The sequence below is a fragment of the Syzygium oleosum genome, unplaced genomic scaffold (assembly GCF_021117445.2).
Source record: "Syzygium oleosum isolate NSW1041296 unplaced genomic scaffold, Sole_v2.1 Sole_v2.33, whole genome shotgun sequence".
Lineage (NCBI taxonomy): Eukaryota > Viridiplantae > Streptophyta > Magnoliopsida > Myrtales > Myrtaceae > Syzygium > Syzygium oleosum.
Genome location: NW_026607517.1, coordinates 1,106,020 through 1,173,057, shown reverse-complemented (window position 1 = coordinate 1,173,057; position 67,038 = coordinate 1,106,020). Strand labels below are relative to the sequence as shown.

The 67,038-nt window shown below is 41.3% G+C and overlaps 11 protein-coding genes across 20 annotated transcripts in view; 9 read left to right on the top strand and 2 right to left on the bottom strand.

The window, feature by feature from the left end:
- LOC115692753 (triacylglycerol lipase 1) overlaps window positions 1–606 on the bottom strand; it is a 4,209-nt gene extending 3,603 nt beyond the window's left edge. Inside the window, exon 1 of one of the 2 annotated variants that reach the window (XM_030619712.2) lies at window positions 311–606. In XM_030619712.2, the coding sequence (XP_030475572.2) occupies window positions 311–535 (225 nt within the window). In that variant the 5' untranslated portion in view covers window positions 536–606. Of the gene's footprint in view, window positions 211–310 lie in introns of those variants that run through there. The other variant, XM_056304796.1, reaches the window with a different exon arrangement.
- A 1,562-nt stretch (window positions 607–2,168) lies between these two features.
- Window positions 2,169–5,305, top strand: LOC115692714 (methylthioribose kinase). The gene is made up of 6 exons (XM_030619663.2): window positions 2,169–2,539; window positions 3,058–3,367; window positions 3,521–3,695; window positions 3,798–3,999; window positions 4,493–4,707; window positions 4,867–5,305. The coding sequence occupies exons 1-6, from the start codon at window positions 2,354–2,356 to the stop codon at window positions 5,033–5,035; spliced, it is 1,257 nt and encodes a 418-aa protein (XP_030475523.1). The 5' UTR covers window positions 2,169–2,353; the 3' UTR covers window positions 5,036–5,305.
- Window positions 5,306–10,836: 5,531 nt separating this feature from the next.
- Window positions 10,837–13,206, top strand: LOC130135515 (uncharacterized). The gene is made up of 2 exons (XM_056304989.1): window positions 10,837–12,158; window positions 12,519–13,206. The coding sequence occupies exons 1-2, from the start codon at window positions 11,410–11,412 to the stop codon at window positions 13,204–13,206; spliced, it is 1,437 nt and encodes a 478-aa protein (XP_056160964.1). The 5' UTR covers window positions 10,837–11,409.
- A 6,806-nt stretch (window positions 13,207–20,012) lies between these two features.
- LOC115692713 (DNA repair protein REV1) lies at window positions 20,013–28,542 on the bottom strand. The gene is made up of 19 exons (XM_030619662.2): window positions 28,075–28,542; window positions 27,022–27,166; window positions 26,683–26,798; window positions 26,518–26,594; window positions 25,720–26,222; window positions 24,958–25,101; window positions 24,653–24,785; window positions 24,483–24,571; window positions 24,327–24,377; window positions 24,049–24,252; window positions 23,206–23,325; window positions 22,643–22,735; window positions 22,042–22,101; window positions 21,854–21,940; window positions 21,632–21,715; window positions 21,418–21,490; window positions 21,254–21,322; window positions 20,957–21,016; window positions 20,013–20,386 (listed from the first exon to the last, which is right to left on the bottom strand). The coding sequence occupies exons 1-19, from the start codon at window positions 28,350–28,352 to the stop codon at window positions 20,013–20,015; spliced, it is 2,760 nt and encodes a 919-aa protein (XP_030475522.2). The 5' UTR covers window positions 28,353–28,542.
- Window positions 28,543–30,162: 1,620 nt separating this feature from the next.
- LOC115692715 (LYR motif-containing protein At3g19508) lies at window positions 30,163–30,977 on the top strand. Its single transcript, XM_030619664.2, has 2 exons — window positions 30,163–30,445; window positions 30,574–30,977. Exons 1-2 carry the CDS (start codon window positions 30,251–30,253, stop codon window positions 30,625–30,627), a joined length of 249 nt encoding a protein of 82 aa, XP_030475524.2. The 5' UTR covers window positions 30,163–30,250; the 3' UTR covers window positions 30,628–30,977.
- A 466-nt stretch (window positions 30,978–31,443) lies between these two features.
- On the top strand, window positions 31,444–35,762 carry LOC115692711 (transcription factor bHLH154). 2 transcript variants are annotated; one of them, XM_030619659.2, is made up of 6 exons: window positions 31,446–32,246; window positions 32,391–33,759; window positions 33,871–33,987; window positions 34,086–34,151; window positions 34,299–34,415; window positions 35,129–35,762. In XM_030619659.2, the coding sequence occupies exons 2-6, from the start codon at window positions 33,466–33,468 to the stop codon at window positions 35,297–35,299; spliced, it is 765 nt and encodes a 254-aa protein (XP_030475519.2). In that variant the 5' UTR covers window positions 31,446–32,246; window positions 32,391–33,465; the 3' UTR covers window positions 35,300–35,762. The 2 variants fall into 2 exon arrangements, with proteins under 2 accessions (XP_030475520.2, XP_030475519.2); XM_030619660.2 differs by having other exon boundaries at window positions 31,444–33,759; window positions 35,132–35,762.
- Window positions 35,763–37,115: 1,353 nt separating this feature from the next.
- On the top strand, window positions 37,116–42,980 carry LOC115692744 (alpha-L-fucosidase 2). Of its 2 annotated transcripts, XM_030619703.2 has the most exons (10): window positions 37,118–37,668; window positions 38,615–38,760; window positions 39,056–39,957; window positions 40,125–40,257; window positions 40,769–40,927; window positions 41,160–41,384; window positions 41,472–41,573; window positions 41,693–41,828; window positions 42,032–42,227; window positions 42,451–42,980. In XM_030619703.2, the coding sequence occupies exons 1-10, from the start codon at window positions 37,443–37,445 to the stop codon at window positions 42,752–42,754; spliced, it is 2,529 nt and encodes an 842-aa protein (XP_030475563.1). In that variant the 5' UTR covers window positions 37,118–37,442; the 3' UTR covers window positions 42,755–42,980. The 2 variants fall into 2 exon arrangements, with proteins under 2 accessions (XP_056160903.1, XP_030475563.1); XM_056304928.1 differs by lacking the exon at window positions 40,769–40,927 and having other exon boundaries at window positions 37,116–37,668.
- Window positions 42,981–43,471: 491 nt separating this feature from the next.
- On the top strand, window positions 43,472–50,400 carry LOC115692724 (alpha-L-fucosidase 2-like). Of its 4 annotated transcripts, none has more exons than XM_056304930.1 (10): window positions 43,472–43,947; window positions 44,517–44,662; window positions 45,294–46,198; window positions 46,616–46,748; window positions 47,273–47,443; window positions 48,049–48,273; window positions 48,361–48,462; window positions 48,591–48,726; window positions 49,111–49,306; window positions 49,906–50,400. In XM_056304930.1, the coding sequence occupies exons 1-10, from the start codon at window positions 43,803–43,805 to the stop codon at window positions 50,207–50,209; spliced, it is 2,463 nt and encodes an 820-aa protein (XP_056160905.1). In that variant the 5' UTR covers window positions 43,472–43,802; the 3' UTR covers window positions 50,210–50,400. The 4 variants fall into 4 exon arrangements, with proteins under 4 accessions (XP_056160905.1, XP_056160904.1, XP_030475534.2 ...); XM_056304929.1 differs by having other exon boundaries at window positions 43,473–43,862; XM_030619674.2 differs by having other exon boundaries at window positions 43,474–43,862; window positions 47,285–47,443.
- Window positions 50,401–50,543: 143 nt separating this feature from the next.
- Window positions 50,544–57,214, top strand: LOC115692725 (alpha-L-fucosidase 2-like). The gene is made up of 10 exons (XM_030619675.2): window positions 50,544–51,550; window positions 51,879–52,024; window positions 52,645–53,549; window positions 54,216–54,348; window positions 54,832–54,990; window positions 55,516–55,740; window positions 55,831–55,932; window positions 56,063–56,198; window positions 56,411–56,606; window positions 56,701–57,214. Exons 1-10 carry the CDS (start codon window positions 51,280–51,282, stop codon window positions 57,002–57,004), a joined length of 2,577 nt encoding a protein of 858 aa, XP_030475535.2. The 5' UTR covers window positions 50,544–51,279; the 3' UTR covers window positions 57,005–57,214.
- A 689-nt stretch (window positions 57,215–57,903) lies between these two features.
- LOC115692708 (uncharacterized) lies at window positions 57,904–60,170 on the top strand. Of its 4 annotated transcripts, none has more exons than XR_004007135.2 (4): window positions 57,904–58,070; window positions 58,420–58,574; window positions 58,796–58,868; window positions 59,891–60,170. XR_004007135.2 is itself a non-coding variant. In XM_056304961.1 (3 exons), the coding sequence occupies exons 1-3, from the start codon at window positions 57,904–57,906 to the stop codon at window positions 59,896–59,898; spliced, it is 288 nt and encodes a 95-aa protein (XP_056160936.1). In that variant the 3' UTR covers window positions 59,899–60,170. The 4 variants fall into 4 exon arrangements, 2 of the variants coding, with proteins under 2 accessions (XP_056160936.1, XP_030475514.1); XR_004007136.2 differs by having other exon boundaries at window positions 58,796–58,872; XM_056304961.1 differs by lacking the exon at window positions 58,796–58,868 and having other exon boundaries at window positions 58,420–58,536; window positions 59,895–60,170.
- Window positions 60,171–64,642: 4,472 nt separating this feature from the next.
- Window positions 64,643–65,581, top strand: LOC130135447 (zinc finger protein 4-like). The gene has a single exon (XM_056304734.1). It carries the CDS (start codon window positions 64,768–64,770, stop codon window positions 65,338–65,340), a length of 573 nt encoding a protein of 190 aa, XP_056160709.1. The 5' UTR covers window positions 64,643–64,767; the 3' UTR covers window positions 65,341–65,581.
- The last annotated feature ends 1,457 nt before the right edge of the window (window positions 65,582–67,038 follow it).

Here is a 67,038-nt window from a genome sequence, read left to right as displayed (position 1 = left end):
TTCAAAACATCCATAGAACTAAATCCTTCAGGATTTAGAATTTCAGACGCGTCAAATTCAGGTAAAGCACAAACTTATTCGGAAACGAGGAATTTCCGGAAGGCAATCCCTGTGCCTACAGCTCGAGTTCTTCAAACAAGGAAGAAACTCGCAAACTATCGAAGCGGAACTCGGAAAAAAGTGGGACCAAGCGCCAAACCCTCTCCAACCATACACGAGCTCTCTATCTCTCCAGTTTCGCCGGAAATGCAACCAGAAGAAACTTCAAAGCATCGAAAGCGACAGAGAGAGAGAGAGAGAGAGAGAGTACGGTGTGTTCGGAGCAAGGATAACCGGCGGGCTCGATGAGCTGGGAACACAGGGTCCGGTACGGCGATCGGGCCAGGGGAGCTGATGAATCGAGGGCAATGCCCTCGCCGGAGTCGGAGCTGCAGAGAGAGACGAAGCCGGTCGCCACCAGCAGCACCGCCGCCGCCGCCGCCGCCGCCGTCGCCGCGGAACGCGACGGGCGCAGCACCATGTCTACTCCAAGCATCCGATGACGAGGCGGGAGAGCGAAGCAACTGCCTCGATCGCGGCAGATTCGGAGCTCATCTCGTCATTGTCAATTTCTTCGATTTTTTCTTTTTTCGTTTCTCTTTTTCTCCCTTTTTTTTCTTTTTTTTTGGTTTTTTCTTTTACGTGACGGAACTTCGTGCTCGAAAATTCCACGTCGGATTTAATTTGTGGTCAAATAATGCTTTTTGGGCTCGCGGTATTTAATGGGATGAGATAGGCCGAGCCCAAAAGTGACGGCGACGCGATGATGGGCCGTTCGGCCCATATGCTTCGCGAAACCTGACCCGTCTTGACCTTTAATGGTTCGGGTCCGGATCGTGTATGGGGCCCACCGCATCGTTAACCTCGCAATTGCGCGTGGGAGGTGAAAATTTACGAGATAACGACACGAATGGTTACTAACTTTGACTCAATATGTTGTTGTATCATCTTCGAATTTTTAATTTATTTAATATAATCTATAAAATTTAGCTTAATATGCGATATCGTCCATAAACTATTAATTTGTTCGATATAATTACATGTTCAATTTAATCCCTGAACTATGTGAAAATGTTCAATGTTGTCCGTCCATTAATTCAAGTTGATGGAATTTGCAATTTGGCTTGTTTGAATGGTGACAAAAACAACATTACATGTGAATGATCCACATGAGACAATCAACTCAAATTATAATTTAATAATATGTTTAATTTGTTCAATTTGGAAAAAAAAATGATTAACTATGTTATTGGATGATGTGGTAGCAGCGACCGCTGTAGAGGTGAAGGATGGCGATGGGGTAGTAGACGCTGCATGTGAAGCTCGAGGCACTACTTAATGTTAAAGCCGACAATGTGGGGGTAGTGAGGGGCAAAGAGGAGATCAATGGCATTAGAACAGAGAGTGACAAGGGCGAACAGGCCGTTTTTTGTGGACTATAACATCAAAGGATTCGGTGAACTCGTGAGGGCATTTGAATTTTTCAATGATGCTAGCCATGTGACATATAACTTCTTATTTTCACTTTCAGTGTCGGAACGCGATCGTCTAGCCGGCGATGACGATCGGGCATGGTTGGAGGCGAGCAATCTCATGGTAGTTGGAAGCGATGATGATTGGTTGTTGCAATGGTGTTCTTCACGCAGTGGCTAGTGAAGTAATATGCGGATGTGTCACTCCATCACTCTATTGTTGAATGATATTAATTTTTTTTTAATCCGAGCCAAATATCTTACCCTTATATCGGATTCCTTATCCATCATTTCCAGATATGGCCGAGTTTTTCCGGCCCATAGGATATCACCAAATACCGAATATGGTAACAAATTATTTTACCCGGACTCAAATTCGGGTCACCAAACTGAGCCTAAGACTTCCATTTTCTAATAAGATGATGATGGAATATTTGGTTCTTTCTGAAGGAGTAATAAAATAATAAATTGTTAGGCCCAAATTGATGCCCTAATGAGTAGCCGGGCTTGACAAACCGAGACGGCGTGGATCATTCCCCTCCCAAAATAATCAGTAAAAATATGCACACAAAACGACAACAAAAAAAAAAGAAAAAAAGGAAAGGAACAGAGAACTATATATGAATAGTCAACGAAATAGTGTCAATGAGTAATTTATTCCTAATCTGTCCAAAGAAGAAGGCCAGGTTCAGACACCACAGCATCTTCTTCCCATTTTTCCAGCGTACCTCGCAAAACTGAGCCACCGCCGAGCTGAGTCGCCGAGCACGAGTTCCAGCTCGGACCCTTTGATTCCCCCCCGCCGTGCCTGCCGCCGCCGCCGCCGGCGACGTACCGCTCCGATGGCATTCGCGGAGTTCCGGCCGCTGGACGAGAAGTCCCTGGTGGAGTACATCCAGTGCACGCCCGCTCTCGCCTCGAAGCTGGGGAACAGGTTCGATGGCCTGGAGATCAGAGAAGTCGGGGACGGCAACCTCAACTTCGTCTACATCGTCGTGGGCTCTGCCGGCTCTTTCGTCATCAAGCAGGTGATTGTTTTTTCTTTCATTTTTTCTTTTGCTTAACAAAAAAAGGGATTTTTTCGTAACTGGGTGGCCGAGGTCTCTCTTTATGTATGATCAGTGGAAGTTGGGCTGATCGAAATTCGGATCAGAAAGCGTGTCGTTGTTGATTATGGGATTTTAGTTCTCATGTATTTTACACGAGTTTGATGAAATCAAATCTAAAGTGGCTTCTTTTCTTGCTGAATATCAAGAAATTTAGAGATGGGATGATGATGAAAATGGTAAGAGTCTATTTTCTTTTCCCTGGGGTTTGGGGTGATCCTACTCTTAGCAGATAAGAATATGTTGCCTTGCTTCATTCTTTGTTTTGGTGGAATCTGTAAATCCCACCGGTGCTTGTAAATTTCAACACGTAGCTATTGGGTTGTATGGCTTCGAGTCGAACTTCTCGGGTCTTGCCGGGAAGGTGTTCCTTTCTGTTGGTTCAAATCTACAGGTCCGGTGTTCTTTCCCGTGTGGTAATTGTATGCCCGTATTTGCAGGCTCTCCCTTACATTCGGTGCATCGGGGAATCATGGCCAATGACGAAAGAGCGAGCATACTTCGAGGTAGTGGCATTGAAAGAGCATGGGCATTGGTGCCCGGATCATGTTCCGGAGGTTTATCACTTCGACCGTACTATGTCTCTGATGGGCATGCGCTACCTAGAGCCTCCACATATAATCCTGAGGAAAGGACTGATTGCTGGAATTGAGTACCCATTACTCGCGGAGCACATCTCAGAATATATGGCAAGAACCCTTTTCTGCACGTCCCTTCTGTATCATTCCACCACGGAGCACAAACGCGCAGGTAAATAAGTTCTAATGTCAATCGAGCATCTGTAGCGTTGCATTATTCCACTCTGATATTTTCCTAAGGCGGAATGCGTTTGGCTTCTTTTGTTCTTTATTTTATTTTATACTAATGTGTGGTTACACTCTTGTCCTGTCATTGTCACTGCAGTAGCGGAGTTCTGCGGGAACGTCGAGATGTGCAGGCTGACTGAGCAGGTTGTTTTTTCTGACCCTTACAAAGTATCCCAATACAACCGTTGGACTTCACCTTATCTGGATGCTGATGCTGAGGCTGTAAGGGAGGACAATGAGTTAAAGCTTGAAATAGCCGAGTTGAAATCTATGTAATGTTACTGTCTAAGAAGCTACTGTATCCTTCTTTCAGAAAAGTTAAATGAAGTGAAACATCATCTGTTTGCTGATGATTTGTGGGACGTACATATCAGGTTCTGTGAAAGAGCGCAAGCACTGGTACATGGCGATCTCCACACTGGTTCGGTCATGGTTACCCAAGATTCGACCCAAGTAATAGATCCAGAATTCGCATTTTATGGGCCAATGGGGTTTGATGTTGGAGCCTTCCTAGGAAATTTGTTTTTGTCATTCTTCTCTCAGGATGGTCATGCAAATGAAGGGAACGACAGAAAGGTATGCTTTAAATAATGAAATATCTGCCTGTCTTTATGCTTATGTCTCATAGATCTTCTAGTCCTTGACCTTGCAAAGTTCTGTAAATTGGTTTCTCTTACTTACTCCTAAATGACTACTATTGCTTATTATGTCGTGAACCTTAATATCTGTTGCTCATGCAGCTAGAATTTAACTTGAGATTTGCATACTTCTATGTATATGAAAGAAAATATACTCTCTTGTGATAATTACTTGTAGTTTATTGTTCTTTTACGCCCACCCCTAGGAAAAAAAAAATTGCTCTGCTGTTTCAGTAATCGTAGAGATGAATGGACAATTGTAATTGGTAGATAGAGGCAGTAATAAATAAGATCATTTTAGGCTCTCCTCCATTAGTCATTTTGTCTCTTTCATGCTCATAGACTACTATAGAAGAAGAAGGGAACATAAAGCTATTTTTGCCATCGATGATATATTAATGAATTGTACGATAAATGCACACATTATACAGGCATACAAGGAATGGATTTTGCAAAGCACTGAAGAGACGTGGAATCTATTCCAACAGAAGTTTGTAAGCCTCTGGAATGAACACAAGAATGGGTCTGGTGAGGCGTATCTGCCAGCAATCTATAACAATGATGTGCTGCTCGAGCTGGTCCAGAGGAAATTCATGAAGGATTTATTCCATGATACCCTTGGATTTGGTGCTGCCAAAATGATAAGGTGCAACTAAATGATGTGGCATTTCCTGCTCCTTAAATGCTTATATGTAGTTTCTGAACTTGCTAGATTTCTTAGTAGCTTTCAGGACAAATATCACATTTCGAGCATACACAGCTGTCTAAATACTTACTGTTTGCCTTCATACATCTTCGATTTCAGGAGAATTGTTGGGGTTGCACATGTGGAGGATTTTGAGTCCATAACCGATGCTGGTAAGCGTGCAGACTGCGAGCGCCGAGCTCTCAATTTTGCCATGATGCTTCTTAAGGAAAGGCGGAAATTCGAAGGAATCGGTGAAGTAGTCTCATTAGTTCGGAAATTGAACTGAGCCTTGGGCTTAGTGTATCGAGGTTCCTCTGGGTCCCCCCTCCTTTACTGTTGTGAGTCCTTATGCATATCAAAACTTATGAACGCTCTGAAGTTCCAGTATAATGTCCAATTCATCAGCAACTTTATGCTGCCTTGGATGGTTAGTTCCACTGATGAGTCATTGGTCTGGCGATGAATCTACTTGGAGGTTTGTCTACTTCGGATCATGGATGATGATTATGCTGAGCCTTTCTCGACTTTGCTTAATACAGAGCTGGTTATGGAACTACCATATGCAGATGGCAATTCTTGTTTTTTATGTTTTTTTGGCTTTCTTTTTGGTTGATCAGGCGTCCTCACTGTATATACTGTTGGATATGTTCACTGTGGTGACTTTTGCTAATGGTCTTCGAGAATCGAGAGGTAAATAAGTTGGGTGTATGATGACTTTTCGGTTGTCCTAAGTAACATTAAGTTCGTCAGTATTCGCTGGTTATAGAACAATTCTACGCTAATGAAGCGCTTGAATTCCCAGTCAAGGATTTGCTTCCTCTGCAAACTTGCTCCTTCCCAGAGAAGATGCTTATTTGTTGATACCCATTTTCTTTCATTGTTTTTACCTTCACCTTTTCTTTCTCTTATATCACACAGCAAATTGTTAATGAGGAGCGCTTTAGCTTTAACCACACATCACCTCCTTTTGAACTTCTCTGGATCAGTACAATACAGAGAATGATTTTGCATTTAACGTTGTTTTTCCCCTGGAAAACAATTATTTGGACTTTCTTCATTGCAGTGAAAGTAACCTAATTTCCATATTTTGCCTTGTAGTCACTCCAGAGCTGATCGACTGTCTTCCCCAGCAACTCAACAATATACTCAGGGCTATAACCACTCTTCATCTTCTTGTTCGTGCTGTGACATCATAGCCCTGGTTTACCTCCCTCGGTTTCACCCAGTGGCTCAGTGCATACCCTGCCTTCAACCTCGCAAAGCCGATATCCCCTCTGTTAAACCAGTTGGCACTTCTCGATTTACGAACCACTGCCATACATGCGTCATCTCATGATACAAAACCCCGGTTATCTTGTTTTTCACATCACCGGAGTAGTTTCCTATGTACTCTGAGCTCACGTGAATTTCATTCGTGTTGATAATGGCATATGCCACCCCCTCCATGGGTTCAATAAATACACTTACGTTTTGCACATCTCTTCTGTCCTCTGAGGTCAATTCTTGGAAAATTTGCCAAATGAATACAGTGGAGGAGTTCATTACTTGCTTGGTGTACTTGATGCCGATTTCACCATCGAATCTTGCTCCACCGGCTGTTGAAGACCCGTCGTTTAGCACCGTGTACTCCACAGCATGAGCTTGTTAAAATGCTGCTAAGGTAATTAGATACCACAGCAACAACACCAAGCTTTGTTTATTACCAAAACTTCTGCTAGTAAACTAACCGATTTATATTTGGTTGCAACAATAAAACATCCAGCCAATGGTGTAGCAAAAGGAATGGATTTACATCTGTTCCAACAACAGAATGTTAAGCTGATGATGTAGCAAACGAATGGATTCATATCTTTTCTAAGACAAAAACCATTTCTTATATTGGGGAGGGGTCAAGTGGTCCAGATTCAATAGCCACCTTATCGACCACTCAGCCCGCATATTGGACCTTGACTTGTCCTCACATTTCACGTTGCTTCTCATGACTTCACCAAACCTAATTGACTTTTAGAAGGAGGATGAAACATGAAGTACACCAAGGACCTATAAGGTCGACGTATGCGCTGCAAAACCGGTGCTTCTGGAACCTAAAGTATAAGGTTGACGAATGCCACCACAAATAATAGCTTGGTCAATGATTCTTCGCTTGCCATTGTAGAACTTAACTTCATAACGTTATCAAACACAAACCAATGTGGAACTTAATTTGTAGTTCTTAGAGCTACTAACACTTTCCATGCTGTGGCCCCTCAAGAGTGTATGTAGCTTGTGCACCTTGGTCCGACCAGACGACGGTACTGGGCAGCAATGGCATGCCGAGTGGGCTAAACAGTCCCCAGATAATTCCACGATACATAAATCGCGTGTGTGATGCGCAAGATGATGGATCAGGTTGTAGCCGCAACATAGAGAGCTGCTGCCACCCACTTTGATCAGCTCTACCCAAGATGCATGCCTGAAAAGAAAACCGAAAGAAAGAGAATCTGTGAAAATCAAATATACCCGAAAGAAAGAGATCTGTGAAAATCAAATATACCACCTTCAAGCAGGATCACCAAACATCCAAACAAGAGCACAACCACCTTGACTTTTCCACTCAATTATTTACGTAAATCCAGGAGGCTGAGGCAGGATCATGACAGGCAGTGCATGCGTAGAGTAGACCAATAAGGCTCAATTCCCCTGCAATATAAGGAATCAAGAGCGAGAAGATTGCTTCCAACTATCACTAAGCATGTATGTCAATACCAGTCTCACACTAACCATCAGCTAATAACATTGTATGGTTCATAAGATGCAATTACATACAGATATAAATATTAGAATCATCTTCACAAAATGGAACCAGACTGTCTTAACAATCAAAACAAGGTAATGCTGTCACCATGATTCATTAACATGAAGTCAGTCTCAAGTTCCTTGTCCCATGACCGATCCTTGTTCTTCTACATGTTCCCTTGTAAAATCACTAAAAAGTAAGCCCTCCTGTCCATGCCAATGACCATCTAAATGACAATGTTTCAACTCGAATATTGTTTCCACATGCCAGGTTTAGACTATGAGACATTGTCTTCTCTGTTTTCAGGAAACAGGTAAAGGAAGTTCAGTAAGCCTGCTAAAACACCAAAGGGTTTAGTCAAGAAAAAGAATGAACTATTTCCTAGTTACACCAATCTTATATACTTTAACCATGAAGTAAAGCAAGCATATTACACACCGTTGTGAAGGAAAGTAAGGCAAGTATATTACACACCGTTGTGATGGACAAAATCCAGACTAGTCTGTCAAATATTCCAGAGTTCAATAGCTGGCTAGAATCAACACTGAAACCCATGTGATATAAATGGACTACTCCAGAGAAATATTTAGGTTTCCTCCATAGTTTTCACCAACAGATGCCTGAAAGATTAAATGCCAGAGAAACAGGAAACAGACTTGTTATGTATAGGCCAAGCGATGAACAAGGTTGAAGCTGTACTACCGGAATTCGTAAAGCAAAATGAAGAACCACCAACTTGAAGGTAGGGAAAGACGGTATTCTGAACTTGGAGGAATAATTTCGACTTCACTGCTAACCTGCACAAAAGCAATGGAGCAATCAACAGATAGAAAGAGAAACTTGATCAAAATATACATTTTTTTTTTAAAATTTGGAAACAGAATGCTACTAGCATATTTTCCCACAGACTAATCAATACAGCAAACTACAAAGTCCTGCATATCTCACCCACAAAAAATTATTTAACCACCAAAGAAAAAGAGAGAAAGTGAAGTCTCCTGTCCTCCCTCTAACACCACATCCCACAATTTAGAGAAGTCCTTTTCTACTGGCAGCAATTCACTTTGCTTCTATGCCAAAAAAAGTCCGTAAAATTAAAATCCCCATACGATATTGATCTAGTAAACAAAAAAAATAACTGCTCCGGTTGCGAGCTTGTCGAAGAAAACTAGTTTATATTGAGGCTCCTTTTGTTTCTCGTAAAATGAATGATTTGGAAAACATTTTCCAAAAAATGATCTTTTGAATCATTTACAAAACTAAATAAACGAAAAATATCTTCATTGTACAGGAAATTGTTAAGACATAGATTGTTGTCGATAACGAAAATATTTTTCTTTGGCTAATTATTTCAAGCGATGCAAGCGATCATTTTAGAAAATGTTTTCCATATAATTCATTTTCCGCGAAACAAACGGAGACTGAGAGGCTATAAGAAGTGTTCATGTTCTATACATTATAGAAATCAGAATCTTAAGCATTGAAGGACAAAAGGAGCCAAATATTACTCAATTTATCTAGATCTGAGTTCACATGAAGTAGGGATGTTCAATACTTGCATCTTAATTAACTTCACTTAATAAGACAGTCTTCTTATAGAGGAATTTTCATACAAGAGGTAGATTAGATTCCAAGCAGCCATGCTGATAGCGCTAAACATCCCCAACTCAAATACTATTGAGAATAAAAAGTACATTGAGAAAACAGAAAAAATAACTACTTGCTTCAAACCTGAGAACAAGGTTTGTTGATATGCTGGATGATCATATATTTTCTATTATAGGAAAAGACAATTTATGGAAGAACACTACGCGAGGAAAGCAAACTCAGAAAGGAAAAAAGAATCCTAAATTGTGTATATGGATACCTTCTAATGTGGCGAAAGCAAATATAGACCTCTTCAATGTCCCATTCTATCTTCAACTTAATGTACTGCTTCAGAAGCTCAAACAAGCTGCTAGTAGCTTCATTCCAATCATTAGTGGTCATATCCTTATGGGATGGAATTTCAGAAATAAACCTCTGCAGAACTGATGACAATTTTCCAGGTGCTCCTGATCTTTGATATGTCTCAGCCAACCTATTCAATATCAAGCAATTGCTGACTTCGAATCTATCAACCCAACATGGAGGATTCCCTATCCAAAGTTCAGTCTCTCTCAGAACTGAACCTGAACTTTTGTCTGGACTCTCGGTATTTGAGTTATCCTGACATATGTCTGCACTTCCACTGAAGTGAGCAATCAAAGAGACATCTTGTCCCCGGTGGGCAGGAAGTTGCTGGAGAATGCCATCTCGTAATTCTTCAGGCAACTCTTGCAGCACAGAGCAGTCTACTTGACTCAGAGATATCGGCATCAAGTCTGTCTTCGTAAGACTTGGCACTGAAGCCACCGTATTAGAGCAGCTTGGTTTAGACACACGGAAAAGATCTGTTTCCTGAAGAAGAGGCTTCTCTGTCTAAAAATAGTAAACCAAAATAACAACGAAGACAATGAGAAAAGAAGAAGACAGAATATATATTATTTCCGTTTATCCTTAAAAATCCAGGAGCAAGTAGTTACGGCCATAAACTGCCAATATCAGGGTATATTCTGGTCACAGCACATCAATAGGGATGGGTGTACCAGTTCTTATAAATAAGGGATGTAAGGCATAGGGTCAGTTGGTTCAGTAATTTCAGTCAGCGTGCATTTAAGCATGTTAGAAGTAGTAAAAAGGGTAAAGTGGTCCTTATGACCTTTAGGTCTTATTTTTGGTATATGTATTGGACACTAGTTGTGAATACATGACAAGCTTTTCCCTCTCTCTCTCTTTATTTCTCATGGTATCAGAGCCCCGACCCTAGCCGCTGCTGCCGGAACAACCCGTCGCCGGCGTCGTCGCCGTCGCCAGAACAACCCGTCGCTGGCGACCCCAGCTCGCTCAACCCAGCTCGCGCGACCTAGCTCGCGCAGGGCTCCAGCTCGCACGACCCAGCTCGCACGGGGTTCTAGCCGCGCGACCCAGCTCGCGCGGGGCTCCAGCTCGCGCGACCCAACTCAAGCGGGGTTCCAGCCGCGCGACCCAGCTCACGTGGGGCTCCAGCTCGCGCGATTCAGGTCGTGCGAGTCACGCGAGCCTGGTGATTGGAGGTTTCCTCACCATTGATGTGAACTGAAGGTCTCCTTGGCTCCGTGAACTGAAGGTCTCTCCCCCTCTGTTCCTCCTTTGTTCCATTGTTCCTCTGGAATTGCTTTATGCAAGAAATTTGTGAAACTGGCCAATAGTTTCAGCATGTGTTATTGTCCCTCGATGGAATGACAAGCAAATGAAAATTCTTCAAGATGGATTTCAAGCTGGCAGGAAGGTGTTCTTAGCCTTTTCATAGTTGCCTGCAGTGGTTTTGTTGCTGGACTATGCTGTCGTTGTTGCCTTGCTTGCTTTTGTCGCTCTTCAATACTGGCCAGGTTAGATTGCTTGGTTGTTAGACCTTAGATTATGGATGTTTGATCAATCGGGTTATGATTTATCGATTGGTGGAGTTGTGGAGGAAGGCTGGTAACGTTGACGAGGCTTGGGAGCCAGTATACGGTCCGTTGGATTGCTAAATTGTTGTGATATATGGTCTGTTGAAGTGCTGAATTGTTGTGCCAGTATACGGTCTGCTGGGATATTGAAGGATGGGTGATTCTGAGAGGAATAACCTTGTGATGACTGAGGTGATGTCCTCTTCGTCTAATCGAATTACTGATAAGAAGCTTGTGGGTAGTTCTAACTTCCATCAATGGAAGAAAATTGTGAAGCTTACTTTGACAGGGAGGAATCAGATTAGACACATAACTAAGCCGAAACCCGAAGATGATGCAAATTAGGATATTGTTGATGCATGCATCCTTGGTCAGATGTTAAACGCTATGGAAAATAATATAGTTGATCTAGTAATTCATATCGACACGGTCAAAGAAATGTGGGAATATTTGAATGTATTATATTCTGGCAAGAATAACCTGTCACGAGTTTATGAGTTATCGCAGGAGTTTTACCGATCTGAAAGGAAGGGACGTCCTATGACGCAATACTTTGTTGAGTTTAAGAGAATGTATGAGGAGTTGAATGCTATTCTTCCCATTTCAGCCAATATTCAGCAAATGCAACTTCAAAGAGAACAATTGGCCGTAATGGTGTATCTAGCAGGCATTGGTCCTGAATATGAAACTGTTAAGTCTCAGATTCTTGGAGGAGAGGCTGTCGCATCACTCACGGATACGTTTGCTCGGGTACTTCGGGTATCTCGTGAGTCTCCTCAGGATATTACACCTATGGCAGATAGTTCAGCTCTTGTGTTCCAATCTCGATCGGGTAGCGATAGCAGGAGTGATGGAGGAAATCGTGAAGGATATAGTGGACGTGGTGGCCGAGGTGAAGGACCAGGGAGAGGCCAAGGCCAACAGCACGTGTCTACTAACAACTCAGGAGCCATACGGACGTGTCATTACTGTGGGAAAGCTGGCCATATTCAAAAAATTTGTTATAAGTTACATGGAAGATCAGTGCAGCAACAACAGTTTGCACATACTGCTTCTGGTACTGATTCTTCTCCACAGTCTTCTGAAGGCAAGGTAGTTGTTATGTCTGATGAGGAGTTTGCACGGTACCTCTTCCTTCAGCCAAAACTGCTATTGGTTGTCGTTGGATATTTGCTGTGAAAGTTAATCCCGATGGTTCTCTGGCTCGTTTAAAAGCACGACTTGTTGCAAAAGGGTATGCTCAGGTTTATGGAATTGACTATCTAGACACTTTTTTTCCTGTTGCCAAACTTACTTTTGTTCGTATTTTGATATCCCTTGCTGCCACATATAACTGGCGTTTATTTCAGCTTGATGTTAAGAATGCCTTTTTGCATGGTACTCTTCATGAGGAAGTTTATATGGAGCAACCTCCGGGGTTTGTTGCTCAGGGGGAGTCTGGGGTTATGGTTTGCAAATTAAGAAAGTCTTTATATGGTTTGAAGCAATCCCCACGAGCATGGTTTGGAAGATTTTCTGATGCTGTACTTTCTTTTGGACTGTCTAGATGTGGAAATGATCATTCTTTCTTTTATAAACAATCACGGGAGGCAAACGTTCTTGATTGTGTATGTTGATGATATTATCATCACGGGAGATGATTTGACTGGTATAGTTGAACTAAAGATTTATCTTCAGCAACAGTTTCAGACTAAGGATTTAGGAAAATTGAAGTATTTCCTAGGAATTGAAGTTGCTCAGTCACATAAAGGTATTGTTCTATCACAAAGAAAATATGTGCTGGATTTGCTTAATGAGACAGGTATGTTGGGATCAAAACCTCTTGATTCACCCATGGAACAAGGGGTCAAACTAGCTGCTGAGGGAGGAGAAACTCTTGATAACCCGGAGAGATATAGGAGACTGGTAGGAAATCTGAATTATCTTGCAGTCACTCGACCAGATATTGCCTTTCCAGTTAGTGTGGTAAGCCAGTTTCTATCTTCTCCTCATACATCTCATTGGAATGCAGTTATTCGGATATTGAGGTACTTGAAAAAGACTCCAGGAAAAGGAATTATTTACCAAAATTATGGTCATAGCAAAGTCGAAGGATTCTCGATCTTGATTGGCGGTCTCCGGATGATAGAAGATCAACTACCGGCTATTGTACCTTGGTTGGAGGAAATCTAGTATCATGGAAGAGTAAGAAACAAAATGTTGTTGCACGCTCGAGTGCCGAGTCAGAATATAGAGCTATGGCACAAGTAACATGTGAATTAGTGTGGATTCAACGAGTTATTGACGAGATAGGCTTCAAAGCTTCGGTACCCATGACTCTATGGTGTGACAATAAAGCTGCAGTACATATAGCTTCCAACCCTGTGTTTCATGAGAGAACAAAACACATTGAGGTTGATTGTCACTTTATTCGGGAAAAGTTGCAGAGTGGAATGATCATTCCCAATCATATTCGAACCGGTGAACAACTTGCAGATATTTTTACTAAACCTTCGGGTAATGGAAGGATAGAATATATTTGTAACAAGCTGGGCATGATTAACATCTATGCTCCAGCTTGAGGGGGAGTGTTAGAAGTAGTAAAAAGGGTAAAGTGGTCCTTATGACCTCCTTCATAAACGGGACCTTCTCCCTAACTTTGGGGGGAATGTAAGAATGATTAGATTCTTTCAGTAGCTTTATTTTTTCTGTCAAAGTAATGAGTATCGAAAAAAGCATGCACGACGCATTAGTCTATCAGGAATTCGCAATCAATTGATTCTGTTATTCTTTTTGGAACTTTTCCCTACAAGTGTATTTCCATCCACCAAAAATAAGCCTAGAAAGAATAACTTTCACTATCACAGAAGCTGGCTTCAAAAAATGCAAAGGTGAATGGAAGTGCATTGCGCATATAGATGTGTACTCATTGTCAATTGGTCTAAAAACTAACTGTTGGACACTATATTTTTTATTTTTATCCTCCAAAAGGGAGCTTTTTTATTTTGGACCAAGCTCTAAAAGGGAGCTTCACCACCTGAAAATAGGATCATTTCAAAAGAGTTAACCTGTAATATTCTCATATTTTTAGAATACTCTTTGATTAAGCAATAAATAGAAGATGCGAAAAGTGGCATTTAAACTTCAGACTACAATAGATTGATAGCAGAGATGCAACCCCGCATGCCAAAGAACTGATCCCTGCCCTTCCCAAAAAGTTTACAATTTCTGATTTTATGAAGTTGCGGTTTTTCAAAGAAGAAAAATGGTTTCTTCCATTTCTTATTTCTTATCATACTTACATAACATTTAAATAGGGCCTACAGTAACTAGAAAATAGCAAGAAATAAAAACAGATTTCCTACTTCTTAATTCTAGCGATTGACTTCCTAATCCTTAAAAAGAAATAAAATAAATGGAAACAAAATATTCGTATCTCGAGATTTTCTCCGAGATCTCTAAGATTTTCATCTAATTCTTTGACAGATTTTCCTCAAGATCTTCGAGATTTTCTTCTAATTCTTCAACAGAAGTCAACGAGTAAAGGAACTCCAAGAAAAATCATAAAATCAAGCCAAAAGCTTGTTCCAACTAAAAATAGAGATCCCATATTGTTGAAAACCAGATCCGGATATTTTAGTTAGCGAGTAGAAGTTCGATTATTTTGTTTCCAGATTTTCAGGATTTTGTTTGTTAGCTTTTAGGAATTTGTTTCCTAAGTTTTAGGGTGCTGATAATTTTTTTAAACTAGCGAGATACTAACCAGATTTATGGCTAGTATATCGGCTTTTTGCTTCGAGTTAGCACAAAATAATTAGCTGGACGAGCAGCTATAAAAGGCCGAGGCCTCATGTAATTTCGTAGCCCTTTCGGAGAATAAAAGTTAGAACAATTTCTCCTAAACTTCTACATGGTATCGAGCTCGATCCGGACCATTCTTTTCTACCACATCTCGAGCGTTTCCACCATGACAAAATACCCTAGAGCCACCATGGCAAGCGAGGTTGAGAGTGAAACCTCGGACCCTAAAGCTCGAAACTCTCCTTTGATTACCCAACCTATCAATGTATCCGAAGGGGAACTCTTCTCATCACCGGTCATAAACTTACCGGTCACAACTTCAATCAATGGTCCCATTCTGTCATGATTTTCGTTTGCGGAAACGGTAAAGAAGATTACCTAACTGGAGTTGCCGTACAACCGAGGCGACAAGCCCAAACTATCGAACATGGAAGGTGGAAAATAACATGGTGATGTCCTGGCACGCCGAATTCAATGACGAATGAAACAGGAGAATTTCATGTATTACCAAACAGCGAAGGAGATTTGGGATGCTGTTCATGAAACTTATTCCAACAAAGATAACACCTCAGCCATCTTCGAGATCAAGGGCATTCTTCATGATCTAAGGCAAGGGGAATCTTCAAATCACTGATTATTTTAACCAACTTATGCGTCATTGGCAGCAACTTGACATGCCGGAAGATATGATGTGGAGTTGTCCTGAAGATAAGCAAAGCGGTACACGATTCAAGATTGAGAACGCATCTATAAATTTCTGTTAGGCTTGAATCAAGAGCTTGACGAGGTACGTGGACGGGTTCGAGCATAAAGCCCCTACCTAATGTACGAGAAGTTTTGCGAGGTCGGGAGAGAAGAGACTCGGCGAAAGGTGATGCTTGGTTGTTCAAAAACCAGACCAATCCAGAAAATTCTGCTTTAATAGCCCGAGGATCTCAACCATCCTATCCTACGATTGAGGCCTCGGTCAAACAACAACAACCAGCGAAAGGGTGGTCGTCAGTGGTGTGATCATTGCAAACGGACAGGTCACACAAAAGACACATGCTGGAAACTTCATGGTCGGCCGATGATTGGAAGCCACGCCCACGTCCTACTCAAGACCGGGAGAGCGTAAGCAACATAGTCCAAACCGAAACAAACGCTCGGTAGATTCGAGTCCCTTCAACAAAGAGCAACTGGAGATGCTGAAAAAGCTCGCTATAGGAATCGGTTCGGAAGGCAACCCGTTCGAAGGGTTAAGATAAAGAACAATAGCTCAACGAGGTAATTCTCTAAATGCCTTTAGTGCTAAACAGAGAAAATCACCTCTTGGGTTGTAGACTTGGAGCATCCGACCACATGACCGGAGATATCACCGGTGTTCAACGAGTACAATCCATGTCAAAACGGCACTAGCGTTCGAATTGCTTTGATGGTTCTTGCTCAAAGGTGGCTGGTGTTGGATCGGTGGTTATTTCAAAAGATATAACAACTTAATTCGATTTATTTATTCCCAAACTCAGCTATAATCTTCTCTCCATCAGCAAGTTAACCAAAGATTTAGGCTGCACTACTAAATTTTTCCCACACTCATGTGAATTTCGGGTTTTGAACTCGGGGATGACGATTGGCGATCTTGAGATGGATGCGGCCTCTACCTTCTGCGAGTTAATGCCTCGAATGGAAAAACAAGAAGATGTCATGTGTAGCATCTCGTGCGAAGGAAGAGAGTGAAGTAAGATTGTGGCACTAGGTTAGGTCATCATCCAATTTCTCGTACTTAAAAGGTTGCTACCTTCTTTGTTCAATAAAGATTCAATAAAATTTCAATGTGAGGTGTGTCAATTATCCAAACATACTGCAGTTGATACCCTTTGCAGCCTTATAAGTCTTCTCATCCATTTCACATGATTCATAGTGATATTTGGGGACCTTCTCGTGTCAATAATATTACTGGTTCTAGGTGGTTTGTTACCTTCATTGATGATCACACAAGACTCACTTGGCTTTTTCTAATGAAAGAAAAATCAGATATTGGCCGAATTTTTCAAACCTTCAACCAAATGATCCAAACCCAATTCAGCACAAAAATCCAAGTTTTCAAAACGGATAATGGGAGAGAATACTTTCACTCACAGCTCGGGTCATATCTAAATAGCCAAGGTATCATACATATTAGCTCTTGTGTAGAAACTCCACAACAAAATGGAGTGGCGGAGAGAAAAAATAGGCATCTTTTGGAAGTCGCCCGTTCTCTTATGATAGCCACTCATGTTCCTAAACATTTTGGGGAGAAGCAGTGTTAACAGCCACATATCTCATCAATCGTATGCCTTCCCGTGTTCTAGATTTCCGAACACCATTTCAAAGGCTACTTCATACCTACCCACATATTCGTTTTGCCTCACATATCCCACTCAAAGTATTCGGCTGCACAACATTTGTTCATATAAATCAGCAACATCGCAGCAAGCTAGATCCTAAGTCCCTCAAATGTGTGTTTCTAGGATACGCTCCAAATCAAAGTGGATATAAGTGTTATTGCCCACAAACAAAGCGTTTTTATACCACCATGGATGTTACCTTCTTTGAGCACCAGCCCTTTCACTCCAAAAATATCATTCAGGGGGGAGTTGTGAGGAATATTATTTTTTGGGACATTTCTCAGTCATTCGGGTCACAACAAACAAATTCTCCTTGTCTTCCGTATCTACCCATTCCAACATCCGAGAGTCATCCAACATCGGAAAGTCTTTCGTGTCTACCCATTCAAGATGCTACACAAGACAAAAATAAAGAGGTAATTGTCTACTCTAGGCGGAAGACTCAAAAGGAGTTGGAGGACCGTACTACATCAAGGCCGGCTCAAGAGACAGATCCGAGTTCAAGACCCACCGTCGATGAAGGTAATGCTTCGCAAACTCAGAAAATTCTGCTGTACTTGATGATCTTAATCAGCCTATTGCTCTTAGGAAGGGAAGAGACGGTCACTCAACATCCCATTAACAACTTTGTGTCTTACGAAAAGTTGTCTCCGAAATACAAGGCATTTGTTTCAACGTTGAGCGACATTCAAATTCCCAAGAATATCCATGAGGCACTTGCTCAATCTGAGTGGAAAAGAGCGGTTCTTGAGGAAATTCATGCACTTGAGAAGAATAAAACTTGGGAATATACAGAATTGCAGCTGGGAAGAAATTGGTGGGATGTAAGTGGGTCTTTACAGCTAAGCACAACGCCGATGGTAGTGTTGATCGTTTCAAGGCAAGGCTAGTCGCTAAGGGATTCACACAATCATATGGAATAGACTACGAAGAAACCTTCGCTCCGGTGGCCAAACTAAACTCCATCCGAGTGTTGCTCTCTTTCTGCGCCTAACTTGACCGGCCCTACAACAATTAGACATAAAGAATGCCTTCTTAAATGGGGAATTGGAGGAAGAAGTCTTTATGGAGGTCCCACCTGGAATTGACACTAAAGAGAGCTTCAACAAGGTGTGCAAACTCAAGAAATCCCTATACGGCCTAAAGCAATCACCTCGTGCTTGGTTCGAGAGGTTAACAAGGGTCGTTGAGAAGCCGAACTTCACTCAATGTCAAACGGATCATACAATGTTTGTCAAGAAGTCGATGAAGGTAGAAGAGCAATAATGATCGTATACGTCGATGATATAATCCTAACTGGTGACAATCGGAGGAGATTGGAAAACCGAAGAATATCTTGGCACAAGAATTCGAAGTTAAAGACCTAGGTCAACTCAAGTACTTCCTAGGTATGGAGGTAGCTCGGTCACGGAAAGGGATTGCAATTTCCCAACGCAAGTATACTCTTGATCTCTTGAAGGAAACCGGTATGCTTGGGTGCAAACCAGCCGACAACCCCATGGATTCTACCTATAAAACCGAGATGGAAGAAGAAGGACCATTAACGGACAAAGGAGATATCAAAGATTAGTTGGCAAACTAATCTATCTCTCACATACTCGGCCGACATTGGTTTCGCGTAAGTATGGTTAGTAGATACATGAACCAACCAACAGAGAAGCACTGCAGCGGTTTTCGAATCTTACGATTCGAAGAGAAGTCCTGGAAGAGGGCTTTACTTTAAGAAAACGAGAGGAGAGAAACGTGGAGATTTTCACGGATGCGAGATTGGCGGATCTCTCACGGACCGAAGGTCAACAACGAGGTATTGTACCTTTGTATGGGGCAACATGGTTACTTGGAGAAGCAAGAAGCAACCCGTTGTTGCTAGGAGCAGCGGAAGCGGAGTTTAGAGCAATGTGTCAAGGAATATGTGAAGGCATGTGGTGAGAAGAGTCTTAAATGAACTAGGATTCACTAATACCAATCCTATGTTATTATTATGTGACAACAAAGCTGCTATTGAGATTGCCAAGAACCGGTTCATCATGATAGAACAAAACATGTGGAGATCGATCGACATTTCATCAAAGAAAAACTTGATGAAGGAATATTGAAGCTCTTGTATGTTCCAACCAATCATCAAACAGCGGATATATCGACCAAGGTTTTATCCGAGAATAGTTTCGAGACTCTAGGTGCAAAGTGGGTATGATAGACATTCATAACCCGGCTTGAGGGAGTGTTGAAAACCGAGATCCGGATATTTTAGTTAGCGTAGAAGTTCGATTATTTTGTTTCCAGATTTTCAGGATTTTGTTTGTTAGCTTTTAGGAATTTGTTTCCTAAGTTTTAGGGTGCTGATAATTTTTTTAAACCAGCAGATACTAACCAGATTTATGGCTAGTATATCGGCTTTTTGCTTCGGTAGTTAGCACAAAATAATTAGCTGGACGAGCAGCTATAAAAGGCCGGAGGCCTCATGTAATTTCGTAGCCCTTTCTGGAGAATAAAAGTTAGAACAATTTCTCCTAAACTTCTACACATATGATGCACTAGACATAAATCTGGGAAAACTACTTTCCCTTTTTATAGAATACAGAATTAAAAATCACTTTAAAAAGTAGTAATGCAGCTTCAGAATTATCCAAAGTCTTTAACCCAAAGCATAGGGCAATTATTCATTAAACAGCCATTCCAAAAACTGTTTCAAATAGCAAGAAATACGAAGTTACGCATCTACATCATACAAATCCAGAATCTATTTACCTGTTGATCTTGTTGAAATCTGTCCACATGATTGGTACCAGAAAAGTACACCTCTGCTCCATCTCTTGCACCTTCTTGAGAAATCTAGTTAGTAGCCAGACTAAAAGTAGCGAGCAATAAATTTATGCGTGAAAGGCACCAACCTTTCACTACTTTCTGTGAATGCATGGATGGAGAACTCCCTCTGACTTCACCATCGCCTATGCTGTTGGACTTGCCCTTGTCTTTAGAAACAAACGCAACTAATTTCCCTCCATAAGCATCATTTAATTCAGAAAAGACTTCCGGTGGGAGTGACTCTATGACTCCAACATCTAGATGACATAAAGCTGGTCGTGTGACAGACCGATCCAAAGAAGCTTTACAATCTGATGGACTGTTGTCAACTTGATTGGAATTCCGAGCTAAGTGAGGAAACAGATTACTTGAAGCCCCATCCACATTCTGGCCCTCTGAACCTGCCACAATGACAATCAGAAATTAGCATATATGAAACCAAGTAACATATGTCACAGGTAACTTCCCAAATAATAAGAATGATACTTTAATTAAACTTAAAATTATGAGAAGAGACGCAAGGGAATGTGAAAACACTTTTTCTGGTAAACATAAACTGAAAGATGCAACTAGAGAGAAACTACAGTAACTTCTATCATAAGAAAAGTGACTACACAAGGAATTCAACTTCTAATAACTTACCATATAAAAAGAATATGAATAATATATGGCAGAACAAAGGAGAAAATGGATTACAGGAAGCATTCTCTAATTTAGGAACAACATGCAGAAATTTCAATGAAACAAATTTACAAAGACATTTTCATTTTCACTGTGTGTAACCAATGATCCATCTCTAATTGGCCACCAATTACCTTAGCTTTTCCGGGGACAAAAAAGAGATACAGGGAAACTAAACAAAACAAAAGTTCCGTCGTAGAAGTCAGAAATGCTGCTCATTCTGTCCAGAATGACAAAGAAACACCACTTCTAGAAGTTTCAAAGGAAAAAAAAAAGGAAAGGATGGTCACCTATGTCTCGATTTGCAGAGGTAGAGGCAAGCCATGACTTCAATTGATTTCTTTCGAGTCCTTCAGGGAAAACACAAAGGCACTGAAAACTTGAAGGGTGAAATAATGAAAGAACTAACATTACGACAATATGCACGCATGTGGTTGGATGTATGTAGTACGTATACAAGTTTGAGGCACATAAAAGATCATAAAAAAAAAAAAATTGAAAAGGTCATCAACGACATGCTTTCTTCAAATTATAATTTTTATGATAGTAGCGGTAACAGAAGCTTGTGCAGGCATTTTTAAGTTAACCTTGTTTAGAAGCGTCCGCACTTTCAAGGCGGGAAACTTGCAGGCCAACCCCACGAATCTCCTTGACATCTATATGAAATTAGAAAAATCAAATCTGATCAATCCTAATACTCTTAAAGAAATTTGAGAAGTACGTTATGTCAACCAAAGGAGGCAAGGTCCACCTATATAAAATGATCCAAAGAGCTGCATTGTTATCCTCTGAATAACATCTATATCATCTGTAGCAACTGGAACCTGTAGCCAATATCAATGGAATCATAACCTTTCTATGAAGCAAAACATATGAAACTAAAAGTAGAAAACCAAAGAACTTTGCATGCAGGCAAATATATTTTTATGGAGAAGGTGCATAAAATGGTGTCGGCCCCATGATACCGTTATTGTGTGGCTGAGGTTTTCACAATCTCCACAACCCATGTATTTTGCAGGCTCTTCAGCATCCTTCCTTCTCTTCTTAATCTATATCAAAGTTACACACAGTACATCCATTTTATGAGACATGACAAAGCAAATGAAGGCTGGATCATCTTTTTTCTTGGCCAAAAAACTGACCCTAGTAAAACTGCATTCAAGGTAGACTAGAGTTAGCTAAAATACCTTAAGAGTAAACTTTCGCCCATGAACTCCACATCCCTGCAACCTCAAATGGACTTCTTTACAAAGGTTTACAAGAAACAATTTGCTCTGGAACAGCATAAACCAATTTGTCAGTCAACATTGCATTCCGATAAAAGGAACAAAAGAAAATAATGACGAAGCTTCTGTACTATAGTTGAGAAACCAACATCTTTTGCATCCTTGAACCTCACACCCCAATTAACTTCAGCACCAATTGACTTGCTTTCCTGCAACTCAGAAATAAGAATAGTGAAAATGAAACTACTTCACTAATCAAAAGCAAAGACAGAGAGACTGATCTAAACAAGACTGACAATGCTCGACACTTGACTATGAAATGGAGCTGATACTGTTTCCAGAAGAGAAAGATCACGAAAGCCTATTCAGCATAATATAGGCTTTATTTTAAGGAAATTTTAGTTCAAGACTCCATAACCCAGCACAGACCACAAGAGTACCAAACTATCAGAATACAACAAACAAAATGAAAGCATATGGCAAATTCCCACCAATGATTTAGGGGCCGAATGGGAAAAAAACTCTGGTAAGGAATGACTGGCAGGTCAACTGATTGAGCTGTGGATTGGTTTAATTGGTCACTTTTGGTTTAAAATAACATAGAAATGGCCTCTATTTAGACATCACATGTGCTTTAGCTTCAAGGTACAAGCAAAATCCAATGCATGCACACATCAATTTATATGGAGCAGAAACTACGAGCAAAGCAAGCATGACGACTCATTCGGTAGATAAATTTCACCGGTGTACCTGAATTGTGCCGACCATCCTGTTGTCCACTCCTCTACTGAAATTCCACAACATCTCCCCTGTTTTCGCACCAAAATCCTTCTGAAGAGAATCCTATAATGCCAAGAAATTTGGGTAAAAGCAATACTACCCGTATAATTTGAAGGCTACAGTGTCAGTGTAATTGTACTTCAAACATTCAGCATCAATTTTTTGGATAGCAGTTTAGATTACCAGAAGTCTACATAAAATGTTCCCGTTAAATATTGAAATCTCGTATATTCTACCTTCTTAGTAGTTCATCTAGTCAGGTAAATGTATCAGGAATCATGATAGATGTGGAGAAAACATCTGCAGGTTTAACAGGTCTTTACATCTGTGACCAGTCAAATAGTTGTCTGGTGTTGTAACAAGTGGGTGCTTGACCTCTCATTTTCCTAATATACAAAAGGTGGCGTTGCCAGGTATCACTGCAAGTTAACTAACCCTATGTATTTGCTTTGTTGCATCAGTTGTGAGAAATTTTGTTTCAACTTGTACTCAATAAAATTATAAAGAGCTTGAAGCAGTTCAAACGATAAGACCTTTGACATCATACGCAGCTGTCCACAAGTCCATATATTTCGCTTCTTCAATTTATCCTCTAGAACATGCCCTATTCCAGGAAGTGCATTTATAGGAAGCTTGCACAAATATTCATCCACCTGAAATATTCAACCACTTTTTATCTTCCAGAATATCAACATAAATGGCCAAACAGCGACAGAAATAATAACAAGGAATCGCTATAGAAGATAGAGGCTTAGCTAAGAAACACTGATTTGTTCAACACCATAAGAAGCAAACTCATCCTTAATATGGAATAGACGACACCTCCAAATTCTATCAATGTCTTGAAGTTACTGTTTATACCACAAATCCACTTTTTTCAGAAAGATGTGATCACGAGCAGCACGATTTGCGGAAACAATAACATGACTGCAGAAACATGTTGCATGGGATTATTAATGAACTACAGCTCATTCAAGCATCGAACATCTCGTGCCACTACAGCATTTCAACATCTCTTGCCACCAAAGTGCAACTCTAAAGAGACCAACAAGTTGTTCAATAGAATTATATGTACTAAATTAAGATCTTTCAAAGAAAAAAATCGCACTTCTACATAATGCACTACGTGTGAAACATGAGTTATGCTTGCCACAAATGCCCTGTCCCCTTTAAATTGTCAACCAAAGCCTCAATAGTTGGAGCAATTTCCATTATGTAGGGCTTTCAAATTAGATGAGGTTTTTGAAAAGATGAACTTCATGGAGAACATAATATAGAAAACGAAGAATAACAACATGCACTTGACAGATAATAAAATAGGCAAGTATCTTGGCATATCTGTAAACCAAAAACCCTGCTTATTAATTAAACTGTACCTTTTCTAAGGGGATGTAGCACTGACCATTTGGCTTAGCAGTCTTGGTAGCTAGGCGAGCCATTAGCATATTCCCAGCTATACCAGCACTTGCAGTGCATCCAGTGGTCTCAAAAACCTCTCTTCTTATTATAGAAGCCAGAAGCTGAGGATCTTCCACTTCTGAATCTGCGACATCTAAAAATGCTTCGTCACAGCTCACTGCCTGCAAAACCAGTTGCAGTAGTTACCAAAATTACTGTAAAGGAATCTGTAAATAGAAGCTGCCATGGGTCAAACCTGCACTGTTGTGCAGTGCTTATGCAATATGCTGTAGAACTTATCAGCCACCTGTAAATTGCCAAAAATAATGTCCAAATAAAATTTACACAAACTAAAGGGACTTCATCTCTAAGCCCTCACAAAAGAATAACTAATGAAACAAGGATGAGTTACCTCTGTGTAAGCTTCAAAGTTGTATGGAAAAATGACGAGATGAGGACAACGTGCTTTGGCATCTCGGACGAACATACCAGCCCTAATTCCTTTAGAAAACGAGGTTCAACACTCACATAAAATATACCAGAAATTCCACCAATGGCTGAGAGAGATAAGCAAATACAGACCATAGTCTCGAGCAGGATAATTTGCAGATGAAATTTCAGCAGTGCCTTTTGGATTGTCTGAGTGGCATATAGCCACAGGTATATCATGTAATTCAGGAAGGCTCCTGATGACCACTGAAACGAAGAAGCAATCCTGAAGCAGCACAAGACAATCATTGACATGCTAATGCTGTATGTACTAACGAGAAACAATTACTTAAAAGGAGTCCGCATAAACTATCCAGCGAACAACCATCTCAACTAAGTGAAATCATTGCATCTCCAATAGGATGATACATGTTTCTAGAGCTACAGGAGAAAATTACCATGTCAACATGGATGACGCATGTCTTTTTAGAATCATCCGATGCTTTAAGATCAAAGCTTGTGCACTTAACCCGGTTGAGAGAACTAGGAAACCGCTTGCGATACCTATGTCTCCATGTTCCTATGAAATGTAATCTCGAACTCTGAAACACCAAATAGCAATTATGTGAAAATCAAAAGAGTTCATTCGCTAAATTAGGCAGTAGACATATTTAATCAAAAAATTGCTCAAACATCAATAAAAAGTGAACACTGATTCATGGTTCTGCAAACGGCAGGATCAGAAAATGAAACTTTTTATTAGAGTTGAAGACAGTGCACTAAAATCAAGATTTTCATTGAGCAGAATTTTATCAAACCTTAATTTAACAAATATATAACAGCAGTGAACTGGAAATAACTGTATTTGTGACAATAGACATTGGCGAGGGAATTCAGCAGAAGCAATTGCTTTCTAAACAGCTCAAATAACTAAGAAATAGTCACACAGAAGGTAAAGCACTACCATGTGATGGTATAACCACAAGCATTGAAAAAATTACTTTCCATATATTTCAGACAAAAATTACTGAATTCAACCAGATTTTGGCATCTTCTATGACTTTGCAAGTATCACTCTTTGCCAAAGAAAGAGCCAAAAGATTCAAAGAGAAATGCAAGCTAAAAGTAAATCCAGTCCACAAAAACAATGAACTGGGTATGATTTTGTACAGAAGGCGCAGCATGACAATAATAAGACGACAGAGCACCTAAAACAACACCTTGAAATAATTCTCTACAAAATTAGGATCCTCTACAGTTGAATGGCCCTTATTAGGATGTTTCATGACTCCAGAAGTTGGTAAACTCCACGTTCTTGTTCTGTCTAAGGGGTGATTGCCAGCTGAAGCGTTAGGTTCACTGAGACTGTCTTTAAGTTCTTCCCTGAATATTCCCATTTCTTCTTTATCCATGTCAATTGATTCGGTCCTACAACTTCCCGGACATTCTCCGGTGCAATTAATTGATTTTGTAATCACCGAAACATCTGCATTCTCCTTGCCTAACTCTTCACTGAGTAAACTTCCGTATTCTGTTGATTGACCCACTTCAGATGAACTAATGTCCTTCAAAGTTGGACCTTTTGAAGATGAATCCCCAATATCATGCAACTGACAAACAGCGTTGGTCAAAAAATCATTAGACAGCTTGTCATCTTTAGTAGCAAAGAATGATGACAACTTTGGCTGATTATCTGCAAGCTGGTCAAGCTGGTAAGGAAGCCCTGCAGCATAAGCAGAAAGATCAATTATGAGTAATGTTGATCTATACTCAAGTCTAGAGAATGAAAATTATGACACAATAAGAGTTTTTAATAAGATCTTTACGAGAAAGCTGCTAACTGGGTAACAGATAAAAAAGTGAAAAGAGTGATCTTAGCTGAACCCACATATGAGCTCTCCTACTCAACTCTGGCGGTTCCTAGATCCCCGCGATTAATGCAACAACGTACAGGCCATGCACCGCAACTAAGAGAATTGCAAATAAAGACAACTCAATGCTGCTGGTCAAACACTTACAACTTAACAGTTTGTTAGCTGCAACAGAATCCGCTATCCACTTTGGTTTCACAACTGGAAGTCCACCACTAAAGGACCTGATTTGCAACCGAATACAACTGTTATATGGGTAAAAATTCTCTCTACCATACTGCATACGAAGAGACTAAGAAATGGAGGAGCCACCTCAAATTCTTTATTTTACTGTCAGGAAGGTTACTGCAAATGATATGTGTAACATGATGCCTGGAGAAGTAGTTCTCAAATCTTCCACCATACTTCAACATATAGCCTCGCAATTCCTAATAGAAAGCTCCACATAAATGACAATACCAACATCTGAATAGTCGACTCATAAAATATTACTTCAAATGTTAACTGAGAAGAGAGAAGATTCCTCAATATGGCGACCAACTGCTGATATATATCCACCTTTTAATCAAGTTTTAATTCTAGATTTCTATGAGCCTGAAAAAAGAAGCTCCATGAAATAGAAAAGATGATAATGAAGTTCAGATATCAGACCTGACTGGAAGGAACAGTGAAACCATCCACGAAAATAGAAACTCCATGAAATATAGCTTTCAAAGAACTCGAATCGCTGTGAGAAGAAGTTGAAGCTTCTGCACGGAACTGCTCCTGAAGTTTCCTATTCTTCTCGACCATGTAACTACACACATATTTTCAGAAACCTCGATATAAAGGGTCTTAATTTTAATGCTCACAAACTTATTCTGGTCAAATGAAAATAATTATACACAAGGCGGCAAACATTTAAAAAAATGTCAAGAGTCTACGGAAAAAAGGCAATTATAGCATACATTGACCATAAAAAAAAAAAGTTTCCACAAGTGGCTTAATTCATCAGTGATTTGATGGTTAGTGAAAGAGTGGAAAAGTTAAAACCCTTTAAATTAAAGGTGGATTGGACCACTCATGTGAAGTCCTCATTACATTAGTGGTATATACTCCAATTTTTGAAAAAAAAAAATAGATGGGGAGAACAAAAATCTTGTTCAGTTCTTCTCTTCAAGGTACAAAACCAGGTGTCATGCCCTGATTTAGCACAGAACACTACTTACTGTGGAACCAGATAAAATTGGACATTCATTTGAAACTCTACTGATTACCATTTATGCTTCGACTATCTTTTCTATGTTTTTTCACTTTATGGTTTAAAGATCATAGCCTGCTCCAACGATCTTATTACTTCCATATAGCTATTCAAGAAAATCGACCCAGCATTCTCTGAGATCCTTTAGTGTTCGAAATGTTGTGACGAAAGACCAAGAATGTTAAAATTACCCGAGCAATGCACCTTAAATGTTCAGAAACCCTAAATTCTAGAACTAGCAGACACTCGTCTGTTTATCTGAGATGTTGCAACGCCACTACGTCTAACGTAATCAACATACTCCGGCCCCTTCGAAAATTCGGCGAGTATGTGAATGAATGGCAATTCCCCGGGACAAAGATGCATGATCATGACATGAGGGGCGCCCGACACAACATCAACGAAGCACACGCCGCGACAACGAAACCTTGTCCATTTTCAGAATGCTTTTTGGCGAGACTGACCTGCCGAAATTGGAGAAAGGAGAACTGCGGAAGGAGGATCGCGAGGAGGAGAGAGAATTGGCGCCCCAGGCCATGCCTAAAGTTTTCTGCTTGCTGCTCTTCTCCTCCTCCTTCTTCGTCGTCGTCCTCGTCGCCCTCTTGTTGCTCCCTCGGCCACGGCCACTGCCACTGCCACTGCCGTCGCTGCGGCTCCGAGGGTTCGCCGAACCGGCGGAACTGTCGCGGCCTCGCTTCGACCCGTCGCCGGAATTCGCAGGCCGGGTCGTGTTGGAGCTCATCGTCTTCTTCAGGTATTCGGGAAGATTGCCGAGACAGCTTCGAGAGAATTTCAGCTCCGCGACGTGATTTCAAATGAAGCGGCAAATGGCGGGTGTCGTTTATTTATAGGGCAAAGTATCCCGTACAGAAGATGGTCGACTGACGATGGTGGCTTCTTTGTTCTTCGTTAACGGGCGGGCCAGAGAGCTTCTCGGCATTGTCGTGCGGGAAATGATACAGTTACTAAATTTTGGCTTTATATATAATATTATTCATGAATATTTAATTTATTTTTAAATTATAATATTTGCCCAAGTTTATATGGGCCAAATGTGGGCTGAATATAGGTTTTAAACCCATATTCAGCCCATATTTGATCAATTTAAGTTATTAACTTATAATTTATTTTTTTTAAATCAAATTTTAAATTATTTTCTTTTTCGTTTTTTCCTTTTTTTAAGAAGAAGGAAAAAGAAAAAGAAAAAAAATAATTAAAATTTTTCATTTAAAAAATAAAAAAAGAAAAAGAAAATAAAGATATATAAAAATATAAAAATCTTATTTTTTTTAATTATAAAAATTATTCACTTATTTTATATTGCATTGAAGCATTTTAGCAATGTAAATATTGGGTTAATTTTAAAAAAAAAGCACAAACTTTAGGTCGAGGGACAATTTTAACCTCAACTTTTTTTTGTCTCGTAAAAAAGCACTAACTTTAGGTCGAGAGACAGTTATGGCCCGAACTTTTTTTTGCCCTATAAAAAAACACCAACTTTAGGTCGAGTGATAATTCTAGCCCCAACTATTTTTTGTCTCATAAAAAATCACAAACTTTCACCTTAATCCCAAATCTGGCCCCTCATTGACTTTTCTGTATGACGTCACCCTTGTTTGAGAAAAAAGATTATGGTGGTGAGCCTAGTGAATCTCATCCATGACTTCTGTCAACGGACAGTGGTCTACAATTTCAGTTTATGACAAAACGACGAAGTCTGGCCAAAGAAATTCAATCTGGAGATATTTCTGACTTGTCGGTGAAGTGAAGAAGACGAACAGTTTCACCGTTATTCTTCACGCTGTGGCTCAGAGAATAAGACAATGAATGGTGTTTTAAATCTAGTCAGCAAGTCACGTGGATTTATTGCTAAGGTGGAATAATCAAGTTGGATAATCAATGGTTTTAAGTCAATGGGGGCCAGATTTGAGATTTAAGTGAAAGTTGGTATTTTTTTACAAGCAAAAAAAAGTTTGGGTAAGAATTGTCACTCGACCTAAAGTTTGTGTTTTTTTAGGAGACAAAAAAAAGTTCGTACTAGAATTGTCCCTCGACCTAAAGTTAGTGCTTTTTTATGGGACAAAAAAAAGTTATGGCCAGGATTGTCCCTCGATCTAAAATTGGTGCTTTTTTTTAGAATTAACCCTGTAAATATTATAAGAAACAAGTTTTTTAAAATTGGATTTTAAAGTGTTTTAGAATACGGATCAAGTTGGGTATAGGTCAGATATGGGTTGGGTCGAGTATGTGTCATTACATTTATACTACATGAATATGGATCAAAACAGGTTAATATGGGTCGATCATTTTCGATCCGACCCGATCCACCCGTTTGATATCCCTAGTCTCCAAATGTTCGTCGTAATCCTCAAAGACTAAATTGAACATATACTCCGACAAAAAAAAATTGAACATATATCAAAAGTTTAAAGACGATATCGAACAAATTAAAAGTTCATGAATCATATTACACATTAAATTAAAGTTAAGAAATTATATTGAATAAATTAAAAATTTAAAAATAATATTGCGCGATCGACCGAAATTCGGGATTGTCCGTGTCATTTTTCAACTGGGGAAGAGAACGAACGAGCGCCCTGCAACTCGGCGGCGACCGCTGTTCGGGGAAGAGGGAAGGCGATGGAGAAAGCGCTGAGAGTGTACGGCGAAGTGCTGAGGCTCGTGCGGCGGTTACCCGAGGACACGCGGCCTTACTACGCCAAGTACGCCCGCGAGAACTTCGTCAACTACCGAGAAGTCGACGCCGGCGACCCCAAGGCCCTGGACGAGCTCTTCCGCCGAGCTTACGACCACTCGATCTGGGTCCTCAACAAGGCATGAAATGCGCGCTCTCCCTTTCACTTTATGCCGTGGATTTACGCTGTTTGTTGATTCTGTTGGGTCGCTTGATTTAGGGTTCCGCTCGTCTTGTCATCCTTATTCTTTGTCCCTTCTGCGTGCAGTACTCGGTGGAGGAATCTGCTGCGCATAGGCTCAGGGAGATCTGCTTCGGTTGATGAATCAAGTACGTTCATTTGCTAACCAGTCCGTGTTATTGTGCGAGTTGATCGATGCTCGCGAACGCGGCGATTGGAGAGCTCATGTAGTGTTTTGCGGTCGATAGAGCCGAGGTGATGTTTGGATTTGAAAAGCCGTGGTTATCATGCCTCGGTGGATGCAAATTTTGATACTTTGCGATAAAGTTTTGTCAGGTCTGTCGAGAGCTAGCTAGATAATGAATTGTTAACAATGTCAAGGATAAGAAATAAAGAATGCTGTTGTTAAAGGGGAAAAAAGCAGTGTCAATCGCCATACCGGCTTCCATAACTGCCTTATATGACAACTTATTCTCTGGCTGCATTTGTTTCGTATTGTTCTCTGCTACTGTAATGTCTCTTTATCTTGATGGTTGTTCTCTGCCTCGTGATCTTTTGCGCGATTGAGCACGTGCGACTTACGGGCCAAGCGGCAAGGTAAACAAATCCCTGTGTTCTGCTCAGTAGGTTTTAGATTGATGTATGCACAATTATGGGGTCTCTCGTGTTGCTTTGCCTTTCTCTTTCTTTGCCATTGTGAGCTCTGGATGTTTGCTAGAGTGGAGGGAGGAGTGGCCAAGATAACCATGGCACTCCTAAAGCATTCGTGGCTGTCTATTGTCTGTGGTTATACTACTCTTTACAAGGATCTTTTGGAATGCTAAGTGAAACGGGGAACTGTGTGATGAGTAGTTTCGATTTGGACATGGCAGACATCAGTAATCAGCGGTACTTGTGTTGCCTTGTTCTTTAGAGGCTAGGAACTATGGAACTTATTGGATGATGCATATCGTGCTTCTTCTTTTTTCAGCTAGTAGGCATTTGCCATTTACAGATGAAGAGCAAGAGGGCTAGAAATGTGATATGTGAGAATCTGTTCTCTCTGTCTTTGAGTTGTGATTGATCCTGTTAACTAATTTCTGGACTTAAGGCAATAGTTCCGTTGGCTTCTTCTCTCCTACAACACGCATGGGGTTTGCTTTGTATCGTGAAATTCATAGGACCATGCTTCTCTTTGGGGTAGATGTAGGACCACGGTTCTAGAGTTGTTACTCTGCGACAAGGTTCTTTGGAATCTAAATGACAATTGAAAATGTGGCAGTCATGTTGTGTGAAATGCTCGGTGCGATTATATTAGTACCGAGTCTCTTACCAAACTGGGGGACTGTAGTATCCCCATCTGTCAAGCGAATATTACATGCTTCAGGATCATCGCTCCTGAATCCTAGGGCATTTTAATAATTTGAAATGGGGAATGAGACAGTTTTATGCATGATGGTTTTATGCGTCGGATGGCTGAGATGAATTAGGAACAATACTACTGGTGAGAAACTGAGTATGGAGACTCATGTGTGTCATTATAACCTTTTGGATGCTAATAATTATGAGGCTCCTTAGGCCAGTTCTTCTGAAGCTCGAGGTGAGGTATTCAGTTATTTAGATTTCTAACAGATAAAATACCTGCAGATACCCCTTTCGTAGATGCGAAAGTACTTCCTTGAGAGAGCTCACTTTTTTTTTCCGCTTGCGAAAAATGAAATTAGCCTGTTCGATGTTCATCGACTGCTCCAAGGATACTTTTAAAAATAGATAGAAGCATAGTGAGTAGTCAAAACGCTTGGAGCCTCCCAAATAAGCCAGCTGAAGTAGATACATGGGCTGGCTTACTAGCAACCTCTTGGTTGTGGTGAATGATAGCATCCAGATCATCGTAAACTAATGATAGCAACTTGGTTTATGTTCAGTTGATGCAATAAACTAACAGGGGAAGGCTCTGGGTTGTTCTGATGTCGAACATAGGAGGGAAGGACGGACGGACACGCTGAACCAGGAGTGTCACCAACATCTCAACGAGGAGTCGGAAGGCGCAACGTGCGATGAAACAAATGTCGGGAACCCAATTCTCCTCTCTCTCTCTCTCTCTCTGCGTCACCCCGATCCCCCAAGGATCAAGCTTTGATTTTTATTGTCAGGAGAACAAAAGCAGGGGCCCGAACTGATATCCTGGGCAGCAGGCTGTGGACCCCGGCCCATGAAAGGGCCGATTTCATCGGTTGAAGAAGAAGACAGTACAGTACCCGCTACTCGAGAACCTGTCCTCTGCTCGTGAGTGAGAAACTTCTGTCCCTAGAACTTTTACTTTCGGTCGAAATTGCCCCCCACAGTTTGGAAAGTACAAACGAAAGACAAAAAGGGTCCTTCACAAACGCTAGTCTCAATCTATTTCCATGATCAAAGTCCGACCCAGTCCAGGCCAAGCAAAGCAATAATTCATGTTGTGTCAGCGCAGTCAGGTTTGAAGTAGAGAAGTACAGCGACTGGTCAGTGAACAGCGTTTCAATTTTTCTCGTCCTGGTTCAGGAGAGAGAGGACTGATGAGCTGCGACAGAGAGAGAGAGACTGCGTTGGAGGGTGCAAAATGTTGTAAAACACAGTGTACTCCGGTTTTCTCGGGCCGGGCGGTGGTGGTTTGACTGAACTGAGCTCGCTCGCTAAATCCAATCTCAAGCCAGATTACCGAAGCAAAACCCCCCTCCCTCCCTCCCTCCCTCCTCCTCGGAAAACCCATCGTTGCCCTTCCGTTTTCCGATTTCACCACGTACCGTCTTTAACCATTGACACCTATGTTTTTCACTTTCGCTCGCTCGGAAAGAATTTAGAATTAAAAGGAGTCCAAGGACGAAGAAGAAGAAGAAGAAGAAGCTTCCGTTGTTTTCTCCCACGTCCCCTCCCTCTCTCTCTGTCTCTGTTTCTCTCTCTCCCCCGTGAGTGAGCCCACGAGGGAAAAAAAATCAATTTTTGAACAGTGAAGGGGTCTTAATGATGGCGGAGGAAGTGGATTTTGCAGAGGACAACGTTAATGAGAGCGGAAGCTTCTGTCAGTTGCTGCTGGCGAATGAGGTGGAGGTTGTTGAGCCCGCCATGGAGAACCAGAGCTTCATCTTCCCAAAGGACAAGAAGTCTCCTCAGATGCTCTGTTTCGGGAGAGACGAAGCTGAACAGCAAGGCCCAGCTCTGCTTTTCCATCAGAACCAACAAGCCACGGTCGCATGCACTCCTCCTCCTCCTTCCTGCGCGAAAAGCACAAGCTTCAGCGCACTTCCCAAACCAAGTGTAAGCAAGTTTGCATTCCTCAAACAAGACATCATCGTGCATATTGAGTTCATCTTGTGCTCTACTCAAATGTTCTGCCTTTTCATGTGTGGGGATTCTTTGAACAAGCAGAAGAAGAGAGGAGGGTCTTGTCAAGAATCGTTAGTAACTTCCACGGATGATGTCCAAATCCGAAAAACTAGTAAAAAGAGCAAAATTCAGAGCCCTTCTTCAAATGCTCTTCCAAAGGTCAGATTAACATAAGCAGCATTTGCATGTACCAAATTAATGAAGTTCTCTTTCTTTTCTCTTTGGGGAATCAATAAAGGCTCTGTTTCGAACAACAGGGGAGGAGAGAGAAGCTTGGGGAGCGAATCCTGACGCTGCAGCAGCTGGTTTCACCCTTCGGAAAGGTGAAACTTTTTAAATTTTTCTTGAATATCTAATGACGCAATTAATCCTCACACGAGCAGATAAAAACCAAAAGATACAAAATATGGGAAATTGAACAGTGATTCATTATTATCGTTTTGTTTCGTGGGGAACTGGAAAATGTGCAGACAGATACGGCGTCAGTGCTGCACGAAGCGATGGGATATATCAAGTTCCTGCATGAGCAGGTTCAGGTCCTGTGCTCTCCTTACCTCCACCAGCCTCCCACACCAACCCACCTCTCTGTAAGTTTCTGATTTCTCTCTCTGCTTCTGTTTGCGTGTCCTATCCTAAATTCAGATATAAATACAACATCTATATCACTCGCAAGCAATCTTTCGGGAGAAAAAAGAGCCATTATAACCGGGTAGGAGAAATTTATGTTCGGTTTCGCATGTGACTTGGATCTCTATTACAAATTTATGGGACTAAACTTTGTTTAAGGCTCAATTTTTGTAAGAGCATTAGACTGCATGTTTGACAGTTTGACTTGAGAGTTGTACCACCCGTGCTAGGTATGCCCAGAACCTGTAGACCAGCGACCTGGTCACAGGCCGCGTGGGTCAATGATGGCCTGGGCCCATTCACAGTCTGCCTTTGAACAACAATAGGTCACACAGATCACCTTTCTTATGAGAAAATTAACAGGGGTGCAACATTCCTTGTGGAAAAAGGAACAAAATTTCAATTGGGAGTTGCCAGTTTGGCTCACCATTTCGCTGTAGCAAAATTATATAGCTCGTTCAACCAAATTAAGGCCGGTTGAACTGAGAATGGCGAGGGTTTGGGGGACATAACAATTTATAGTGTATCGTGTTTTAACAATATGATGAGTAATCGAAGCTGCATACGGTTTGATTGTATTGATATCGCATCTCCAATGGATGAAAATGGTTCCAATGTCTCAAAGGTTGTGCTTCAACTAAATTTTTCTTTTTCTCACCATGAAATTTATTAGAAGGTTGGAGAAAACGGTGGACCAGAAGGATCAAGAAGGGACCTGAGGAGCAGAGGACTGTGCTTAGTTCCCATGGCATGCACCTATCACTTGCAAAGCAGCAATAATGGAGCTGATCTTTGGTCACCTTCAATGGCCACCAGCTTTTCTTCTTCTTCCACCAAAGAGTAAAAGAGAGAATTGGCCAGCTTCAATTTCCAAGTTTTAGGGCAAAGCTAGGGTACTTTTGAAGAGGAGTGATGGGACTCTGCTTGCCTTGACATTTTGAAGGAAAGAGGCCAAGGAAAGACGTGACAAAACTTAGCATAAAAAGGTAGGTAAAGAGAGAAACAGTCCAAGTGCAAAAGATAGTACATTTTCCACTTCTTGGGGGTGAAGAAAGGAACAGTACTAATGAAATGATAGGGCGTGGAAGTGGGAAAAGAAGAAAAAAGAAGTGGAAGGAAAAATTAGGGTGTTTTTTGTTGTTTTGTGATTGTGAAGAACAGAGTCACGAGCAGCTGTCTTTTTGCTCAGCTGCTTTGGCTTGGGTATAGTCTTGTGCCTTGGCTGATATTGACTGTGTAATTACATGTGTAACTTTTCATTTTTCATACAAGTCCATTGGTTTATGAAAGGGACGATCGGTTCCAAGTAGGTAAGTTCTAGTGTTAGAATCGGTTCCTAGTTTTTAGAAATTTGAACCTAACATATTTACCTCGGAACCGACTGAAAATTTTGGAACCAGACTTGTTTCCGAATTTTCAATAATAGAAATCGGACCTGTTTTTATTGGAACCCGAGAACTGAATCTGTTTCCATGGTTGGTTCAGTCCGGTTCTTGGGTAGAAAAAACCGGTTGCACAGTCTTCGTTTATGATATGTCTGAGATTGCAAATATCAAGGGATGCACACCCTTTTGCATCCCCCTTTCGTTTGAAAAGCTCATCCTGAGGTCTGTAGTATAGAAAAGCCCACGGGCCTGAAAGACGGGGTTCTTTGTTCTACCTCGAGTAAAGCGAGAGGGCATGGAAGTGAAACTAGAAGTAAAACTGAGTGTTTTGGTTGCTTTCTGAAGAATAGAATCGAGTAGCTGTTTGGCATAGGCCTGTTGACTAATATGAACGGTGTAATGACAAGTTTAATGACCTTACGATGGTCCTTCTATGTATGAATTACTATCCTCTCTTCAGTTAACTGTAGTATGTAACCATGTAGGATATTATCATCTATCTTTTGCTTAATACTTTTAGATTATAAAATCCAAGCTTCAGAACTTGTGAATGATGTACATTCACGAATTTGACATTAAAACTAACAATTTGACCCCATTAAGGGCCTGGTGCCTACTTGAGCTCACAAGGCTTGAAGCGCGAAATTGCGAACGATCTGCCCATATAAGCCAGCTTCGGCTTCTTCATCACTTTTTGAACAGACGTTCTTTTTATAAAGTTAAGGTGTGTTTGACATAATTTGACATCTGATTAAGTCCTCATCGGATGTGGTAGACTCCTTGTCCATTACATATAAAGCAATTAGCGGACCGCATAGGCCCATGGTTTCCATATTATCTCAAGAGAATGCGCAAACATGGTGAAATTCCTATTTTATCGTCTCATCAAATTTTCTGCAATGGGTTAGATTGGCAGCACACTGTTCACTTGGAAAAGCCCATGCTAGTGAAGCCAGCAACCCAAGAAAGCCCCATGGGGTCTGGAATATGGGCTTCTGGTCCTCTTCTGTTGCAACCGACATGCCTGGAAAAATGAGCAGACAGAGCCCGACATTTCGAATCAAAGATATGGCCCGACATAACTGTCCGTACAATGAAATCACGTTGCCTGTTCTACCACCATGCAACTCCAAACACCCCCACATCGAAGAATGAGCTTGACGGATCCGGGCAAGAGAAAAAAGGTTCGCGTCTTTGCACCGCCCGCAGCCGCGCTAACGTAGGCGAGGAAGACGAACGGGTTGATTAGCGGAAAATCTTTCTCGAGGTTCCCGTGATCGCCCATTTCCAGAAATGTTACGCAGAGTTTAAGGAAACCCGAAGCGGGACATGCTCGTGCTTGCCTTGTGGGTCCATTCTTCTACCCACGGGACAACTGTGCAATAATGCCGCGTGAATTCATATCCCTTGCTCTGCTCTGTCGACCCCACTCTATCCCTGCCCACCGCCCTTTTCACTCACTCACCTAACAGCTCTTCCTGTCCCTTTCCGCCTGCGCATTTTCGCGGGTTCAAGACTCAGAAAGTTGTCATTTTTGTCATCTCTCTCGCTGGTTCAGCTCCTGGGTGTTTCTCTTTCTTCTTGTTTGGTTCTTTGTCAGTAATGGCGATGGAAGATGAGGGGTGGGTTCTGGTTTCGAAGCCGAAGGAGAAAGATCACTGGAGCCCGAGTGGGTTCTCGGTGGGTTCGGATGCAGAGGATTCCGGGCCCTTGAAGATAACCTCGGGCGAGCCCGCGACGCACTGGACCGATGCTTTTCCTATCGGGAATGGACGGCTCGGAGCCATGATCTGGGGCGGCGTCGCCTCGGAGACTCTCCAGCTCAATGGTACTCTTTCGCAGTTCTTGCACTTGAATGCAGAGACTTGAAGTTCTTGCTTGCTTGGTCGCCTGACGGTGAAAGATAGGGAATGGCGATAATTGAATGCTGAAAATGTAGGAGAGGAAAATCTTGGATCTCTGGGCTTTTTAAGATTGTGGATTTGTTAGTTGGTTGCTGGACTAGAAGAATTATTCTTGGAGGTTTTAGAGTTGGGAAGCTGAAGTTTTGATCAGTTAGTGGGTGGTTGTTTCACAATATCCTGAGTTCCCATTAAACAACATTATAATTTGGTAGTGTGGTTATCCCGCACTGATGATCATAATTTAGGGGACAATATTGCTTGTGGAGGCGCATTTGCGGATTATTGTGTTGTTACTATGCAGAATTCACAGGCCACAGCCGATGTGGACCGAGCTCGTTGCCGTAGTGCCTGGGTTCACAACTTCCTTGGTTCTATTTATGGCGGACTCGGGTGGGGGTGTATTTTGATAAAAGTCATGATGAAGTTGCAGTCAGTTGTTTCTGAAACCTCTGCTGCAATGTTTACCGCACTTTAAGTGCTTTGTCATTGATGTTTAATTTGCTTGACTCTGTTTTTCTATCGTTGATCTTTAATAGGCATGCCATCCTGTAGTTTTACAAGTAACGGGCTTTTATTGCCGAGATGTGTCAAGGAAGATGAATAAACATTGATAGTAGGAACTTAAGTATTGAGAATAACATCCGGGCATTGATGTTGCTTTGCTCAACGCTGTATGAAATTAATGACCATTAAGATCTCTAGGCCTGACCCTAGTTTAAAGTAACAAGATGTTGTTGCTGGGATGCATCGAGGAAGATGGAAAAAAAGGATATTTGGATCTTAAGTTTTGAGCATGGTGTTCTTCACCGTCTCCACGACATAATAAACTCAAATTCTCTCTGTGCGTGTGCTCATCATTTCTTCATGCAGAGGACACGCTCTGGACTGGAGTTCCCGGCAACTATGCTGATCCCAATGCTCCTGTGGCACTATCCGAAGTCAGAAAGCTTGTTGATGAGGGCCAATATGCTGAGGCAACTGCAGCAGCAGTGAAGTTGTCAGATCATCCTTCTGATGTACAGATCTTTCTTAATTTAACTGTCCTTTTATGCTTTTGTTGTCTACTGAGTGTGCCGTGATTTGTGCAATAAACATTTCATTTTTACGTCACATTTAAGGTTCGCCCAACCTAGTACAAGGACGATTCCACAAAATGTATCGTTGGTCATGTTGTCTAGTCTGGTCCAACTTCGTTTGTTAAAGGGTTGGAGCTGGCTAATGCCTGAGCCTTAGTCTAGAAATGAAGTTTGTACTTTTTCCTTAGTGAGGCATGCATATACTCACTATATTCTTTTGACGATGCTGTTGAAGGTCTACCAACTTCTCGGGGACATTAAGCTTGACTTTGACGATTCCCATCGTTCATATGCAGAAGAGACATACCACAGAGAGCTAGATCTGGACACTGCTACGGTTACTGTAAAGTATTCGGTCAATGATGTGGAATTCACAAGGGAATATTTTGCTTCTTGTCCTGATCAAGTTGTGGTAATGAAGGTTTCTGCAAACAAGCCAGGATGTGTCTCGTTTACAGTTTCTCTTGATAGCAAGTTACATCATCATACATATGTAGATGGAAAAGATGAAATAGTAATGCAAGGAAATTGCCCTGGTAAAAGGCCTGCTCCAAAAGTGAATGCAAATGATAACCCTGAGGGAATTCAATTTGCTGCAGTTCTTCATCTGCTGATTAGTGATGGCCAGGGGACAATAAGTGTTCTGGACGACAAAAGGTTGGTGGTTAAGGGTTCAGATTGGGCTGTCCTGCTTCTGGTTGCTTCATCTTCATTTAACGATCCATTCACAAAGCCCTCAGATTCTCCCAGAGATCCTACTTCTGAGTCCATTAGATTTATGGAATCAATAAGGAACTTGTCATATTCTGATCTTCTCTTGCGCCATCTAAATGACTACCAGAGTCTTTTCCATCGAGCTTCTTTGCAACTTTCAAAGAGTGCTCAAACTGCCTCGAAGGACAAGTCTCTTGAAATAAACAGAGTCCTGTCTTCCACATCTGTTTCCTCGATCAAGGACAAAAGTGCTACCATTTCTACTGCAGAGAGAGTGAAATCTTTTCAGACAGACGAAGATCCTTCTTTGGTTGAACTTCTGTTTCAATATGGTCGATACTTGCTTATTTCTAGCTCACGGCCAGGAACCCAAGTGACAAACTTGCAGGGTATTTGGAATAAAGATATCGAGCCAGCATGGGAGTATGTCACTTTATTCTGTATTCTGCATCACTTTCATCATCGACATTGTCGTCGTTGTCATCGTTATCATCTCACTCTATTTTGCCAATTACTTCTGCTTCATGTATATAAAAGCTTTATTATGCTGATATATGTATTAGTAACTATACTTCTATCCTTTCACTCAGTGCTGCTCCTCACTTGAACATTAATCTCCAAATGAACTATTGGCCTTCACTTTCTTGCAATCTCGAGGAATGTCAGGAGCCCTTATTTGATTTCATTTCTTCACTATCGGTCAATGGAAGTAAAACAGCTAAGGTAAGGAGGAAGTCTTTGTTTTTATTTTGCTTTTCTCACTTCTGGCATGCATATTCTGCAATTACTTACAAAGTGCCACAGAACCTGTCATGTTAAGAGGTCAACACTGGAAGAAAAGCCTCATTATCATTTTTATGTGATACCTTGCTGATGTGACTAAGGGATCTGTTTGACTGTATTTTGCCAAGGTTGACTAGTATTCTATTCTATTGCTGCATGGCAGCACAGTATATGTGGCTTTTGACCATGTTGTTGGCAATCTAGTGTACCTTCCTAAATGAGGAAGTGGGAGGAAGACACATTGAACTCAGAAGTCATTGCACCTATTTATATCGTGATAACAGAATTTTCTAGTTGATGGTTTCCCTGTAGTTGAAATCTTGATAAATAATTATATGTTACTAGTAGAGTCTGCTTGAGCCTCTATGGCCTCCAATTGTTTAATCATTCTAATCAATGTTATGAACATTTTCTTTCGGGTAATCTGGTCTATGCTTATTGGATGATTGAGGTTAATTACGAGGCAAGTGGTTGGGTTGCACATCAAGTGTCTGACATATGGGCAAAAACATCACCCGATCGAGGTGAAGCAGTTTGGGCTCTATGGCCTATGGGTGGAGCATGGCTTTGTACACATTTGTGGGAGCATTACGCCTATACCATGGACAAAGTAAGGGTCTCATCTTCAAATATAAGGTTTGAGGAAGTTGTTGGCATGGGCTGTTCATTTGTGGGATTTGAATGTGTGAGAGGCTTATGATTATGAAGGTTTTTCACACTCCTTGATATTGCTTGTCTGTCTGTACTAAATGTTTGAGAGTTGCGACGGTTGCAACACACATATGCATGCTCATCTCAATCTCTAGTAATTAAAGAGTTGCTAATACTTACTGCAACATTAGGATTTTCTGAAAAATAAGGCATACCCTTTGTTGGAAGGATGTACATCATTTCTGTTGGACTGGTTGATTGAAGGTCGGGGGGGTTTCTTGGAAACCAACCCCTCAACTTCTCCAGAGCACATGTTTACTGCTCCAGATGGCAAACCTGCTAGCGTGAGCTACTCAACAACTATGGACATGGCCATCATTAAAGAAGTGTTTCCGGCAATTGTTGCTGCTGCCAAGGTGACTCTGTTATGCTATAGCCAGACACTGCTGATTTGTTATCTTTATGTGTTCTCTAGTCATATCCTTGTTAATCTTTATGCACAGATATTGGGAAAGAATGACGATGCCCTAATTCTGAAAGTCCAAGAGGCTCAAAAAGGGCTTCCACCAACAAAAATTGCAAGAGATGGTTCCATCATGGAATGGGTATGTAAAGTTCTATGACGTCAGTTCTTTAGTACATACCATATCTTTTTCACATACTGTAGTGTAGGCATGCTGGAGCCTTATCTCTGTGGCCTGAGGATTTTTCTGTAATTTGGTAGGCGGAGGATTTTGAAGATCCTGATGTCCATCACAGACACGTGTCGCATCTTTTCGGTCTATTTCCAGGACACACGATAAGTGTTGAGGAAACTCCAGACCTTTGCAGAGCCGCAGATTATACCCTCTATAAAAGAGGTTTGATAGTATGACCTATTTGCTTGATGTGTTTTCGTCTATTTATGAGAAAATGGTACGTTAGAGAAGGGTCTTTCAGACATAAATTGAAGAAGTAGGTCCAATCAATATGCAAAAATTGTGTACGAATTTTCATACGGTCTGAATAATTGTACTTGAGTGTGAAGCAGTGGCGTCACTTCATATTTTGAAATATAATACAGGGGAGGAGGGCCCGGGATGGTCAACTACGTGGAAAATTGCTCTCTGGGCACGTCTCCATAATAGTGAGCATGCATATAGGATGGTGAAGCACTTGTTCAACTTGGTTGATCCAGATCATGAAGGCAGCTTTGAAGGAGGACTATATAGCAATTTGTTCACAGCACACCCTCCATTTCAAATTGATGCAAATTTTGGGTAAGCATGTATGCTTCTATAGGTCCAACTGCACACGATAAATTCATTTTGACGTGTTAAGAGCTTAGGGTTCTCTGGATGTGCAACTTGTTTGAATTTGTGATGCTAGATTCGAGAAAAATGTAGAATGTCGACAAAGATATTGACATTCTCGGACATTTAGTATTATCTAGTATTGCTCCTCGAGACAATTTTGCTGTACTAACTCTTTCTACTTCATCAGCTTTTCCGCTGCAGTTGCAGAGATGCTTGTCCAGAGCACCATGAAGGACCTGTACTTGCTTCCCGCTCTTCCCCGGGATAAGTGGCCCAACGGTTGTGTGAAAGGATTGAAGGCGAGAGGTAGAGTTACGGTCAACATATGCTGGAAAGAAGAAGAGATGCACGAAGTAGGTCTTTGGTCAGAAGATTACAATGCTTTTAGGCAATTACACTATAGAGGAGCTACCGTCAAGGCAAAGTTATCGCCGGGCAAAGTCTACACATTCAACAAGCTACTAAAATGCACGAGGATGAACTCTCTATAAGGAACTGACCCTTTTCAGTGGAAGAGAGCATCAAAATTCATCTCCGGATCAGTGTAAAAGCAGCTCGAGTTGTAGAATTTCTTTGTTGATTGCGGTCCATCTCTTTTCCTTCGTGGCAGTTTTGAGCTTCCACTACAGTAGACTCTGCCTTGGCATGTCAGTACCATTCTTTTAGTGTACCAAATGAGGAACAAAAATCCCAGATAAAATGGGCATTGTCGGATCATCATCGTGCAAAATTTAGCTCTAGACCTTGTGTGCCGGTATGACACTGCTGAGAATGGACAGATGCAATCCAGGCGACGTCCCAGCGAAGGCGACGTCCCAGCGAACTGCCGGTTATCATTCCGAGTACCGGAGTGGTGGCTTCTTCTTTGTCTCTGCATCGACCGTTGCGCTGGAAAATATTCCAGGCCAATTAACTACGGATAAGTAATTGAAAGTCATTTCATGACAATTTTTTATTGATAAGCATTCAGTTCAGGGAATGAGGGAAAATGATGTAAATGATCTTCAAACTTTAACCTAATAACCTAATGAGTAATTGAGTTCTTAAATTTTTAATTTATTTAATGTGATTCACAAACTTTTGATACATGTTCGATTTATTCTCTGAACTATATAGAAATGTTGAATATTATTTCTGAACTTAAATTAATAAAATAATAATATTTGATATTTTCATTTAATCTCGACACTTTCCATATCCATTGGATCGGATTCGTCCAAATGGGTGCTCCGACAAACGGTCATCGTCCTCCTCTGGCGAGACTTTTGTCCGATCGCGTCTTGTCTGGTCAATCATTGCATGAAGCTTCTTCAGGACGATGAAGTGCTCCTTCTCGTCCGAAGGCGCAAGAGAAGTTTCACGTGCTTCGTATCCGACGGTCGCCTCGTCGACACTCCTCGACTAGCGCTCGCTCTTCTGCGACCGGAGGGCCGAGCAAGAAAGGCCCGATCTTGATGGAGCGGACGGACGAGCCTGAGCCATTGAAGGTCACTTTCGGTGGGCCGGCCAAGGACTTCACCGACGCTGCTCCGATCGGCAATGGCAGGCTCGGAGCCATGGTGTGGGGTGGCGTGGCCTCGGAGCTTCTCCAGCTCAACGGTGAACCACCCGTCTCTCCTTTCCCTCTGCAATTCTTCTCGCGCGAACTGGGTTGTAGAGGCTCTGAGAAAGTTTTTCTCTTTTGGTACGGGTGAAGCTATCGGCCTTCTTGTTCCCGTAGAAATGAACTTTATATGCCGATTACCAATTTTAGAAGGGTCGCGTAATGCCGAGGGAACAAGAAAGCTTCGATTTTTACCTCATTTAAAATTGCAACTTTTTGGTGTTTGATTGCTTTGCAAGTACTTCGGGACACCCTTTAGGAAATCCTAGACAGTCCTATCTCAGCAAGACAGTTCACTGAGAAATTTTTTTTCTTTTTCTGGTAAGGCCTGATGTTCGGCAGGTACTCAGTACAGTCATCGTTGAGGCTTGGAGGAGAGGTTCATTAGTGCTTTCTTGTCAAACTCACGGGAATTTGCGACTTCTGAGATTGGCATTCTTTACTTGGTTTGTCAATTCTTGGGTTGATTGAGTCTGGCGTTGTCCCCGTAGTCTATACCGATTGTGAAGCTAATTGTCCTAATGTACAGATTGTAAGTGTCTCGTGATGTAGAAACAAAGACTGGAGTCTGATTGATTGGTCAGCTCATGCGCCTGCTAAAGTTTGATACACGCGTACATCATGCTGATTGAATGTTGACTTTTGTGTAGAGGATACTCTCTGGACTGGGACACCGGGGAATTACACTGATCCTAAAGTACCAGCAGCGTTAGCAGATGTTAGGAAGCTTGTGGATGATGGTGAATATGCTGATGCTACTTCAGCAGCAGTCAATTTGCTAGGAAATCTTTCTGAAGTACTCTCTATCTACTTTAATGATGATCTTTATTTTCATGTTGCTCCAATGTTGTGCTTGTACCACCATTAATTTTCCTGATTTATGGTGTCTGTGAGCTTAGTTAGGTATTTGTGATGTCACGTGATAGGATACACTTCTATCAGAATTTAGACTTAGCAAGTTCACGTATTCATGAATTTATCTTACCTAAGTTACTCTCATAGTTGTTTTTCCATGAATTAAGAGTGCGATCAACATCACTGGTTGATTGTGGCCCCTTGACATGATTTTGCAAGAAAAACGCATAATGATGAGTCTCCTCTGTTGTATTATTGATCAAAGTTGAATTTCATCCCTTTATACTCAACCAAACTATGCATGCTGCAATCAGCATTGAGTTAAGACAATGTGGCCCTTCCATGGCCTGTGGATCAAAAGGAAATGTAGCTGCAGCTACATATCAGGTTCTGAAATATGTTACCGATTGCATATTAGCGAGTTCTTTATACTGATCTTCTGGCATTTGTCTCTGTCTGCAGGCTAATTGTTATACCTTTACTTTTTTTTCTCCATACAAGATCATATTAATGTTTTTTACTCATTACATATTTTCAACGATCCCCCTCTAACCTTTTCAATGTTGATGTAGGCTTACCAACTTCTTGGGGACCTCAAGCTTGATTTTGATGATCTCCATCTTACATACGCTGAACAAACATATAGCAGGGAACTAGATTTGGATACTGCTACTGTGAGAGTTGGATATTCTGTAGGTGACGTAGGATTCTTCAGGGAGTATTTTTCATCTTATCCTGACCAAGTTATTGTGATGAAAATATCTGCAAGCAAATCAGGATTTGTTTCATTTACAGTGTCTCTAGATAGCCAGTTACACCATCATTCATACGTCAAAGGAAGTAACCAAATTTTTATGGAGGGTTCTTGTCCTGGTAAAAGAATTCCACCAGAAGTAAATGATAATGATCCCAAGGGAATTCAGTTTTGCGGCATTCTTGATCTAAAGATTAGTGAAGAGAATGGCATGATAAGTATCTTGGATGACAAAAAATTGAAAGTTGAGGGCTCAGACTGGGCTATTCTGCGCCTAGTGGCTTCTTCTTCGTTTGATGGACCTCTAACAGACCCTTCAGATTCTAAAAAGGATCCCACTGCAGATGCAGTTCATGCGCTAAAATCAATACGAAATCTTTCATACTCGGAGCTCTATGCACGCCATTTGAGTGACTACCAGAACCTTTTCCAACGTGTTTCACTTAAGTTAAGGAAAAGTTCCAGCTCTCCTAATGCCATGGGATATGCGTCTCTTGCGACCGGTGAACCTTCTTCAATTACTGATCTATGTAATAAGGGGAATGAGAGTGGTAAAATATCTACTGCTGATAGGATTAGGTCTTTTGCAATTGATGAAGATCCTTTTCTGGTGGAGTTGTTATTCCAATTTGGTCGTTATTTACTTATATCTTGCTCAAGGCCTGGAACCCAGGTGGCAAATCTACAAGGAATTTGGAACAAGGATATTGCACCAAAATGGGAGTATGTTTTGTGATCTCATTTTCTTCCGAATGCTTTTCTTTCTAACCATGTCTCTACTTTTCATATATAAGTCTAACTAATTATCCTATGCGGTTTGTTACTTTCACTTTCTTTTGTTTAGTTTTTTTCCACCCTTAATTCATTCTGCTGTGTTCTTGTCATCGCCATGCGTATCTTTCTGATCATGTCACTCTAGATTATGATGCAAACAGAGAGGAAGATGAAAAAAGAAATAGATTGCATGTAGGAGATATTACTTCAAATGCTTGTCAACGAGCAGCATGTATAGTATCGCGGATGGATTCCGATTGATAGTACTTCTCTAATCCAGTATGCTGTTAATATGATGTGCTTGCAGCTACTTTTAGGGAATCTGTGTGTGGACAGTCACTGACTGAATCCCCTCCTTTTGCTCAGTTCCGCTCCTCACATGAACATCAATCTCGAAATGAACTATTGGCCTTGCCTTCCCTGCAATCTTGCTGAGTGCCAGGAGGCTTTGTTTGATTTTCTTTCCTCTTTATCAGTGAATGGGTGTAAAACTGCAGAAGTGAGTATTCAACTTTAATGGTTCTGCAAGAATCTACATTTTGTGATCGCAGAGTTTATATCTATCTGTCGGATATCTTGAAAATGAAAGCAAGTAGTTTCACTCTTTGGGAGTCAATATCATCTGTGCCACAAGCCATTCTGTTCGAAAGTTTTAAGCACATGGACTCGGAGAATTATGAGATAAGATGATGAGTCCATAAGTTTTCCAGATGTTTGAAGGGTTCCATTCTTTTTGGTGAGGTAGATTACAGCAGAAAAGAAAATTTGAGTTTCCAAAACAATGCTTGGTGGACCATTCCAATGCAAAAGTTCTGCTTGCATGATAAGATGCAATCGCATGCAAAACGGAACACATGCTGTCTGTCTTGATCCTTCAATCTCTTTGATTTTCTAATTCTAACCCCTTCCTCAATTCTGAGAAAATTATTTCGTATTTTCAGTGGTAAAAGAATCAGTTTAACCATGTACTAGCTGATTGCTGTTGACTGCAAATCAAAATAAAATCCTCTCTTACCTTGTCAGAGAATGCTACAGGTTAACTATGGGGCAAGAGGTTGGGTTGTACACCATAAAACTGACATATGGGCAAAGTCATCGCCAGTTTCAGGTGAAGTTGTGTGGGCAATGTGGGCAATGGGTGGCGCATGGCTTTGCACGCATCTCTGGGAGCACTATAAATATACAATGGACAAGGTAGTTCCAATGCCGCCATGTTCGGTGGAAATCTTTTTTCTGATTTATCGTCTTCCTTTCCTGCTAGGCAGAAATGGGTCTATGCTTATATCACGTAATTGCATTAAATTGCAGAGAGATTCTTTGACCTGATGGCATTAGAAAGTTTCTGAGAGGTCACTATGCTATCTCAAGCTTTGTGTTCTGAAGCTTTCGTTGATTTCTTTCTTTCTTTCTTTTTCTTTAGATTCCCAACAGTTGCCTCCCCTTTGCAGTATGAGAGATTGCAATAGATAGCATTAGCCTAGAGTGTGAGTCAAGCCTAAGCATAAGTTCTGGCCTTCGAATTTTTCAGCTTCATATTGACTTTTAGGCCCTTTTCTAGCATCCTCTAGCTATTCCTTTTTCAGATCGGAGTTTTTTTATCCAGAACTGACATGATAGCTGTTCTGCACAAATTGGAAAAGCAACTATCATCTTCGAAAATCTAAAGAAAGTCTCTTGTTTTATCTTGAACAGCCACGTATTTATTCCGTAGCTCTGCAATGTGCATTTCTCTCTGCTTATATCAGAGGCACTAATTGTTAGGTATGCACTGAAAATTTCCGATGCTTGATATTAAGCAGGAGTTTCTCAGGAACAAGGCTTATCCTTTGTTGGAAGGATGTGCACAGTTCCTGTTGGACTGGTTGATTGAAGGCCCTGATGGATACCTTGAAACCAACCCATCAACATCTCCAGAGCATCGCTTTATTGCTCCTGATGGTAAGCCTGCTAGTGTGAGCTACTCAACAACAATGGACATGGCAATCATAAAGGAAGTGTTCTCTGGAGTTGCTGCTGCTGCTGAGGTGAAGCCTCATCCAAATAGGCAGAAAAATTTAGCTTTCTCCTGCTTCATAGCTTTTATACCTTTGTAATGAAGTTCTGAATAACAGGTTCTAGGGTATACTAATAGTGATCTTGTCAATAAAGTGCGGAAGGCTCAGACGAGGCTTCGTCCAATTAAAAGAGCCATGGATGGTTCTATCATGGAATGGGTATGTGGTGGCTTAAATGCTTTCTACTCTTCCTCAAGTTCAGCTCAAGAACAATCGTTGTAATTTTTCTTTTTCAGTACAAAGGCTGCCTATCTTTGTGGTCTAACCAGTACTTCCTGTGAAGGCAGGCATTAGATTTCAAGGATCCGGAAGTGCATCATCGTCATCTTTCTCACCTTTTTGGCCTGTTTCCGGGACACACAATAACTTTGGAACTCACTCCTGATCTCTGTACTGCTGCAGAGAAATCCCTCTACAAAAGAGGTCGGCTTCTTGTGGTCGGATCATTATTTAAGATTTGTGTGCTTGATTGTCTGGGGGGGCTGCGGGAGTGGTTTTTTTTTTTTTTTTTTGGTGCGGGGGGAGGGGGAGGCGGTTGGCGAATGCTTTACACACCATTTTAAATGCAAATATTGGTCTGAGGAATATGCTTATTCATTGGACATCTTTCTTTGTCTATACAACAGTTGTTTATTTGATTATTATGTGACAGTAATAAAGATCAGGCTAGCACAATTTCTGTGCTGCATCTTTCATAAGCTCGGATTAAATGAGAGTCTGTAGTGGGCTTCATCTTGGAACTCTTATACTGCTATGCTGCTAGTGAGATAGTTGAATGGTTTTCTGACATTTTTGTGATTGGTTCAGGAGAGGATGGTCCAGGATGGTCTACAACATGGAAAACCGCTCTCTGGGCACGACTCCATAGCAGCGAGCATGCGTATCGGATGGTCAAGCATTTGATTACCTTGGTGGATCCACATCATGAGGTGTCCTTCCATGGAGGATTATACAGTAACTTATTTGCTGCACATCCTCCTTTCCAGATTGATGCTAACTTTGGGTAAGAAGATATTATATGTTTTCTATAGGGAATGAGTGTGGTGTGAACACAATCTCTCAGGACTAGTATATGAAGTGAATTATTGAAAAAAGCCTTTGATTTTCAATCATCTCTTCTTCAACAACAATGTTTCTCAAATTGGAACTCGGGAATATGATTGTGACTGCCTCAAAATTGAACTTCATATATGCCATTAGTCCCATTGGACATTCTAAAGAAAGATTTCGATTTGTACGTTGTGAATATTGAAAGTTACGTGTATGTCTCTCAGTGCTTGCACTGTTTGACTGCATTTTCTTGGACGTTAAATTTTAGATGCAAAATGAATTAACTACGTGATGTTTAACAATCTGATATTTAATTTATGTGACTTGAAAGAGTTTTATCTTTTGCCTATCTCCCATAGAGTTCATATGACAATTTTCTTACTTTGAGTCGACTCTAGAAGAGATTCTTCCAAGTTCCTTTGTGGATATTTCTTCTTAATATTCTACCTTTCCAGTGAATGAACTATTTTTGATACATAAGTAACGGCAATGAAGGAGTATGGGAATTGGAAACATTACTTAATCCGGTTTTTACCTTTCATCTTGGGTCAGTTTTATAGCAGCGGTTGCGGAAATGCTCGTGCAGAGCACTGCTAAGGATTTGTACTTGCTTCCTGCTCTTCCCTGGGACAAATGGGGGAATGGTTCGGTGAAGGGACTGAAAGCGCGCGGAGGGGTCACGGTCAACATCCGCTGGAGTGAGGGAGACCTCAATGAAGTTGATGTTTGGTCAAAGGACCGGATCTCTCTTCACAAGTTGCACTATAAGGGAACTTCAGTGACAGTAGATATTGCATCTCATAGAGTCTACACATTCAATGGACAGTTGAGACTCATGAAGACATGCTCCGTTTAGGACGCTTTACGTGTCATGTCTTCCCAACATAAGAAAAAATTAGAAAGGAGGATGTTAGGAACCTATGAAAGTTTGGGACCATCCTTTCTTTTTGCGCAACTTTTATTTAGCTGTTGTTGCTTTTGAGTTCTCTCAACCTTACATGGTAATGTGACCTGACTACCAAGTAATTTTCAGATTTACTCTACTCATGCCATTCTAGTTTGCTCCAAAGCATTTTGTTGGTTGGGATTGTGCAAGAGAATCTTCAAGAGGCATGAGAAGCAAAAATAAGATCCTTTGTTAGAAGTTTGCTTGAGAAGTCTGTCGGTTACAATTATAATTCACGCTTATCATTCTTAAATTTTTTGAAGTCACTTCTGATACTTTTTCCAAGTATTCACGCTCTGAAAGTGCTTTTGTTTCTGTGTCATCCAAGGTTATGTTTCTATAACAACACAAGAATTGGCCTAGACTCTGCATACAACGGTTCCAGGGCCAGAGAGTTTTCATCATTGTAAAACAACAGCATCTGTAATTCATCTATCAGGAACCCAGTTTGGTCCCTTCCATGCTTGGGAAGCTGATCAGCAGAGTCGTTGGCTTCACGGTGCCTATGACAAAAGGGTCATCGCTGCTCTATCCGTAAATACATTGCGTGTATTCCTTCGAAAACGCTTAAAACCGAGATGGTCCTCTAATCACGAATTGAACCCTTTAGAGTGCAAACAGCAAGCTGAAGCAAGGCTTCTGTTCCGAGTCAGAGAAAAAATAAATAACTTCGACGATCTGGGCAATGCCGCAAAAGGATTCAAGCTTTGGTACAGTTGTAACACCGTGATCTTAATTTTGTCCACCACACCGCATCATTCTTTCATAGAATGAGTATATTCAGAATCTTCTTCTGCTTCTTGCTCGCATCAACAGGCATAATTAAACTTTGTATGCACGGCAGTAACGTCCAAATATAAGCAACAACCGGTCATTTTCCTCCTCCTCACGAGCATCTGTTCTCAGAATCTTTTCTGCCGATCATTACACTTGAACTCGCTCCAAGACACGATGATCCGACTCATCTCTCTCGTTTATACATGCATGGCCGTTTGAGAGCCTTCTCATTAGAGCTCACTAATTCACTTCATCTGCCCACGTCATTGACACTTCTTTCATTCCTCTGCAACGGTAAGCAATTAAGGAGAGAAAAGGACGTGATCTTGATGGAGCGAGCAGACGATTCTGAGCCGTTGAAAGTGACGTTCAGTGGGCCCGCCAAGTACTTCACTGATGCTGCTCCGATCGGCAATGGCAGGCTCGGAGCCATGGTGTGGGGTGGCGTTGCCTCAGAATTTCTCCAACTCAACGGTGAATCACTCTTCTCCTCTCTTCTGATGAATTCGTCAAATGAGGAAGCAGTTTCTTTTGGAAACCGAAGAACAACGGAAAGTCGTTTTCTTCCAGGTTGTCGGAGTGGTGAAAGTTTGAAGCCAGCTAATGTTGAACAATTCTAGGTGTACCAAGACCAATTTACTAAATTGGCTTAATAAGTGATGTGTAGACTTTTGACGTTGTATATGACCCACTTATTTAAAGGGTCAACTGCAATTTAGCGGTTTAGTATACCTATCATAACTCGCTAAAGTTTATTGCACGGACATACATCAATCTGATTGAATGTTTAACTTTTGCGTAGAGGATACTCTCTGGACTGGGATTCCGGGCAACTACACTAATCCTAATGTACCAGCGGCTATGGTGGAGGTCAGGAAGCTCGTGGATGACGGTGAATATGCTGATGCTTCTGCAGCAGCTGTCAATATGTTAGGAAATCCATCTGAAGTATGTGTCTTTATCTACTTTAGGCATGAATTTTACTTTATTTCCATATTGAGAAGATGAATTGTTTGTACCATGTATTGGTTTCATGATTTATGGTTTCTGTGAGCTTAATTGGGTGTTGGCTGTGTCAGGTGATGGGATACACATTATCAATCCTTAGACTTAGCAAGCCCACGTATCCATGAATTTATCATATTAATTTGCTCGCTTATTTGCTTATCAATGAATTAAGATTGAAATCAAGATGCCTGATTTGTGGGGTATCCTGATTCTCAACTGAACCGGGCATGCTGGAATCAGCTCGTAGTCATAATAATGGGCCCTTCTATGGCCTAAGTGTTTAAAGGATGCGGCTACTCATCAGGTGCTGAAATATGTTGTGGTTAAGTACATTAGCTACTTCTCAAAGACTAAATCTTCTAGCATTTCTCTCTCAATGCAAATTGATCATCATTCCTGTATTCCTTTCTTCAGACATGTTAGTTTAGTATACATCAGATTTTCTACTCATTGTATTTCTCATTTTGAAGCTCCTCTCCTCTGGTCAGCAATCGCAAGGGAAAACAAAGCATTCTGTTTACAGTTTCACCCTCCTCTAACCTCTTTCAGTTATGATGTAGGTTTACCAACTCCTTGGGGACCTCAAGCTGGAGTTTGATGATCTCCATCTTACATATGCTGAAGAAACATATAGCAGGGAACTAGACTTGAACACTGCTACCGTGAGAGTTGGATATTCTGTAGGCAATGTACAATTCTCAAGGGAGTACTTTTCATCTTACCCTGACCAAGTTATTGTGATGAAAATATCTGCAAGCAAATCAGGATTTCTTTCGTTTACATTGTCTCTAGGTAGCCAGCTACACCATCACTCCTATGTCAAGGGCAGTAACCAAATTATCTTAGAGGGGGCTTGTCCTGGTAAAAGAATTCCACCAGGAGCAAATGATAATGCTCCCAAGGGAATACAGTTTTGTGCCATTCTTGATCTAAAGATTAGTGATGACATTGGCATAATAAGTGTCTTGGATGACAAAAAATTGAAGGTTGAGGGTTCAGATTGGGCTATTCTGCGCTTAGTGGCTGTTTCTTCGTTTGACGGACCTCTAGTAGATCCTTCAGATTCTAAAAAGGATCCCACCGCAGATGCAGTCAGTGCGCTGAAAACAATAAGAAACCTTTCATACTCTGAGCTCTATGCACGCCATTTAAGTGACTACCAGAACCTTTTCCAACGTGTTTCACTTAATCTTAAGAAAAGTTCCAGCTCTACCAGTGCCACAGGATTCGCGTCTCCAGATACTGGTGAACCTTCTTCAGTGACTTGTCTATACAATAAGGGGAGCGGCAATGGTAGAATATCTACTGCTGATAGGATTAGGTCTTTTGCAATTGATGAAGATCCTTCTTTTCTGGAGTTGTTATTCCATTTCGGTTGTTATTTACTTATTTCTTGCTCGAGGCCTGGAACCCAGGTGTCAAATCTACAAGGAATCTGGAACAAGGATATTGCACCAGATTGGGAGTATGTTTGTGATCTCATCTCTTTCCAAATGCTCTTCATTCTCCTCTCTCATCTTCCATTCCTCCACCCTCCATACATTCTGCATTGATCTCATCGCCCTTCGATTGTGTTCAACTCTAGACATATCTTTGGAATTTGTGTCGATTGTAAACTAAAATGACGATGCCGTGCTTTCTCGATGCTTTAGGCGACATTTCTAATTGTGGTTTTTTCCTCTTCAGCAAATGTGGCTTCTAGGATAGTAAGGTTGGGAGAGCTTGAGCATGATTAGCTTAATTTGTTATAATTTTTTCTGCTATATGCAGAGCGGAATCTCCCATATTTGCATTAGAGTTTGAGTTCCTTTTTCTGGGCGTTACTTTTGATATTGGATCATTTATGTCGTTTGTTTACTCATAGTCCCCAGTTACTTTAAATGTTTCAGTGCTCCAGTGTTCATCCCGCTACATGCAAAGAGAGCGGAAGATGTAAAAAGAAACGGAGTACATTAAGTAGATATCACTTCAAATTCTTCTTGTTGTATGGAAAGCTTGTACAGCGCTGTTGATAGTATCCGATCGATAGTAATTCTCTGATGCAGGATGCTGATCATAAAATGTGCTTGCATCTACGTTTTGGAACGCTTTGTTTGGACAGCCACTGACTGAACCCCCTCCTTTTGCTCAGTTGCGCTCCTCACTTGAACATCAATCTTCAGATGAACTATTGGCCTTGCCTTCCCTGCAATCTTGCTGAGTGCCAGGAGCCTTTGTTTGATTTTCTTTCCCCTTTGTCCATCAATGGGAGTAAAACTGCAGAGGTGAGAATTCAACTTTAATGGTTCTGCAAGATCTAGATTAACGAATGATTTGTATTTGTCTGTCAGTTTTCTAGAAAATGAAAGCAAGTAATTTCACTCTTCAGGAGCCACTATCATTACCACTATGCATTCTGTCTGCGAATTTCAAGTAATGGACTAGGAGAATTGTGAGATAAGATAATGAGGATGTAAATTTTCCGGATGATGCTTTTTGGTTTCCACAACAATGCGAGGTGGACCACTCCATCGCAAATGTTATGGTTGTACATTAGGTGATAAGAACTGCTCAGGTGCAAAGGAGAACACATGACGTCTTTCTCAATCCTTTGATCTCTTTGATTTTTCTAATCTCATTCTGAATTTGGAGAATATTAAGCATATTCAAATTTTCAGTTGTACAACAATCAGTTTGACCATGAACTAGCTGTTGTTGAACACTAGACGTAAAAGAATCTCCTCTTACCTTGTTAGAGAATGTTACAGGTTAACTATGAAGCAAGAGGTTGGGTTGTACATCACCAAACTGACATATGGGCCAAGTCATCACCAATTCCAGGTAAGGTTAAGTCTGCAATGTGGCCAATGGGTGGCGCATGGCTTTGCACACATCTCTGGGAGCACTATATGTATACAATGGACAAGGTAGTTCTGATGCCTCTGTTTGATTGACCTATTTTTCTGCTTTATCATCTTCCTTTCTTGCGAGTCCTGACATGGATCTCAAGCATGTATGCTCTAAAGCTTTCTTTCATTTCTTTGTTTCTTCTTTCTAGAAAAGTTTGCCACCTCTTGCAAGAAAGTAGAGTTTGACAATAGATAGCGTTAGCCTAGAGTCTGAGTCAGGACAAAGCAGAAGTTCTGGCCTGGTGCATCTTTCGGTTTCAAATAGATTTTTGGCCCTTTCCTAGATTTCTCTGGTTTGTTCCTTTTGCAGATTGGAATGTATGAATAGCCGAGAGCATAGTCGTTTTCTACAAAAAGGAAAGCAGCTCCTGCTTTTAAAATCTTTGAAATTTTTCCAAATGAAAAAAAAAATAGTTTATTTAATCCCGAACAGCCATGTATTTATGCTGTAGCTCTGCAAGGTGCATACTCTCTCTTACTTGCACGGGATTGCACTATATGTTAGGCATGCACTAAAATCTTTCAATACTCAACATTAAACAGGACTTCCTTAAAAACAAGGCATATCCTCTGTTCGAAGGATGCGCAACTTTCCTGTTGGACTGGTTGATTGAAGGCCCTGATGGGTATCTCGAAACCAACCCATCAACATCTCCAGAACACAACTTTATTGCTCCCGATGGAAGGGTTGCTAGTGTGAGCTACTCAACAACAATGGACATGATGATCATAAACGAAGTGTTCTCTGCAGTTGTTACCGCTGCTGAGGTGAAGCAACATCCATAAAACAGGCGTAAACGCTTAGCTTTCTGCTGGTTCACAGCTTTTAAACCTTCATAACTAAGTTCTGAATAACAGGTTCTTGGGTATACCGACAGTGATCTAGTCAATGAAGTGCGGAAGGCTCAGACAAGGCTTCGCCCAATAACAATAGCCATGGATGGTTCTATCATGGAATGGGTATGTGGTGGCTTAAATGCTTTTCTGTTCTTACTCAAGTTCAACTTACGACCAAGTGGTCTGATTTATCCGTCTAAGTACAAAAGCAGCCTGCTCTTTATGGTCTAAACAGTAATGTCTATGAAGGCAGGCCCTAGATTTTGAGGATCCAGAGGTGCAACATCGTCATCTTTCGCACCTGTTTGGCCTGTTTCCGGGGCACACAATGACTTTGGAAGGAACTCCTGATCTCTGCACTGCTGCGAAGAAATCACTCTATAAAAGAGGTATGCGCTTCTTAAGTGGCTGGACTATTGCTTCAATCTTTGCATGTCGTGTCATCTTTCCGGGGCCACAAGTGCTCTACTTTTACACGAGATCTGTGTTATAAATATTGGTTCCAGGAATATTCCCAATCACCAGACGTGTTCTTTTCTTCTGCTTTGATGCTGCTCGCGATGGCTAGATGGTTTCTAAACTTCTTTTCGATGGAGTTCAGGAGAGGATGGTCCAGGATGGTCTACAACATGGAAAGTCGCTCTCTGGGCACGTCTCCATGACAGCGAGAATGCTTATCAGATGGTCAAACATTTGATTACCTTGGTGGATCCAGATCATGAGGTGTCCTTCCATGGAGGATTGTATAGCAACTTATTTGCTGCACATCCTCCTTTCCAGATTGATGCTAACTTCGGGTAAGAGAAACTCATTGCGCTTTATCACGACAGCGAAGAGCAACAACTCCGACATCCACTACATGTGACCGGCGTTTCCTTTATCTGTTCCTAGCTTTATAGCGGCGGTTGCGGAAATGCTCGTGCAGAGCACGGTGAAGGATCTGTACTTGCTTCCCGCACTACCCCGGGACAAATGGGGGGATGGTCGGGTGAAGGGGCTGAAGGCGCGCGGCGGGGTCACTGTCGACATCCGCTGGGGCGACGGAGACCTCCGTGAAGTCGATGTTTGGTCCGAGGGCCATAACTCTCTTCAGAAGCTGCACTACAGGGGGACTTCAGTGAAAGTAGACATTGCATCTCGCAGAATCTACACATTCAATGGGCAGTTGAGACTCCTGAAGACGTCCTCGCTTTAGGACAAAGCTTACATTGTACACAGTGTTTCCACGTTGAGTCTAAACTGAATAATAAGATATCCATTGTCAGGCAAGGTGCGGTTTTAGATCTCTTGAAGCTCATCTATATAGCTCGAGAGCCCGATTGATAATTTAGACAAATGACATCGAGGGCATTATCATATAAGACCTGCTATGGACTTGAATATATAAATGTGATAATTTTATGTTTCGCCGTAATTTAAGAAAGTTGTGTAAATGTATAGAAAAAGAGTAGATTTACTCCTAAAACGAATGGTGGAGATGCAATAAGTGATTAAGCTTATCCACATGGAGTAAAATGCTTCATAATGCTTATATTCGTTCAAAAACTGAATGAAAAAATAATTAGTATATCCGATTAATCCTGAAATAAATAGGGTGTCGTCACAAATTCATATAGATATTATTTCAAACCGTTGTAACTCTTAAATTAACTCAAAATCTTTTAAGTTTATCGGCTGAGATCAATATAGATGTTATTGTTGACTCAAACTCAATTTGCGTGATTAATTATTCTTCTAAAAAATTAGACTCCATCAAACACATATTTAAAAAAGATGTAACATAGGGGCCTTGAAGAATTCGTGGGCCTTATGGCCGGCCCAGGCCCCAATGGCCCAAATAAGGAAAATGGGCGGGCTCCGGAGAGGTCCTTCGTTGAAAAGCCCGAACCGCCACACTCGGGTCGGGCCTATCCGAGCATCACGCATGATATTGACGACAGCAAATCGGACGTCCCTCCGCCCATTCCCACACGGAGCCTACCCTGCTCCTGCGCAACACCCTGACACAAGCCCGAATCCAAAACCCTCGCTACTCGCTAGAACCTCGTCTTGTTTTCATCTCCCTCCGCCGTCACATCTCGCCGGATCTGAGCCATGGCCGGGCGTTGCGGATCGCTGTCTCGCTCCCTGATGTCGTCGGCGAGGGCTTCGTCGTCGCCGTTCCGCTCGTCGCCGCCGCCTCTCTCCCGCCTCCTCCGCCCGCCTCCCGTGGCCTCCCCGCGCCTCCAGTCTCGCCGCCGCCCCTCCTTCGCCGCTCCCAGGTCACATTTCCCCCCCTTCCGTTCTGGACTAGGGATCGGCGATTCCGGTGGAAGATGCTGTCCTTTTTGGTTGAATTTTAGCGGCCTGCGATTCTCGAGAAACTGAGGATCGAGACCGTTCGGTTCCGCTTTATAGGGCGAAGTAGTTGATCTGAGAGATTAGGCTTTGTCTTTGACGGAGGATCGCCGGACTTTTGAATTGTTTGTATATAGTGGGAGCGCTGCTTCGAGCGATGTGTGTAGGCGAGCGGCGTTTTACTGGTTTCGATGCGTTGGTTCGTGTCCAGTGGATTTGTGATGCTTTGTTGAGCAGTGCTGAATGTGTTCTTGCTGCTTTCGTTTTGTTCAGTAGGAGCATGGGTGAACTAGGGTGCACTCAGTCTCTTCTGCCTCTACAATGCACTCCCAGGCTTACCTCGCACCTCAGTGTAGCCGTGCGAGCATGCTGCGAGCTGTCTCACGGTACCTTCTGCCGTACTTGTCAGGATCGCTAGTATTTTCTTTGTGAGTCTCATTGTATCTAGGTCGCATTGCGATTGGATTATTGGAAGAAATTTTCAATTCTTGTCTTTGAATTATTTTTTTTTTGCTAAACTATTAGTTCTTTGGTGAAAGTTGGTAACATCATCTACTGTGTAATTGCCGCAAAAAATGAGATGATGGTTCTTTCTTAAGAGTCTCTTTGATAAGTGTCAAGTTGATAAGAAAGGGATTGGGTTTGGTAGGGTGGAATGGAAAAGATGGGTGATGCACAAGGACTTTCAATCATGCAAAGGCACAGTAATGGTTCTGAAAATTGTAGGTGCTTCTCTTTTTGAATGCGCTGTTTCTTTCCTATGAAGATTTTGCAATTTTCATGATATTGACCTACAGACTCACCTTGGTTGAGGAATGGAAAAGTGGTCTTGTTTCATTTCCCATATCCCCCACTTTCCCTCCGATTGCTTATGAAGAAAATAAAAGCATGTCGCTGGGAAATAGTATTTATTGTGATTGGAAGCAGATTAAAATCTATGGATATCTGAAGTGTGCCTTGCTCAGAAAAATAAGCTGTTCATTAACAGTTGTCCAACCTGAAACTTTCAGTGGTTACTGGTTATGGAGATTAGATTGTGCAATGCTATGTGCTTATTTATCTGTACTTAATGCTCTGGTAGCTATATATATATGTATTTGTTGACCAGCCCTGGGTTATGGCCATGTATCGAGACATTGAATGCTTAGGCTTCTTCTTGTTTGTTATAAAATTATTGCGCTGGTTGCATTCCTTTATGGATGATGTTGAATATACATGTCTCATTCCTTCATGTGTAATTGCCCTGGTGAGATTTTCATCCTCTAGGAAGTTATCTTTTATCACAATAGAAGTGCTGTAGATCCTTGATTCAAGAAGAACCTGAACTTTATTGAGGTAAAATTGAATGAAGAAAAGGCAAAAGTAAACATCCACTACATGATAACTACATTCTGGTTCAATTTTGTTGTGAGAAAGTCTTACAGGTTGAAAGGTTGATCCTTTAATGTTTCATCGTAACCTTGAGCTTTCCTGATTAATTCGTAGCAATAATTCATTAAGATGCTAATCATTTGTATGAACTGGACAATGAAAAGCTTATTTGGAAAGGCTAAGTGCGGCTATGGTGCCAGGTTTAAAATTTTAAAATCGCCTGTGTTTCATGAAAATGCTAATGAAAATGAAGATGATACTCTAAGGGCTACTTGACCCTCGATTTTAGATAGAAACCTGCTTTCTCATTTTTTTTGGAGGTGCCCTGGCCCATAGTTGTTCTCACATCAAGTGCCATGCGGCTGTATTGCAGGTACTTGAGCAGCTCTTGGATTAGCACAACCATGTGCTAAAGCATAGATGGGACTTGCAGAAGGTGGATGTGGCCAGGGAAGACAAAAAGTTTGTAGACCTAAGAAATAAAGTGTTGATTTTATTGTCAAAAGAGAACTTGAGGACTTGTTGGACGGGCATTCTCTCCTGTGCAGTTTGTATTAGATACTTCTTCATCCACTGCTCTTCCTTTTGAGCACAGTCGCTTTCTAATCTTTCAGATCAATCTTAAGATGCGAGGTTTTGTCCATTTTCATGAAGGACCTGTTGATAATGTTGGATTTTGTTTCATAGTGCGGTGAGACTGATGTTAGCTCCAGGAACTTGGACTTTTCCTCGCTAGCAACGGCTAATATGTGAGTCACCACGAGCAATATATTGCTGTTTGCGCATCATTCTCTCTTTTTACGAAATCGTTCTTTGAGCATTTGTTCTAGATATCCGCAATTGATCGGATAGCAATGCTAAATTAGAGAATCTCAGAGGAGGATGAAAAATTTACTATTACCGACTGTTGCTCCTTGTAGGTATATTAATTGTTACTTCTTCAAATGAAAATTCACATTCCTATGGGTAAATTTACTGGTCATGTCTAGATCTTACTTTTCTATATTTGCTTCTAAGCTAATTTTGGGAACTCCTAATCATTTCTGAAAAGTTCGAACTCGTACATATGTTGGAAATTACTTTCCCTAATACAGATTTGCTACTCGAATAGAGAAATTACTAGTAGGAATATTTACTATAAGAAAGTTATTAATCAAAGATATAAACTAACTCAGTATGGTTACCCATTATTTAATATTTACTATTAAGATGAAAAGTTACTAATCAGAGCGGGGAGTTCCTAATTATTGAGTAGTTCAAGAAACACCTGAAAAATTGCTCTCAAAATGAAGGAAGTTACATATCATAACTCGGGTGAAGAAATGGTATCAAGTGTTCATATTGTGTGGTATCAACTTTCCTAATCAAATGGAAGTTTCCACATTACTACTCGGAGTAACTTTTTTGTGATAAGTTACTTACTACCGTAGAAAATTACTTATAATTGGGTTAAGCAGTTGTCTTTTTTTTTATTTTATTGAAATTGGTCCAACAGTATACCCGGTTCTATATTTTGATCCAATAATCTAAATTGAATTGCGCACGGATGCACCTCAAATTCGAAGCCAACGTAGCAAAGGGGGGATTTCTAGAAAGCTGATTTTGAATTGACTTACATCGTGCGGAAGATCGGACATCTGTCGATAAGAAAAATCTTTGCCTCCACCTTTGTCTAGTACGACGCTCACATAGACCCATATGATCAACAGTTGTTACAAAGTTGGTTTACTGGGCCCGGATCGAGGCGAGTATTTCCTACATGAAGGGTCTCTTCAAAAAATTACTGCGGATTCTTGTTGCTGAAGCCAGATCTAACATCTCCTGACTCACTTTCTTAACGCTTCCACACTGGGACTGATCAATCCTGAACGATAAATTAAATTTGACCTGTGTGGGCACATGAGGTTGCAGGAACTTTGTTTTTGACAGTAATTGGACGGGGGAAATATGGGCACGAGGGTTGTTGCTGCTAGTTGGTGCAGCATGACCCACCCACCATGTCCTTTCGTGCGCGGATAAATCGAGTCAAAGCAAGTGCAGTGGCCATGTCCTCCTGTTTGTTTTCTCTCGGTAGTGATCAAGAACCAGGTTTTTAGGCTAATCAGAACAACATCGATTTTTAGGCTGTTCCCATCAGTGAACAACTCTTGATAGGGCCCCTCTTACGGTTTTCTCGGATCTGCTGTATCGGTTTTTCCTCTCGAGACATACTTAGGTACTCTTGAACATGTTCTTTCTATTGAGGAAGTCCATACTGCAACATGGTAGCTGGTAGACAACTCTGTTGTTTCTTTCTTTTTGGCTGTTTTCGAATGGAGAGGGGGGAAAAACACCAAGCTCAGATGGTATCTCTGACCGAGCAGGAATGGATCTCCACCGAGGGAGTGGTAGTAACTCCGCGTTGTTTTGTAGGCCGTCGACTGAGAAAAGCAAAAGGAGAAAAAGGAAAGAAAGCGATATCGAGTCCGGATTGGCCATTGGGTGCTGCAAGTGGATAATACCGGGACCTCCTTCAACTTGTCGGATATCGGTAATGTAGATTACTATTCGAGGAGAACTGATCCTAGGAAAAAGCAAAGTGAGCACAGTGCTTTGCATATTTCCTTTAGGAAGTGGTCCAGTTCAGCCTCACGCTTGACGTGATTCATGTGACCAGGGACCGAAAATCTCCGGCGCCATGAGCATCTTTGCTCCGTGCTCATTGACTCAAGTCTCGGGATGAGAATCAACGATCACCCAAATGGAAAGTGCGACCGAGATAAAGACTGAGCCGAGTTACAAATGCTGGAAAGACTGTTCAACCATGGATGTTGATTGAACAGGAGGTAATAAGCTCCCTCTATGTTCGACACGAGGGCACGAAAAACGAAAAACAAGTTTATGGCATAATACGGCGCATGCGAGCCCAACTCACATACAGCATACGCCGTTGGATCATGCCAGCCTCACATGATCAAACAATGCACGCGCATTTTTGGGCCATGTGCATCGAGATCATGCAATAATAGCTCCAAAAGGATGCCCGGCATAATGCACTCGCTCGAGGAATTCGGGGTCCTTTTCCAAACTCTCGTTTTCTTCATTTTCCTGAGTGGGTGAGAGAAGCCATTTGACGAAGCAGTAGAAAGTTACAGCAGAAAGCCTCCAAAAGGGGAACGATAAAGTTCAATCACATCATGATCACCCAATGACAAACTCATCTGTTTGTAATCGACAATCCAAATCTCCTTTCAGCTTGGATCTAAACACGAATGGATAGAAGCAAAGATAGGTGGAAGATCCAGTCAGTCACTTTGTTCATTTGCTAAGGGCCTTTAATCTGTTCCCAAGTGGTATAATTTGAGGGCAACAAATCACGACCATGCACTAGCACTACTAGTCTTCTGTTGGCCACATTGCGTATGTTTTCTTCATCTGCAAACAGTTTCGTGGAAACTGATCACCATAGTTCCTTTTCGCCCTTTCGGTTTCTAAGTTACAAACTAGGATTTCCATCCTCGCTTGCCGACGGCTGATGGGCTGTGACTAACAAAGACAAAAAACATTCACTTCCATATCCTATATAAGAACTCATGAGTGGACGTACCGTGTTCTTGGCCATTCAATCAATTCATGAGTGGACATAACCTGTCCTTGGCCATATAATCGTCACACAATCATAATACCAATGAGACACTCGTGTTATGCAGGTATACTAAATTCTACTGGACGCCTTTGTTATGGCCGTGAATGCTCTCCACCTGCATGATGCGGACGAATTAATCCTGGCCGTCTTCTATACCGATTTACTGGTAACCACATAAATCTATAGAAAGCCAGTCTCTGTCTATAAACAATACCGAGATGATGAGAATCTGATTCAGCCTCAACCTGCCTCCAATTAAACAACCCCAATCACGTCCTGCTTGTACACCATGGCATCCAACTATATTTAGTCCACTCAACATGATTAATGCAGTTCGCCTTTCTCATTTTGTTCGTCCATGAAATGAACAGACTGAAGTCATTGATAGCTGATACCACTTCTGAAAATAAAAAGAAGACCGATACTCTATCGTATCTGATAATAACTGTGTCAAAAGATAGACCCAAACATGGCCTGGCCTGATAAGATCGACTTTTAGGGGGAGAGATTCTCCAGGAGGGCAGGAAGGTCACTATATACCACTGACGCTAGAAGGTGCAAAACAAAGTACCCTTTATGGGGAACTGAGCAACTTGCCTTCCCCACAGATTTTCATAGCCAAAAAGTTGGGGAATAAAAAAGCCTCCGACTTGTGCTTAATGCACATCTCCTGCTGTACACATACTTTTCCCAGTGCCCACTAAAGTGATTACGGGAGAGAGAACAGCAACAAGCCCCAGCATGAAGACACCCACGTAGATACTCTTGCTCTAAGAGGGAACACCATATAAAAAATGGTAAGATACCACTCTATCTCGTCCCCTAACTTCTATCACCATTATTGGCAATTGTTGGGGCCCTATGTAGCCCCCACAGCACATTAAATCAAACAGCATTTACTAATAATAACCTACACCTGTCACCACCCAGTTGAACAGCAGCATTCAGAGGCTCAAGCTTATCATTCACTCACAAAGTCTGATCACCACCTCAGGCTCAGCGGTTCTTCACATCTCTTCTTCTTTCTGGGGCTGCACAGATGATAAAATGTAATCTGAAAGCACAAACCATTCACACCAACATGAGTAGACTAATCGAGAAATTGTTCTCGATTCAGATTCTAAAGTTGTTTGGCGGCGCTCCTCCACAATGGGCTATTGTTTATCCTGATCTCAATCAGAGGAGCATTTCATGACAAGCATCTCAAACAAAGCACAGATATATTGTCGACTAATTGATGGAAATGTTGGCGAACTGTCAACGGAGCAGTTCCTGTGTCGTCTAAACAGAACAACATAAAGTTAACATGATCTGAGAATAGAGATAAAGGGGAAATGTGAAAGTGGGGAATCCCAAGCTTGACAATAGCAACAGTATAAATGACGTAAGGGTTGTACTCTGGAATAATAAGCAACTTCACCAGATGGCCACTAGACACAAATCAGATAAATATTAAAATAACATCTAATCTCATTCCCTCTCAGTGCATTACCTGTTTTCTCCATATATTCTACTCTTCTTCACTCATCAAAGGGTCTTTCTAAGAGTCAGCCATAGTCATTTTGCAAAAGCCCTTAATTTTTCTTTCAGACTTCCTGCAACACCTCCCAACCAGATCCCTAGGGATGATCTTCGAAAAAGAAGACCAAATTTTGACCATCGACGAAAGGCAAGATGGGTTGAATCCCAGTGACAATTACCAGGAGCAAAATGAAGAAGATAATCAAGAAGAGTGGCTGAATTTGAGCTTGGGAACAAATTCAGCCTCAACAGCTGGAGACTCTGAATCGCAATCGAGGCCAGCTTCAACCAAAGTTTTTTCATGTAACTTCTGTATGAGGAAATTCTACAGCTCACAAGCTTTAGGAGGTCACCAGAATGCCCATAAGAGAGAGAGGGGGGCAGCAAGAAGATACCAATCCCAGAGAATGATCACGATGTTGGGTTCACATACAAATGCTCCTATCATCCGATCACTTGGTGTTAGGCCCCATTCTCTAGTGCACAAACAGAGTAGAGATGGGACAGCAATGGTAGCAAGATTCAGTGACCATAATATAGGATATGCACCAGGATGGCCACCCTTCATGTTTGAGGATGCATTAGACTTGATGTGGCCAGGCAGCTTCCGCTTGGATGCGCAACAATCAAATCCTCCATCAGAGCCAGTTAAGCTTGACTTAAACCTCCGGCTCTGATCAAGTTGTTCATCCTTGAGCTGCATCTGAATTCTCGTGTCCAAACAGATTCCCAGTTTTTTTCTTTTCTGTCATGTAAGACTGCAGATGCAGGCCAACAACATCACGGTTGAGTCGGTGCTTCTGCCCAATAAAATCCAAAGATCGTGAATATCTTGTACGCTTCTCATGGATTTAGTGCAAACCAGAATCTACACAACACTCTCATGTTACTACTCATTCCATTTCAAATCTCCCAAAATCCGACCAATTCTTGAGGTGCATGATGAATCAATGATCATATGTAAGCAAGTTTTGCAGAGAACTTCTGCCATGCTAAGCTGCATCCTGTTGCTGGCCAAAAAAAGCTGCATCCTAATTCACCTAGACCACACACTCAATTCTGCAAACTGAAAATGAATCATTCTTCTAGGAGAACAAAGCTACGTGGAAGAAATCTTTTTTAAAAACTAGCGATTGTGAAGATCTGTGGGCAAGAAAAGTACTCTGCTAGCATGACGACATGGGTTAATGACTGATCGTGCTATATACAACAGATGGAGCTAGTATGACTAGCAATTGTGAAGATCTGTGGGCAAGAAAAAATACTCCACTAGCGCCGCAACACGGGTTAAAGACTGATCTTGTATACAGCAGATGGAGCTAGTAGTAGTTCGAGGCTCAAATTTCGATGCACTTGCATTTAATTGTGAGGTTCAACTGTATACTTTTTTCGTCATTTGAGAAGAATGAACTCCCACATCCAAAGTGATTTTTGCCCTTAATGGAAATTATACATGCAATGTCATACGAAGCACGACAATGTTTCACCAGCTCTAAATCATGAATTACACTGCTCAGAACATCTCCCAAAAACTAATTCAAGTAGTTTCTTTGCATTTAACCCCTATACATGATGTACTAACTCTAAGCAACATAAGACAGCATTACAAGAAAATTATTATCAATACAACTTCCCCATGTAAGTTGTCAACCTCTTTCTTACTTTGAACATTATTAAATCCAATTGAATCTAGAATAATGTTAAGACATATTAAGACTCGTCTTCTAAGTTTGTTTGACATGGCAGGTTTCTCTTGGGAACTAAAGGGCCCCATTAACATAAAGGGATAATGACACAAATAGTCCTTGAACTTTGGTCCAATATGCAATGTAGTCCCGACCTTTAGCCTAATATTCAATGTAGTCCCTAAACTTTTAATTTGTTCAATATAATCCCTGGACTTTTGGTATATGTTCAATGTAGTTCCCGAACTATATGAAAATGTTCAATGCAATCGCTGAACTTGAATTAATGGAAGAACTATATTTAACATTTTCATATAGTTCAGGAACCACATTGCATGTTGGGTTAAAGTTCAGGGACCACATTGAACAAATTAAAAGTTCAGGGACCACATTACATATTGGGCCAAAGATCAGGGACTGTTTGTGTCATTTTTCCTAACATAAATAAACACTCAAGGACAGAATAGCACATCTTTTTTATTAAACTAATTTAGTACAAGGATCTTAGTATCCTTAGCATTGCTCTTGTAGTGTTGAATTTTCTTTCCAGTAAACTCCAGTGTCATGAGTAGGAGTCAGGCAACAACTTCAACCATGATGCATATATCAACATGCTGCTCTATGGGGGAAAACAATAATATTAATGCATATGCTAGATAGTTCCAGTAAGACCATAGCAGAAGAAATAAG

Excerpts from the sequence above, each read along its gene's own strand:
- LOC115692714 (XM_030619663.2), top strand. The coding sequence starts at position 2,354 with ATGGCATTCGCGGAGTTCCGGCCGCTGGACGAGAAGTCCCTGGTGGAG. Across the intron at positions 2,540-3,057 it reads GCTCTTTCGTCATCAAGCAG|GCTCTCCCTTACATTCGGTG; the intron begins GTGATTGTTTTT and ends CCGTATTTGCAG. Across the intron at positions 4,000-4,492 it reads ATGAAGGGAACGACAGAAAG|GCATACAAGGAATGGATTTT; the intron begins GTATGCTTTAAA and ends CACATTATACAG.
- LOC130135515 (XM_056304989.1), top strand. The coding sequence starts at position 11,410 with ATGTTAAACGCTATGGAAAATAATATAGTTGATCTAGTAATTCATATC. Across the intron at positions 12,159-12,518 it reads TCTGATGAGGAGTTTGCACG|CAATCCCCACGAGCATGGTT; the intron begins GTACCTCTTCCT and ends TATGGTTTGAAG.
- LOC115692713 (XM_030619662.2), bottom strand. The coding sequence starts at position 28,352 with ATGAGCTCCAACACGACCCGGCCTGCGAATTCCGGCGACGGGTCGAAG. Across the intron at positions 21,716-21,853 it reads GGCGAAAGTTTACTCTTAAG|ATTAAGAAGAGAAGGAAGGA; the intron begins GTATTTTAGCTA and ends ACTTTGATATAG. Across the intron at positions 20,387-20,956 it reads CTCTGCAAATCGAGACATAG|GTTCAGAGGGCCAGAATGTG; the intron begins GTGACCATCCTT and ends TCATTGTGGCAG.
- LOC115692715 (XM_030619664.2), top strand. The coding sequence starts at position 30,251 with ATGGAGAAAGCGCTGAGAGTGTACGGCGAAGTGCTGAGGCTCGTGCGG. Across the intron at positions 30,446-30,573 it reads CGATCTGGGTCCTCAACAAG|TACTCGGTGGAGGAATCTGC; the intron begins GCATGAAATGCG and ends TTCTGCGTGCAG.
- LOC115692711 (XM_030619659.2), top strand. The coding sequence starts at position 33,466 with ATGATGGCGGAGGAAGTGGATTTTGCAGAGGACAACGTTAATGAGAGC. Across the intron at positions 33,760-33,870 it reads GCGCACTTCCCAAACCAAGT|AAGAAGAGAGGAGGGTCTTG; the intron begins GTAAGCAAGTTT and ends TTGAACAAGCAG. Across the intron at positions 33,988-34,085 it reads CTTCAAATGCTCTTCCAAAG|GGGAGGAGAGAGAAGCTTGG; the intron begins GTCAGATTAACA and ends TTCGAACAACAG.
- LOC115692744 (XM_030619703.2), top strand. The coding sequence starts at position 37,443 with ATGGCGATGGAAGATGAGGGGTGGGTTCTGGTTTCGAAGCCGAAGGAG. Across the intron at positions 40,258-40,768 it reads ATGGAAGTAAAACAGCTAAG|GTTAATTACGAGGCAAGTGG; the intron begins GTAAGGAGGAAG and ends TGGATGATTGAG. Across the intron at positions 41,574-41,692 it reads ATGGTTCCATCATGGAATGG|GCGGAGGATTTTGAAGATCC; the intron begins GTATGTAAAGTT and ends GTAATTTGGTAG.
- LOC115692724 (XM_056304930.1), top strand. The coding sequence starts at position 43,803 with ATGGCAGGCTCGGAGCCATGGTGTGGGGTGGCGTGGCCTCGGAGCTTC. Across the intron at positions 48,274-48,360 it reads GAGTTGCTGCTGCTGCTGAG|GTTCTAGGGTATACTAATAG; the intron begins GTGAAGCCTCAT and ends TCTGAATAACAG. Across the intron at positions 49,307-49,905 it reads CAGATTGATGCTAACTTTGG|TTTTATAGCAGCGGTTGCGG; the intron begins GTAAGAAGATAT and ends ATCTTGGGTCAG.
- LOC115692725 (XM_030619675.2), top strand. The coding sequence starts at position 51,280 with ATGCATGGCCGTTTGAGAGCCTTCTCATTAGAGCTCACTAATTCACTT. Across the intron at positions 51,551-51,878 it reads AGAATTTCTCCAACTCAACG|AGGATACTCTCTGGACTGGG; the intron begins GTGAATCACTCT and ends ACTTTTGCGTAG. Across the intron at positions 56,607-56,700 it reads CAGATTGATGCTAACTTCGG|CTTTATAGCGGCGGTTGCGG; the intron begins GTAAGAGAAACT and ends ATCTGTTCCTAG.
- LOC115692708 (XM_030619654.2), top strand. The coding sequence starts at position 57,904 with ATGGCCGGGCGTTGCGGATCGCTGTCTCGCTCCCTGATGTCGTCGGCG. Across the intron at positions 58,071-58,419 it reads CCCTCCTTCGCCGCTCCCAG|TAGGAGCATGGGTGAACTAG; the intron begins GTCACATTTCCC and ends CGTTTTGTTCAG.
- LOC130135447 (XM_056304734.1), top strand. The coding sequence starts at position 64,768 with ATGATCTTCGAAAAAGAAGACCAAATTTTGACCATCGACGAAAGGCAA.